Source organism: Spinacia oleracea, chromosome 3 (genome assembly GCF_020520425.1).
Source record: "Spinacia oleracea cultivar Varoflay chromosome 3, BTI_SOV_V1, whole genome shotgun sequence".
Taxonomy (NCBI): Eukaryota; Viridiplantae; Streptophyta; class Magnoliopsida; order Caryophyllales; family Amaranthaceae; genus Spinacia; species Spinacia oleracea.
In genome coordinates this window covers 52,065,181-52,137,269 of record NC_079489.1, presented here as the reverse complement: position 1 = coordinate 52,137,269, position 72,089 = coordinate 52,065,181, and the positions used below count along the sequence as shown (strand labels likewise).

At 37.3% G+C, this 72,089-nt stretch overlaps 5 protein-coding genes and 1 non-coding gene across 6 annotated transcripts; 2 read left to right on the top strand and 4 right to left on the bottom strand.

The window, feature by feature from the left end:
- Nucleotides 1–14,503: 14,503 nt before the first annotated feature.
- On the bottom strand, nt 14,504–26,580 carry LOC110800898 (leucine-rich repeat receptor protein kinase HPCA1). The gene is made up of 19 exons (XM_022006224.2): nt 26,192–26,580; nt 25,230–25,350; nt 25,074–25,145; nt 24,858–24,932; nt 24,403–24,474; nt 24,113–24,274; nt 23,943–24,017; nt 23,054–23,125; nt 22,912–22,983; nt 22,741–22,809; nt 22,380–22,454; nt 18,066–18,137; nt 17,796–17,930; nt 16,722–17,197; nt 16,466–16,612; nt 16,254–16,390; nt 15,685–15,904; nt 15,314–15,549; nt 14,504–15,168 (listed from the first exon to the last, which is right to left on the bottom strand). Exons 1-19 carry the CDS (start codon nt 26,280–26,282, stop codon nt 14,731–14,733), a joined length of 2,817 nt encoding a protein of 938 aa, XP_021861916.2. The 5' UTR covers nt 26,283–26,580; the 3' UTR covers nt 14,504–14,730.
- A 6,200-nt stretch (nt 26,581–32,780) lies between these two features.
- Nucleotides 32,781–33,527, top strand: LOC130469688 (uncharacterized). Its single transcript, XM_056839115.1, has one exon. The coding sequence runs from the start codon at nt 32,781–32,783 to the stop codon at nt 33,525–33,527; it is 747 nt and encodes a 248-aa protein (XP_056695093.1).
- A 2,964-nt stretch (nt 33,528–36,491) lies between these two features.
- LOC110800897 (leucine-rich repeat receptor protein kinase HPCA1) lies at nt 36,492–46,319 on the bottom strand. The gene is made up of 19 exons (XM_022006223.2): nt 45,704–46,319; nt 44,514–44,634; nt 44,352–44,423; nt 44,136–44,210; nt 43,959–44,030; nt 43,678–43,839; nt 43,491–43,565; nt 42,279–42,350; nt 42,127–42,198; nt 41,942–42,010; nt 41,128–41,202; nt 39,768–39,839; nt 39,520–39,654; nt 38,654–39,126; nt 38,402–38,551; nt 38,186–38,322; nt 37,587–37,806; nt 37,238–37,476; nt 36,492–37,152 (listed from the first exon to the last, which is right to left on the bottom strand). Exons 1-19 carry the CDS (start codon nt 45,795–45,797, stop codon nt 36,679–36,681), a joined length of 2,859 nt encoding a protein of 952 aa, XP_021861915.2. The 5' UTR covers nt 45,798–46,319; the 3' UTR covers nt 36,492–36,678.
- Nucleotides 46,320–47,672: 1,353 nt separating this feature from the next.
- Nucleotides 47,673–48,978, bottom strand: LOC110800899 (protein ALP1-like). Its single transcript, XM_022006225.2, has 2 exons — nt 48,478–48,978; nt 47,673–48,380 (listed from the first exon to the last, which is right to left on the bottom strand). The coding sequence occupies exons 1-2, from the start codon at nt 48,976–48,978 to the stop codon at nt 47,673–47,675; spliced, it is 1,209 nt and encodes a 402-aa protein (XP_021861917.2).
- Nucleotides 48,979–55,459: 6,481 nt separating this feature from the next.
- LOC110800900 (uncharacterized) lies at nt 55,460–57,775 on the top strand. Its single transcript, XM_022006226.2, has 3 exons — nt 55,460–57,155; nt 57,247–57,661; nt 57,748–57,775. The coding sequence occupies exons 1-3, from the start codon at nt 55,460–55,462 to the stop codon at nt 57,773–57,775; spliced, it is 2,139 nt and encodes a 712-aa protein (XP_021861918.2).
- An 8,397-nt stretch (nt 57,776–66,172) lies between these two features.
- On the bottom strand, nt 66,173–66,279 carry LOC130471104 (small nucleolar RNA R71). The gene has a single exon (XR_008931779.1). It is a non-coding gene; the product is annotated as a small nucleolar RNA R71 (small nucleolar RNA).
- Between the last annotated feature and the right edge of the window lie 5,810 nt (nt 66,280–72,089).

The following is a 72,089-nucleotide window of genomic DNA, read 5'->3' as shown; positions in this document are numbered from 1 at the left end:
CTCCTCCTGGAACACCACAATGGAACGGTGTGTCGGAACGGAGGAACAGAACCTTGCTAGACATGGTCAGGTCAATGATGGGTCAGGCCAAACTTCCATTAGAATTTTGGGGACATGCACTAAATACAGCTGCACTCACTATAAATAGAGCTCCGTCTAAAGCTGTCGAAAAGACTCCATACGAATTATGGTTTGGAAAGCCTCCAAATGTGTCTTTTCTGAAGATTTGGGTATGTGAAGTATACGTCAAACGATTAATTTCAGACAAACTTAATCCAAAATCTGACAAATGTATCCTTGTGGGCTATCCAAAGGAAACAAAGGGGTATTACTTCTACAATACATCTGAGAACAAGGTGTTTGTTGCTCGAGATGGTGTCTTTTTGGAGAAAGATCACATTTCCAAAATGACAAGTGGGAGAAAAGTAGACCTCGAAGAAATTCGAGTCGAACAACAAACTCTAGAGAATGCTCAAGATGACATTCAGGATGAAACTCATAGATCTTTAGAAGAATCTGGTGAGAATCATGGTCAAACTAGAAATGTTACCCCGCGTAGATCGCAAAGATATTACTTGAAAGTGATGAACCTGCGACTTACAAACAAGCTATGACGAGCCCTAGCTCCAAGCAATGGCAAGAAGCCATGCAATCTGAATTAGGCTCCATGTCTGAAAACCAAGTATGGGATTTGGTCGATTTGCCAGATGGCTACCAAGCCATTGGAAGCAAATGGGTTTTCAAACTGAAAAAGGACAAAGATGGGAAACTTGAAGTTTTCAAAGCTAGATTGGTTGCAAAAGGTTACAGGCAAGTCCACGTGTGGATTACGATAAAACCTTTTCACCAGTTGCAATGCTAAAGTCTATTCGGATAATGTTAGCAATCGCTGCATATTACGATTACGAAATATGGCAGATGGATGTCAAAACTGCTTTCTTAAACGGCGTTTTAACAGAAACTGTGTTTATGACACAGCCTGAAGGTTTTGAGGATCCAAAGAATGCTAAAAAGGTATGCAAGCTAAAAAAGTCAATCTACGGATTGAAGTAGGCATCCAGGAGCTGGAATATACGTTTTGATGAAGCAGTCAGTGACTTTGGTTTCATCAAGAACGCAGACGAATCTTGTGTATACAAGAAGGTCAGTGGGAGCAAAATTGCTTTCCTAGTATTATATGTCGACGACATATTACTTATCGGAAATGACATTCCTATGTTGAACTCTGTCAAGATTTGGCTTGGGAAATGTTTTTCGATGAAAGATCTAGGAGAAGCACAGTACATATTGGGCATCAAGATTTACACAGATAGATCTAAAAGGATGATTGGACTTAGTCAAAGCACTTATATCAATAAGGTGCTTGATAGGTTCAAGATGGCGGACTCCAAGCGAGGCTACCTACCCATGTCTCATGGAATGACTCTAAGCAAGAATCAGTGCCCAAAAACACTTGATGAGCGTAGACGAATAAATGGGATTCCATATGCATCATTGATTGGTTCAATAATGTATGCTATGATATGTACACGCCCGGATGTTGCGTACGCACTCAGTGCTACGAGCAGATACCAGTCAGACCCAGGAGAGGCGCATTGGACTGCTGCCAAGAATATTCTGAAGTACCTGAAAAGGCACAAAGATGACTTCCTGGTCTATGGTGGAGATGATGAATTAATTGTTAAAGGCTATACGGACGCAAGTTTCCAAACCGACAAAGATGATTTCAGATCACAGTCTGGGTTTGTCTTCTGCCTCAACGGAGGAGCAGTAAGCTGGAAAAGTGCTAAGCAAAGCACCATTGCGGATTCTACAACTGAAGCGGAGTACATTGCTGCACATGAAGCAGCAAAGGAAGCTATATGGCTAAGGAAGTTCATAGGTGAACTTGGTGTAGTCCCCTCCATTAAAGGACCAATAGCCCTGTATTGTGATAATAATGGAGCTATTGCACAGGCAAAGGAGCCTAGACACCACCAGAGAGTCAAGCATGTACTTCGTAGATTTCACCTTCTACGAGAGTTCGTTGAAAGAAAAGAAGTCGAGATAAACAAGATTGGAACTGATGACAACATATCAGATCCATTGACTAAACCTCTGCCGCAGGCGAAGCACAACTCGCACACTGCAGCTATGGGAATCAAGCATATTGGAGAATGGCTTTGATGACCCTGTTTAATGTTTTAAAGTTTTAGAGTTTAAATCTTTGTAAAACATTATTGGTTAATCATTCACAATAAATGAAAAGAATTCATTTTTCCATTTAATTTGTGGTTTATTAAATGATGAGTCCCTTCAATTTGACGATATATTCAAGATAGACTGTCAGGACCAGTCCTGTGACTAAGAAATGTCTATCAAGTGAACTTGAATGTCAAAGGATGAAAATGGTCCCTAGTCGGAGTTTTCTATAAAATTGGACGCATAGAAAACGTTAGACGATTAGAATGCAAGATGACTAGTAGTTCTGTTTCTTGAACTATGTGGACATGGCAATGTCATAATCATTTGCATAGATACTTACTTTGGGAAGACTAGTATCGGACAAGACCTATGAAACTTTACTGTAAGAGATGAAAATCTGTCATAAGTAAATTTCATTAAAATTATTAGACACTAAATCCTCAATACCTGAGTGATTTGAGATTACTTGTTTGAGAACTGGTTGCTTTGACGTTGACCAACCATCGCACCGTAAAAGGAGGCTATAAAGGCAACGCTCAGGTAATCACCTATCAAACGAAGTCTAATCTCAAGATGCAAGATTGGGATTGTCCTCCCATAAATCGGGATGAGATGCTTAAAAGTTGTACAAGGCCACTCGGAGAGCTAGAAACTGTGAAATGCATGGCCGTGCTCGGATGAATCATAGGCTATGATTATCTGTTTATTTGATCAGTTGAACTCTGAAACCGAGAAACACCTCTGGACATAATAAGGATGACAACTCTTACCTTATGTTCAAGAGCAAGCATCGAGCGACAAAGGAATTAGGAAATTCACACTTGTCCCTAAGGACAAGTGGGAACCTGAAGGAAATAATGCCCTTGGTCCAAGTATGCATTCAATGTTAAGTCTAATAAATGCGGTTCAGTATTAATTAACAAGTTCATAATTCAGTGAGATCAAGTGAGCTGAATGCCTAGCTAGAGGCCGCTTCAGTTCAAGTGGAATTAATGATATTAATCCACAGCTTACTCTTGACTGAACCAGTAGGGTCACACAAATATTACGTAAACGGATCAAGTATTTAATGGCATTAAATACTCCATCTATGGATATTCGGAATCGATGGATCTTGGTTTCAGTGGGAGCTGAGATCGTCACAGGCAAGAAATGAATACTCCGGAAACGATGATATTGCCGGAAACGGAAATATGGATCGTATCGGAAATATAAATATTATCCAAGTCGTAGATGTTGCCGGAAACGGAAACATGGTACGTATCGGAAAATATTATCGGAAATGGAAATATTGCCGGAATCGGAAATATTGCCGGAAATGGAAATATTGTCAGAATCGGAAATATTATCGGAATCGAAAAATAATTCCGGAAACGGAAATATTAAATATTTGTTCGAAACGGAAATTGATTCCGGAATCGGAAATATTGAATATTGTTCGTATCGGAAATGAGTTCCGGAATCGGGAAATTAATCGGAAGCGTATGGTACGAATTAGTATCGGACGAGGCCTGCCAGACGAAGGCCCAGCACGAAGCCGGGGCCATCGCCCAGCAAGCCAGCGCGCCACAAACGCACCAGCCAAGGCTGCGCCAGGCCCACCGCAAGGCAGGCCCAGCGCGCGCCAAGGCTACGGCAGCGTGTGGGCTTGCGGCAGTGGGCTGCGCGCGCGCATGGCGCCCCTCGTGGGCTGCTGTGCGTGCGTGTGTGTTTGTGTGCTACTCGAATCCTAAAGCTACCGGGATTTGTCATATGATTAAATCTAATCCTAAAAGATTTAGTTTATTTAATTAGAGTCCTAGTAGGATTATAATTAAATAAATTAGTATCCTAATAGGATTCCAAATCCTTTTCCATAACTCTATAAATAGGTGCCTAGGGTCACATATTTACATCGAGCATTCAAGTATTCAAAGTGAGTTTTTGAGAGCAAAATTCAGTCATACAATTGCCTATAAAGTGCCGAAAATTCTAAGTACCTTAAGGGCGATTCTAGTTGGTCAATCTTAAGGCGGATCCGGACGTGCTGTGGACTATCTACGGAGGGACGACACTTGGAGTCCTAAAGACTTGTTCTTGTTCGGTTCGGGCGCAGCTAGGGAGGGCACGCAACAAAGAGTATGCATCTAAACTATGCTAAATGATTGTGTGTAAATAATATGTTTTCCTGGCTTTATGGTTTTTCCGCATGATTTATGAATTGTCATATGTATCATAACCTATCATATCCTCCTTTTATGAGGAAGCAGAAAGCACAGGAGTTTATCAACCTTAGGATGGGGAATATGACCATTGCTGAATACTACAGTAAGTTTATAGCTTTGTCGAGGTTTGCACCTGAGGTAGTAGCTACTGAGGAACTAAAGGCTCAGAGGTTTGAGCAAGGGTTAACCGATGAGATCCAACTGGGATTAGGCGGGGAAACCTTTACGTCCTTAGACATTGTGTATGGGAGAGCTGCTCATATTTATGGCCTGCAGACCAGGAGAGACAAGAAGAATGTTATTGTTGGGGATAAAAGGAAAGAGTTTAATGCTGGGGGAAGTCAGGGGAACTTCAAAAGGAATAGAAATGGGAATGGTAATGGTAATGGTAATGGTAATGGTAATGGTAATGGTAATTTCCAGGGAAGAAACAACCAGGGGAATAACTATAACAACAGAAACCAAACTGACAGAGTGTACCACTGCAGGAGGTGCAACAACAACCACCCTGGGAAGGATTGTAAGGGGGAATTGGTAATTTGCAACTATTGTCATAAGAAGGGACATAGGGAGTTTGAGTGCTTCACAAAGCAGAAGAAAGAGCAGAATGGTAGTGGGAGTAGTAACCAAGGGAAAGCAGGGTTTAACCATTCGGGGAACCAAAGTTCGAAGCCTGCTGGGGCACCAAATAACCAGGGAAACCAAAACAAACCTGCCAATGGAAACAATAACAACAAGGCTCCTGGAAAGCTGTTCGTAATGAGTAGAAATGAAGCTGAACGTTCTGCAGATGTAGTTTCGGGTACTTTCTCTGTTCACTCCTTACCTGTTAAAACGTTGTTTGATTAAGGGGCAACTTATTCTTTTATTTCGTCCTCTATTAAAAGTTTGAAGCTAGTAGATTTTGAGGCAATTGATTTACCTGTTAGTATGCCTACTGGTGCAACCATAAGGTGTACGAAATTATTTAAGAACTTGCCTTTGAAGATAAAAGATTGCACTTTTCCATCTAATTTGATAGAATTTAGTTTGGGGGACCTAGATGTGATTCTGGGGATGGATTGGCTAAGCTTATACAAGGCCAGGATAGATTGCGAGATTCAGAAAGTAAGCCTAAAGAACCCTACTGGGAAATCAATATCATATAGACGTTTTGGGAAGTCTAGGAACGTTGGGGTGATCTCCGCATTGCAAGTGAGGAAATTGGTCAATAAAGGGTGTGAACTATTTTTCTGTAGTGTCCAAGATGTGAGTAAGGAAGTTGGGGTAAAGATAAAGGATGTCCCAATAGTAAGAGAATTCGTAGATGTATTTCCGGATGAGATCCCGGGTATGCCACCGGCTAGAGCCCTCGAGTTTACCATAGAGTTAAATCCCGGAACCGCACCTATATCCAAAGCACCTTATAGGATGGCACCCCCAGAAATGAGTGAGTTAAAGACACAATTGCAGGACTTGTTCGACAAGGGGTACATTAGGCCTAGTGCATCACCATGGGGAGCTCCAGTATTGTTTGTCAAAAAGAAAGATGGGAGTATGCGGCTATGTATTGATTATAGGGAGTTGAACAACGTAACAATAAAAAACAAATATCCTTTGCCTAGGATAGATGACCTGTTTGACCAGTTGAACGGGGCAAGTGTATTCTCAAAGATTGATTTGCGTTCGGGATATCACCAATTGAGGGTAGCTGAAAAAGACATTCCTAAGACTGCATTTAGGACTCGTTATGGCCATTATGAGTTTACAGTAATGCCTTTTGGGTTAACCAATGCACCCGCCATATTTATGGATCTGATGAATAGGATTTTCCATGAGTTCCTAGATAAGTTTGTAGTGGTATTCATTGATGATATTCTGATCTATTCGAGGAATGAAAAGGAACATGATGAACATTTGAGGGTTATCTTGGAGACGCTTAGGAAGAACCAGTTGTATGCAAAGTTCTCTAAGTGTGAGTTCCGTCTGGAAAAGGTAGCATTTTTGGGGCATTATGTGTCAAAGGAAGGAGTCTCTGTGGATCCTGCCAAGATTCAAGCTGTGAGTGAGTGGCCTACTCCGAAGAATGTGTCTGATATTCGGAGTTTCTTAGGTCTAGCTGGGTATTATAGGAGATTTGTGAGAGATTTCTCAAAGATAGCAAGACCCATGACCAACTTGATGAAGAAAGAATCAAAATTTGAGTGGAGCGAAAAATGTGAGGAAGCCTTCCAAATTCTCAAAGAGCGTTTAACCTCAGCACCTGTTTTAACCGTGCCTGATGGGAATGAAGGGTTTGAGGTATATAGTGATGCGTCGAAGAATGGGTTGGGGTGTGTATTACAGCAAAATGGGAAGGTGATTGCGTATGCGTCGCGTCAATTGAAACCATATGAGGCTAATTACCCTACCCACGATCTAGAGCTAGCTGCGATTGTTTTCGCTTTGAAAATTTGGAGACATTACCTCTATGGGGCAACATGTAAGATCTTCACAGACCACAAAAGCCTAAAATACATTTTCACCCAGAAAGATCTCAACATGAGACAAAGAAGATGGTTAGAGTTGATCAAGGACTATGATTTGAACATCCAGTATCATGAGGGGAAAGCAAACGTAGTTGCCGATGCATTGAGTAGGAAATCTAGCCATAGTATGAATGTCTTGGTAGTGCCTGAAGAGTTGTGTCGAGACATGCAGAGACTTAGCCTGGAAATAGTAAATCCTGGGGAAACCAAAGCAAAACTGAGTGCATTATCGTTGGGGTTGTCTATATTCGAGGAGATTAGAGAAAGTCAAGCTAGGGATGAGTACTTAGAGAAAATCAAAGAAAAGATGGGTCAAGGGAAAGAAGTGGATTTCAAGATTCATGAAGATGGTAGTTTGAGGTTCAAAGGGAGATGGTGTGTACCACAGAAGTGTGAAGAACTCAAGAGACGTCTTATGGATGAGGGGCATAATACTCCATATTCTGTGCACCCTGGGGGTGACAAGTTGTACAAATACCTGAAGCAAATCTATTGGTGGCCTAATATGAAACGGGAAGTTGCCGAGTTTGTGTCTAGATGCCTCACCTGTCAGAAAGTCAAAATAGACCACAAAAGACCCATGGGGAAAGTTCAACCTTTAGAAGTGCCTGGATGGAAGTGGGATTCCATTTCTATGGATTTTGTTACTGCCTTGCCTAGATCAAAGAACGGAAATGATACCATTTGGGTTATTGTGGACCGTCTAACAAAATCAGCCGTGTTTATTCCGATTAAAGAGACATGGAAAAAGAAACAGCTCGCAAGGACTTACATTAAGCATGTAGTGCGGTTGCATGGGGTCCCAACCGATATTATCTCAGACCGTGATTCAAGATTCCTCTCGAAATTTTGGCAGAAGGTCCAGTTGAACCTTGGGACAACTTTGAAAATGAGCACTGCTTTCCACCCTGCAACCGATGGTCAGACTGAGAGAACTAACCAGACTATGGAAGATATGTTGAGAGCTTGTGCAATTGACTTTAAGGGTAGTTGGGAAGACCATCTAGACTTGATCGAATTCTCATACAATAATAGTTACCATGCAAGCATTAAGATGGCACCTTTTGAGGCACTATATGGGAGAAAGTGTAGAAGTCCCACCTGCTGGAATGATTTCAGTGAAAATATAGTTTTGGGAACATAATTCATTGAGGAGACTGTCAGGAATGTAAAAATGATTCAGGCTAGAATTCAAGCTGCCCAGGATAGGCAAAAGAGTTATGCTGATTTGAAAAGAAGAGATGACGAATTTGCAGTAGGTGATAAAGTGTTCTTGAAAGTATCACCAACCAAGGGTGTGATGAGATTTGGGAAGAAGGGCAAGCTAAGTGCCAAGTATGTAGGACCATATGAGATTCTGCAACGAATAGGGAAAGTAGCATACAAGTTAGCCTTGCCAATGGAGTTCGAAAAGATGCACGACGTGTTTCACATTTCCCAACTAAAGCGCTATATCCCTGATGAGCGTCATATCTTAGAGCCTGAGAGAATCCAGATTGATAGTAGCCTCACTTACGAAGAAAGGCCTGTGAAAATCCTTGATAGGAAAGTGCGTAGTACACGCAATAAGGACGTCAGCATAGTGAAAGTGCTTTGGTCGAACCACGAGTACGAAGAGGCAACGTGGGAAGCCGAAGCTGAAATGAAGATCAAGTATCCAGAGTTATTTTCTGAGGTGAGTTACGAGGGCGTAACTCGTTTTCTTTAAGGGGGTAGAATGCGATAGAAATTAGCGCTTTTACCTATTTTTATGGTATTTTTATGCATTTTATGCTTATTTTAAACAAAATTTACATGTTGATGCAAGTAAATAGATTCTCCGCATAAGAAAATATGTTCTTGAGTATTACAAGTAACTTTTAGTGGGCAAAAGAGTGCAGTTGAATGGCACAAAGTACTTCTACAATAAGAATAAGTTGAAAAGTTTGGAAAGATATGTGAATTTTCGTGCCAAGTTTCGGGACGAAACTTCTTTTAAGAGGGGTAGATTGTAATCCCCCGTAATTTTATTTATATATTTCAACGAATATTTAACATATTTAATATATATTTAAACATAATTTACGAATTTTAGAAACGAATATGTAATTGAAATATAATTATTTTATTTCATTTCGAATATTTTAATGATTATGAAATCAAAATGTATTTTCGAGTTTCACTTTAAAACGAACTCGAATTTCGAAACCACGTTCTATTGAAATTAGAAAGCAAGTCCTAACCATTTCGGATTCAGCAACCTAAATTCTACTCCTAGCCCAATTGGGCAAAGCCCAAACCAATAAAACCCCAAAAACCATACTCCCTTCCCTTTTCCTAATTCACGTAAAAAAAAAAAAGAAAGAAAAAGATCAGACTCCCCTTTCTTCAACCTCACGTACTCCCAGCCGTCCCTCTCTCTCAGCCGTGTGCTCTCCACGCCGTAGTCCCAGCCGCCGACCACCACGCACGGTAATCTCAGCCCTCTCTCTCCTCTCGCAACCCTCTTTCTTTCTTCCTCTGTTTTCGGTCCTTCCCTCCCCCTCGTTTTTTTCGTGCTTCCCTTAACCCCTCACGTTCTGCGCAGCAACACCGCGACCCAGCACCACCGTCCGCCGGTGAACCTTGCTGCGAGCCACCACCTGTCCGCCGGCCAGCCTTCTCTCTCCCCTTTAGTTCTTGGTTATTTCTTAAACCCTAAGCAACTAATTATTTTAATTAATTATAGTTGTTAATTTAAATTATGTTCTTGATATTAAAGTTATAATTTTTATGGTTTGAACATGATTTTCAGATGTTGGTTGAGATTAAAAACGAATTAATTTTCAGTTTTGATTAATTAAAATTAAGTTAGGGCTTAATCATGATTTATAAATTTGAATTATGTTTTCTTGAATTAAAGTTATGGGTTTTGTGATTTAAATTATAAATTTAAGATTTTATGAATTTTATAATAAAGTTATTAATTTTCAGATTATCTAATTACATTGAAATATTGGTTTTTGGTTGTTTAAAGTATGAAATTCAAGGTTTTTATGATTATTAATCATGATAGGTTGAGTAGGGATCATTGAATTGGTTGTGTTGAGATACTAGGAACGTAGATTGACCATGGTGAAGTTTTTAAATGAATTTATATTGCTGAAAATTTAAAGTACGATGTTTGCAAAAGTTTTCAACGAATTTCAATCACTAATTCAATAATTATGATTCTAGGAAATCAAATGTTTAAGTTTTGATATTTGGGGAAAGTTCTAAATATGCTTAGGATGCATTTAGAATGCTTTATTATGGTTGTCAATGATTAGAAATTGATTGAGATTATTTATTGGTTGTTTTAGGCGGAGAATTCTCTTTAGGCGACTTTTGAAAGTGTTAAAGTGGCCTATCAGTTTGTTTACACAAGGTACGTACATACCTGCGTGCTTGGAATGTGTGCTAATTGTTGAAATCATGTTGAATTTGTTGTTGACCTTGGTGATGTTGATATTATGGACGAACTTGGTTATATGGAATGTGCATGTTTAATACTGTTGGATAAACTTATTGAACTTATTTTGCACTATGAGAACTGTAACATGTTAGTATGGATGATTGATACAAACATGTTGGTTGGGAACACTAGATTATTCTATATGATTGGTTTGGATCGATTTGTTGTTGTTCCCTTTCTATCTTTTCACTACTTTATGAGGGCGGTGGACCTTGTTTAGTAAGTTGAAACTTTATGCCCATATACAGGGTTGCTCATGGTTAAAGGAAAGGTTGGATAAATTGGATTGAGTCTTGATTGATTCTTTTATGATCACTTACTTAATTCCAAGATAAAAACAGTTGTGAACAAATGTGAATTGTATGTCTTATGTGATTGTTGAGTCATAACGAAATCACAATTGTAAATCATGTAAAGTGAAACTGAGTAGCAATAGCTTTAGACTGTGCACGTCTAAAGTGACGGGCAAACAGGAGTTGGGGTTCATGGTGGTAGCCCATGGCCTTTTCTGGGACCGGATTGATCACCGTGTTCTATTTTTATTTAAACGTTCCTCGATATCGCAGGTCACTGAGGTTGCGGAGTCGCGCCCGTACCTCGTCTTCCTTAGTGAAGACTTCTGGATGGACAACTCGGTCCATTGTCTATTTCAACCAAAATAATATTATTGTCATAAGTCTAGCCTAGTCTAGTCAAGTATGGTCGTCAAATTATCATGTTTTGTCTGCCCTTACTTATGTTTAATAGTATCATGTTAGGGTTCATTTAATAGTATCATGTTAGGATAATTATTGTTTTAGTATGTAGTACTCAGCTTTGCTGATTACGTGCTTTGTTTGTGTGTGTTGATCATGGCTATGCCTTATTGATCCTGTGATGACTCATCTTTGGTGAGCAGTCTCTAAGGATCAATAAGCGTTGCCCATCTACAGGTTTGAAGATGATGCATCATTGGGGATCGGGATTAGAGAGCTTGTAGTTATATTTGCTTTATTAAGTGATTTGGTTTGTTAACTTAAATTTGAAATTTGTCGTACTATTCGTATTTCCTTATTTCAGTTAATTGGTTTTGGGCCTAATATGTAATAAGATTAATTATGAACCTACAAGTTAGTTTTATGTTTTCCGCTGCAAAATTCTGAATAAGCCGTTACGTTTTCACACGGGCGATAATACTTTGATAATTCCCTACAGTTATGTTTAAAAAGGGGTATTTTAGAAAATGGGAATTGTCGGGGTGTTACAATATTTCCGCTGCGTAACTCTGGTATTAGCCTTAACCGTTATCACGGTGGCGGTAATACTTAAGTGATGCGAATTTGCATGCAACTACCTCGCTACAATCAAAGATTTGCCACACCTAAGGAATAGGGATGTTATGGATGCAACGTTCATTTATTGCTTACCTCATAGGACACCATACATTGCACTTAAGAATAAGTTTCATGACATGCATTATGAGGATGGTATTCCTAATTTCTATAAGTATGGTACTGGAGATGGTAGATGGAGGCATGACACTGAGGTAATGACCACTATCCTAGAGCTTACTGAAAAGAGTTATGAGGAAGGTAGACTGTTAGAAAGCTTAAACCTAGATCATATAGAAGGAGATGATGATGAGGATAGTGATGATGATGTAGTTGAGATTGAGAATCCTAATCCTTAATCCCCGAACCTACTATTGAGATATCTAGTGGATCAGAGGCAGAGCCTGAAGCTAATGATGAGGTTAATAGAATGCCACACCAAGATGATGAGGGTATGGAGTATGATTCTGATCCTGAAGAAGACATGGATTATCCTGAAGATCAAGACTTCACTTCAGAGCACTACAATGAAAGAAATGATTGATGTGACGCCTTTAGCATATGAGCATTGTAACAACTTAGTTATTTATTTTCGTTGAATAATAAAGTAACAAAGCTACTACGTATGGTTTAGTAATGTTTTATTTATGGTTTTATTGGAACAAAGTTATTATCTAAAGGATGTAGAACTTATGGTTTAGTAATGTTTCATTGAAGTAATAAAAGTACTTGGATTCTTTTCGTTATCCTTACATTCTAAGTTTCAAATTTAAGTTGAGTGATTATAGCAAAGGGATTTATTGCTATTTCTTCAACGAAATTTTACTTGTATAGTGGTTGAATTTTCCACCACTTAAATTTTGTGATGCGAACGAAGTAGGGTGTTGGCACATAGTGGCGCCACTTCCCCGTACATGTCCGAAAATTTCCCACCTTTTGTGCTATTGATTTGGTTTGTTTAATTGGAGTAATACCTTAGTGATATCACATCCACCCAGTCATTAAAGTTAGTCTTTTATTTTATCCAGGAGAAGAAATATGGCTAACCAAGGAATTGCTGATGTGGTTAGACAGATAGATGAGGTAGTGCAGAACTTAGCACAAGCTAGAAATAACCCAGTGCATGCTCCGGCTGGGGAAATGTTAAAAAAGGTGGCCCAAAGTAAGCCTCCATTGTACCAAGGGGAGTCTGACCCGAGTGTACTGGAAAACTGGCTAAGAGAATTCGATAAACTAATTTTGGTTGTGAACATGCCCAAAGAACCTTAGGGTTAATAGTTCTGTATATTACCTTAGGGGAGAAAATGACTTATGGTGGAAGAGATGTGAGAATGCCTTGAGAGCTAAGCCTAACTTTGGTTGGGAATCATTTAAGGTTGCCTTAAGGAATAAGTTTTACCCACCATACCTGAAAAAGAAGAAAGACCAAGAGTTCATCGAGCTGAAGATGAAAGGAATGTCTGTGACTGAGTATTACTCTAAGTTCATAGAGCTGTCTAGGTTTTCACCTGAAGTGGTGGCAACGAAAGGGCTTAGGGGTCAAATAGTTACCATGTACGGGAAAGCTGGTCATCTGTATGGACTACAATTGAGAAGGAATGGAAGTGGGGAGAAAAGAAAAGATGTTGGGAACCAAAGACTGGGAGGTAACCAACAGAATCAGGGAAACTTTAAGAAGAACAAAGGAAACAACAACTTCCATTTTAGGGGAAACAATGGTGGAAACCGAAACAACAATTTCCACAACAATGGTAATAGGAACCAGAATGGGGGAAATGGAACAAGGACCTATGATTGCAGACGCTGCCATACTAATCACCCTGGAAAGAATTGTGATGGTAATCTAGTGGTTTTTAGGTTCTGTGAAAAGTTAGGCTATAGGGAGTTTGAATGCTTTGCAAAGAATGAGAAGCCTAACCAGAACAATCACCAGAATAACTGTCAGAACAAAAATCGGAATAATCAGAACCGGAATCTGGAGTTCTTGTTCGTGTTCGTGATACGTTGAATCTAGGGAAAACACGCTACAAACGTAACTCTGCTTGATCTGTACTTTATACGTGGTTCCTGGCTTTGAGGATAATTCTGCTATGTTAATATGCATTTAACTGTAGTCCCCTACACAATGTCCCCCAACGGTGTATCACGCCTCGTCGCAACGATATATACTCCCAGATCAAACTAATTTATACAAGGTCAACAAACGAATTGCAAGTCCAAATAAAATAATACTTTAAAATCATGATTCAAAATCAAAATACTTTAAATAGGATACATACTCACCTCAAATCGAGTGAAGATAGATTTTTTTTTCCTCAGTCAGCTAGAGTTTGGTGTGCTACTAACGTGTTGTGAATAGACGAGAGAGATAACATTGAGAATATTGTTGCGTATATTATTCCATATAGTACGAGTATATATAGGATACAACAGTTAAGGTTTTGCTTTGAGAACAAGAATCCTAGAATATTCCAGAAATATTGACGGGGTACGAGGGGCATCCATATTATATTCCAGAACATAAACATGTTTTTGCAAGTTACAAAAAAAAGTACAAAATGATCACCTCTAGGCTCTGTGTATTTATATGATTTTCAAGGAAAAATAATTTTCTTTTGTATGTTTACTCAAAAAATATATATAAAGATAAAGAACATAGAAGTGGGAATGAGTTAAGAGGAAAAGAAATGTAAGGGATTAGAGTGGAAAATGGAGCATTCCTTCATTTTAAAGGGAAAATTGATTTTCCCCTTAGAGAGAGTTGTTTTACACCTTTTGAAAATTATTTTCCACCTTGAACAAAACAAACAAAGTTCCAGGAAAGTATTTTCCGTCAAAAGAAACGGGGACTTAATATTCCGTCTCAGGCTTCCATAAAGAAATAATTATACTAACATAAGCAATTACACTAACATCATACTACCTATATAGTTGTCAAACATCTTCTTGCTCTTATATGGGACAAATAATCTCATCCAACTTCAGCATTGGAGACTATATTCGACACGAAAAACTACACATTTGGATATTTTACATGTTTAAATATAAATATATCAAACAAGTGAATCATCGGAGTAGGGATGGCTAAAACTCTTTGTATTTGATCCTTGATAACTTTGTGAAGTTGTGGTAGATTCAGTGTCCGGGTTAAAGCCTGCCAACTGCATAATGATTTCGAGTTCTTTCACCACTTCACCTGTGGAAGGTCTATCAACTCCGAATTCTTCAACACATTTCAGTGTCAAATCCACAAATTTTTCGAACCCAAGTAGCGTATTTGAAGATGAAAGAAGCATTGGGTCTATTAGTTCACCCAGGTTATATAAATCTTTTGACTTGTCTACTGTTTCTTTCATCACTTTCACAATGAATTTGCCTTGTTGTATTGGTTTTCTTGCGGTTAGCATTTCCAATAAAACCACACCAAAACCAAATATATCACTTTTATCAGTCAACTGATTGGTCATGAAATATTCAGGATCAAGGTATCCCTACAACAACAACAACAACAACAACAACAACAACAACAACAACAACAACAACAGAAGATGTTATGTCAGCAACAGAAGGGTGAGGGTGCGGTTGCCAACTAGCTAGCTTAGTGAGTAAAGTATTAGAGGATAGTAAGTTACTGACCATTGTTCCTTTGACTTGAGTAGTAACATAACCCTTGTCAGTGTCGCCAAATAGCCTGGAAAGGCCAAAGTCAGCAACTTTTGCAGTTAGACGCTCATCAAGCAAGATGTTATTTGACTTAATATCCCTGTGTATGATCGGTGGATCAGCAAGCTCATGAAGATACTGCAAACCTCGAGCTGACCCAAGGGCTACTTTCAGTCGTCTGATCCAGTCTAACTCAATTCCAGACTTCCCTGCATGGACAGTTAATATTTCTTTTTGACACTGATTCCAAACTTTCTGAAAGCTTGCGAAAAATGAATAATCCCAGCGGATAAAGATTATGTTTACAGTAATAATCTTAGTTGCAGAAAGGTTAACAAGTATACCTGAAAGACTATCAAGTAGTGTACCATTAGGAATAAATTCATAGACCAACATCTGTTCTCCATGGTCAAAGCAAAATCCTATGAGTTTCACTAGATTCTTATGATGAACCCTTGATAAAAGCTCTATCTCATTTTTAAACTCTCGACTACCCTGCATCGATCCTTGCTGAGATCTTTTTATTGCAACAATCTCTCCATCTGTAAGAACTCCTCTGTAAACCTGAAAATATCAAAATAATCAGCAAGTTACAAACTAGCATTTTTCTGTAACATAGAATAAACAGAGACACGGTTTTTGCAGATTAATCAGTATAAAGTGTATTTTCGCACTATTTGTAATACCATTTTGAACTTAAAAGCTGAAAAATAAAAATAAAAATAAAATGTAAAAGAACAAAAAAGTTGGAAGATAACCTCAATGGCATTATTTTAATCTTCATTCTTAAAACTCATTTTTAACCTTCAACTAATTCAAAGTTGAAAATTCGAGTATATAAAGAAGGATGGAAAATAAATCACAACATTTTAAACTTGATAATAACACATAAACCAGCATTGTTAAAATCAACCTTTCCATAACCCCCAGAACCAACGTTGTTGATTTCAGAAAAATTGTTGGTACTTTTCTGAACTTCGTCAAATGTGAAAAACCTGGCACCTTTTAACTTGGGAACGTCACCACTAGTTCCTTGTGAATCCCAGGAAACTGCAATGTAGAACATGGATCAGAAGCTTTGAAGGCTTTGAACTTTCAGTCAAAAGAATAAAATTTACAACTTACCAAATGGATTGGCCTGCTGGTTCGCCTTCTCTGCTCTCTTCTTTTGAGAAAATGCGTATCCTGCAGCACAGATTGACAGCAACAGTAGAATGGAAACTCCCATAACAGCACCAATAATTGCACCTATATGAGATGGTTTTTTGCTTCCTGTCGATGCAGGGAGCTGGTTAAGAAAGAGTTTATGTACGATGATAGAGATATTAACAAAAACAACAACAAACCAATACTGTAGAAAGGAAATACTTGTTAGTATCACCTGCAAATGGAGTGTAATTATCTGCAAAAAAAACATAAGGTTTAAACTGCTTTTTTGGCGTGTAAGTCTGATTGCTAAGCACAAACGCAAGTGTTGAAACTGCTGTTCTGTTGAAATGTACTTCCTTAGCTGGAAAGAATGCTAGATGCATGTTAAGGTAACCGAATGAGTCCATAGCTGCATTACTTAGTGACACCGAATCCACGGGCAGTGAAATATCCACAAAAAATTGTAAAAGAGAAAGCTGAAGTTCTGTGAAGTAAGCATCATTTCCCAAGGTTGAGAAGGAAGGAGCTCTGAGGACAAAGGTACCAGTGTACGGATATGCACATTTGCAAGTGGGGCTCGACATTTGGCCTGAGGCACATTTTGGAGTAACACAAAAAACTGGTGTTTTGTATGAGGATGAACCCAGATTTTTGTTGCAGTAAGGTGATGCAACTAAACTTTTCTGACAAAATGGATTATCGGAAAGCCTGGCAGAAAAAAAGTTGCACATATAAAATATTTAGGGAAGGAAAACAGATGATCCAAAAGTAAGTGTCAATTTCTCTAATGAGTAACATGCACATATAAAATATTTAGGGAAGGAAAACAGATGATCCAAAAGTAACTTTGGTTCTTCCTAAGAGTGAGTATAATCTCTCTCCAGCAATGCCGATTTGCTAACGTACTTAAAACATTAAGCAGAGAAGAAGAATTCCAAAAAAACTGATTTAGGGAAAGCTTAACCATTGGAGACAATAATGAAACTAATATCTATTTCTGAAGGTAAAACACGAGATATTCACTAAAGATACATTCATCTGGGATATCATGTCCTTTCATCTGGGATAGTGGGGTATCATGTCCTTCCTTGTCAGTTTTATATCTTAAAATTGCAGCTAAAAAGAAGATAGAAGAGACATTGTCAACAGCACAAAGCTCTCATCAAATCCTTAAACTTCTACCGTTACTGAACCCTACTATGAGGAAAACTGTTCAATTTGTAGTCTTCTTACACTGTATGTTTACATTGCTGGCTTCAGTTATATCCATACATATGCAAAAAGGGAATTCATTCAGAAAGCTTACATTAATGTGTAATTTTTTCCAGGATCCAATTTGACGTTACTGATGGAATTATTTTGTAGATCAATGAATTTCAGTAGCTGGCTAGAGCTGCCACCAATATCTAATGTCCCATTAAGCTGATTGCTCTTCAAGATTCTGGGAAAATCAATCAAAAAGTAAATTTGTCATCTTAAACTTAAGTAGACGACATACATACATCATGGTCCTCGTTAATAATGCCCATGCTCATGCTCTTAGCTACTTATTTCAAAAGATGGAATCGACACTCACACAGTTTCTAACTGAGGGATACTGAAGAATCCTGATGGAAGCAGTCCTTCCAGTCCTGTTCGTTCCATAATTCTGCACGTAAGATATTAAATAGATCGTCCTTATTAACAAAAGCAAGCAAAGGAACTTAATAAGACAGGTACGATTAAGAGTCACTAGTGTATATATGCATACTTTTGGTACCATGATTGACATAAATTCAAATCTTTTTTTTTTCCGAAATGATGGCAGATGTCATACAAAAATTTAGAGAATTCAGTGGAATTTTGGCTTCTAGTAGATAATATGAAATCGATACCTCACAATTAAATAATATTTAGGGGATAAACAAACAATCCTTATGAAGGAAATAATAAATGTAACGTAAGAAAATTAAGTTTTTCTTAAACTAAGCTTTTATGATGTGAATTATATTTAAATTCTACGTTACAACCTAGAGAATTTATAAGAGTTTAGATGCTAAGAAATGGATAGAGGATAATGAGCTTCTCCTTTACCTTTTAATTGTGATTTCTATTATTATCTCTTCTAAACTAGGAGTAACAACCACAACATTATTTCCATAGTAGTCTACGATTCTCCACCTCGTTGACAATTTGAAGACATTCAAATTTTGGACGAACAAATTGTGTTATCCATATCCGGTTGCACCATTTTTGACAATGACTGCATATGTACCCTTTAATCGGGATCAAACCAATCGTTGTTCCATTTATCTTTCCATGTAATGCCTAACATGGGACAATGTTTAGTAATTCCATGCAATGTTGGAACTTGCTTCCTAACACAACTTTGTAATCAACACCTTGTTTCTGTGCAAATCCCTTGGCCACTAATATCTCATTGTAATCAACACCTTGTTTCTGTGCAAATCTCTTGGCCACTAATCTAGCCTTATATCTTATACCATCGGTCTTGGAAGGATCTTCTTTTCTTTTATGCACCCACTTACAACCAATAATAGTCTTTCCCACAGGTAATGGGACTACCTCTCATGTCTTGTTTTTATGAAGAGATTGCATCTCTTCCTCAATAGCAACCAACCAACTCTCTTTATTCTTGTCCTTGATAGCTTGTTTGAAGGTGAACGACTCAACATCCTCCACCGAGAGTGCATATTCTACCAAGTTAACCTGCCCGTAATGCCTCAGAGGTTTGTCTGACCCAAACTTCTGAACTGATTTATAATTCCTCTTTGGCCTAGTGGTTGCCAAATATCCTTGATGATGTTGTAATAACATATGTTCGTTTTCCGCTGAATCTCCTCATGTTCAAGATCATCCTCCTCATCATTTTGACTAACACCAGGATGATCCACTTGAACATGACTAGAATCTGGTTAGGCTCTAGATTCTATCTCCACACTTGAGTATTTGAAATAGTCCCGACATCACCATTATTTGGCACCATAGCTTTGGATAAAGCTATCATCTTTCATCAAAGGTCACATCCCTGCTGATTACAAATTTAGAATCCTCTATACTCCAAAGACGATAGTCATTAAAGCCTTTGTGATATCCTAAGAATATTTCTTTCTTGGCTCTTTCATCAAGCTTGTTATCCTTAACATGATAATAAGTTGTGGACCCAAACACTCTAAGTCTATTGTAATCTGCATGTTCCCCTGACCACACCCTATAAGGTATGTCACCATCTAAATAAGAATGTGGGGAACGATTCACTATATAGCAAGTTGTAGCAACTGATTCTGCCCACCATTATTTGCCTAACCCAGAATTAGAGCGCATACACCTAACCTTCTCAAGTAGTGTTTGATTCTGTCTTTCTGCGACTCCATTCTGTCGTGGTGTGTCTCTGACTGTCCAGTGTCTCACAATACCTTCCTGATCATAAAACTCCTTAAAAGCTCCCTCTGTGTACTCCGTATCATTATCAGACCATACAGTTTTTAGCTTTCGACCCGTTCTGTTCTCAACCATTGCTCTCCACCGCTTGAAAATGTCGAATACCTCATTCTTATGTTTCACAAAATAAATCCAAGCATATCTAGAATAATCATCAACAAATGTAACAAAGTACCTGAACCACCCTTGGAAGAAACTTTAGCCGGACCCCAAACATCCGTATGTGCTTGCTTGTAGAGAACTTCACCCTGTGTGCTTTTCCATACACACAATGTTCACAAAATTCCATTTGTGATTTCTTTATGTTCTTCAACAAACCTTGTCCACTAAGAAATGATAGACATTTTTCCGTTATATGCCGAAGGCGCATGTGCCATATCCTCGTGCATTCTGTTTGGTCTGTACTTCCACTAATTCTAACTGCTAAATCACATATAACAGTTGTCCCCAAAAAAGGATAAAGATTACCATGACGAATCCCTTTCATCATTACCAAGGAACCACGAACAACTTTTAATACTCCATTTTCTATGGCTATTTTGCAACCATTTTTCTCTAATAACCTAAGAGAAATAAGGTTTTTCCGCAAATCTGGGATGTGTCTCACACCCTTCAGGGTTATTATTGTCCCATCATGCATCTTGACTCGGATAGTACCTAACCCGACAATCTTGCAAGCATGATCATTTCCCATCAAAACTGTGCCACCGTCCAAACTTTGATAAGTTGTAAACCACTTTCTGTTTGGGCACATATGGTGTGATGCTCCTGAATCAAGCATCCACTTACCAGATATTTCATTGCATTGTTCTGAAACGGAGTAACAATAATCTTCCTCGTCATTTTGAGACAAAAGTTGTTGTCCGACCTCTTGAATGCAACCCTCTTATTTGGGCAATTTGCTTTAAAATGTCCAAACTCACCACATCTTAAACATGGTCTTTCCGCAAGAGGTCTAGATTTTGATCTAGACCTTCCTCCTTGCCTCTTCTCTTTCATTGGTCCTTCCTCTAATTGTAAACAATCTTCTGAGCTTGTTCCCTGTATTCTCCTCCACTCTCCTCCACTGCTCGACATCATCCCACTTTTTGAAGATTATCCGCTAAAAGCGATGTTCTAGTCTCATACATGGTTAAAAGTATCACCCACAAGCATCAATGTGTGAACTAGATTTTCATAAGGCTTTGGTAATGAAATTAATAGCATGAGCGTTTGGTCTTCCTCATCAATCTTCACATCTATATCCTTTAAGTCTGATATAATCCTATCAAACTTATTGATATACTCCTGAATTGAGGCGCCTTCTTCCATCTTGCATGTATACAATTTTGATTTTAGAGTTTTCAAATTGTTTGTTAGAGTTTTCAAATTTTTTACTCCTGAATTGAGGCGCCTTCTTCCTTCTAGCATGTATATAATCCTATCACATCTATGTTTGTTAGAGTTTTCATCATGAAATTTGTCTCTAACTTTTCCCACGTGCCAGCAGTCGTTGCTTCTTCATTTACCAAGAATGCAACATCCTCTCAAGGCACAATATTATGGTTGCTCGTGCTTCAAGATCTAACTCTTCCCAATCCTCATCCTTCATATCTTCAGGTTTTTGTTCCTTTCCCGCTAGCGCTTTGTGCAGCTTTTGCGAAATTAGCAATTTTTCATTTGCATCCTCCAATAGGAAAAAAATCATTTTTCCCATTGAACTTTTCAATTTTATATTTCCCAACTCTTACCGTTCCACTAGTAAGACATTACAAATATTTTTCAAAGTAAAAATTTAATCACTTAATATATTGACGCCGGCTCAGATACCAATTGTTAGAGCTTGCAAGGGAAATTTGGCTTCTACTAGATATTATGAAATCGATACCTCATAAATAAATAATATTTCGGGGATAAACAAACAATCCTTATGAAGGAAATAACAAATGTAACGTAAGAAAAATAAGTTTTTCTTAAACTAAGCTTTTATGATGTGAATTGTATTTAATTCTACGTTACAACCTAGAGAATTTGTAAGAGTTTAGATGCTAAGAAATGGATAAAGGATAATGAATTTATCATATACCTCCTATTTCACGGGTGGTTAAATTGTTATTCTATGTTAACCACCTTAAATTTCTCTTTACCTTTTAATTGTGATTTCTATTATTATCTCCTCTAAACTACCATGAACAACCACAACATTATTTCCTTACTTGTCTACAAAAATAGAACAAGATACCAAAGAATACTAACGGAGCAGATGAGTTGGATTACAAAGATCCAGCAACGAAAAAAAATTTAGGTTAAGAAGCGTATGACAGATGGTTTACTCTTGAAATAATCTTGTTACCAAAAAACTTACAGAAATACAAGTTAACAAAGAAAACACAGGCTTCAAATGAACATTTCTTGACCGCAATGCAACATTGAAGAAGCTAATTAGAAATCCTTAAGAAGAAGGACGTACACTGTTTTCAGAGACTTCAGGGCTGAAAACCAATGTGGAACTGTTGTAGCCTCAAAGCTATTGTTGCTCAAGTCGCTGCATATATAAAGACATTGCACCATTAACAAAGAAGAAAATGGCACAAATATATTTTGTATGATGAGATGGTTGCAGAGAACATAAGCCCTTGAAATCACAGAGAATTCAAACGATAAATTGGTGACTCATTTTATACAGTCACTGAGAACAAATTAGATAGGACTCTATCATCACCAATTCTCAGAAGACAATAAGAAACTAATAGTGTTGTGCCACTTGAATACTTTAACATCTGAGAAATTGTCTTATGGTGCTCTCTATCAATAGTTCTTTCAATACTTACACAGAGATAAGGCTGACCATGCCTGTAAGATTAGGCACAGGACCAGTAAGTGCATTGTTGGACAACATCCTGAAATAACAGAAGCCGAAGAGCTCTTAAAAGCAATTTCCTTAAGAGAATAGAAAAGGTTAAAAGAATTACTGAAGAGCCAGCTGATTTTCATTTTCTTACAGCTCACTGACTCCAATAAGATCGTTTAGATTCGGTGGAACGGCCCCACTCAATAAGTTCCTGTCGAAGCGACTGATACAGAAAATATATTAACAAATGATACATCAGAGTTAAATAGAAAACAGCCTAAACTAACACTCACACTGCCTGTAATGTATGAACAAGTCCTAACGATTCAGGAATGCTTCCTGTGAGGCGATTATTATCAAAAAGCCTGTTATTAGACATCCAGGATTAGTAGAATATATTAAAACATACATAAAAAGTTAACTTAGAAAAGTAGGCAAAAGGCTGTGCTAGTTCTGTTAGAAACAAATGCAACATTTATTAAGAGCTAGAAAGCTAAAACTAAAATAAGATAAGCAGAGGTGAACAAATACTAAGTAGAACTCAGAGACAGGAATTGAAGCAGGGGTCTGATTATGAAGTATAAGAAAGTTTGAAGAAACATCTTTATCCAGGAGTCTGTAATAATTATTCGAAGAGGAACAGTTGCACTTTAGAATATACAATCATTATCAAGAATTATAAAAAAAGAAAATTTCAGAATGTATTATTTCTTATGCTAATCAAGAACTATAAAGATGAAAACTTTAAAATGTGTGAAAAATTTAAAAGAAAGAACAGTTCAAAAATCTAAAAGACGCAATGAAAAAGCCTTCTTATGTATTTCTTGCACTACTTAATTTTAACTGGGAGACAACTTCTTTGGCAATGATTGATGTAAAGTCCCTTTAGCAAATAAATATTGGTAATGGTGATGCGATTCTAAGAATTTTCACAAGGAAATTCCATGTCTAAGTTTTTCAATACATTTTCATTACCACTCATGCCTACGAAAGTGGTAGTGAGTGGTAACAGAAATACATGTAGGAAACAGATACTTGACGGTGAAGCATTACCATATCACTTCCAGGCAAAGGTGCTTAAAAACATTTTAGCATTATCGTCATATACATTATTGCCTACAAAACGAGCTACAAATGCACTCATAAAAAAAATACAGAGAAGGGGCTTATAACAGCACTTACACGTGTATGAGAGTCATGTTAGAATTAAAAAGATTACGCGGGATTTCTCCAGAGAGTCTATTCTTTCCGAAGTGACTGCACGCAAAGGTTTAACACTAGTCAAAAGTTAATAAAAATAAATGTAGATATTAAGAGTTAGACAAATATAACCATTCAGGAATAGTACATACAAGTGCTTTGTATTAACTAGCAAATCGAGTCCAGGTTTGCTTCCATCAGAAACAGGAATGCTACCAGTGAGCTGATTGTCAGACAAATCCAGCCAATATAGCTGTCTCAAGCTACCAATAGAAGCTGGCACTTCTCCAGTGAAGCGGTTTGAATTTAGAGATCTGCAAGTTTCAAAGATAGGATAAGAAAGCATATGGAAAAGAAAGAGAGTAGAGAAAAGTACAGTAGTACTGTTGTAGACACGCTTTATAGAAACTAAAATAAGCATAACCATCGGTAGGATTCTTACAAATATACAAGCTTCTTGAGCGATCCCACTGAATTAGGAATGCTCCCGGAAAAGCCACAACCAAGAAGAATTCTTGCAGATAAAAAGGAGAAAAGATAAGGGGAGATTATGAAGTGTGTATATTATAATTCAGATGTATCATTTCATTCCTACTTTGTGCACCATCAAACCCATAGCTGTTATAATAATTGAACATGTACACATTTATTCCAATTTCCATGAGCTATATATTGATGTAACCAACATGTTCAAATGTCGCAGTTGACAATCATTGTAAGGTTAATGGTTACATGGTGCTTAAGGTAGATACCAAAAGGTACACTGTGAATTATGTCAAACCAGAGCCCCCGTAAGATATCCCTAAAGAAAATTGGGTGTAGTTAGTAAAGAGCAGCAGTGGTAATTGTGCGTGAATGCATGATAATTTACTCAGAGAATTACTGAAGGTTTCTTACAAGGTTGTAAGCTTTGACAGTTTTCCTATAGACGGTGGAAGTGAACCTGTAATCCCTTTATTGTAGGATAGATCGCTGCATTAATTAAAGGAATGGATCAGAATCTCACCAGAACAAGTAAAAATACCCTCAATCCTATCAACTTGTTCGATTGAACATGGGCATATTTCAGATGCATTACATATAAAATGTGGTTTAGAAGCTATGAAAACCTACAGAATCTGCAGTTCAGACAATGATTCCAGGTCTCCAGTTAGCTGACCTGTCAAATCCATACTTGCTAGTGTTCTGAACAACAACAACAAAACAGCATGCAAAAGTTAGTTTTTCACCCTAGAAAAAGTTGTGTAGGAAGCACATATCATGACTTACATGGTAACTATACGAGACTTGGAGCAAGTAATTCCTTCCCATCTCTTTCCACAAGGGTCTTCTCCAGTCCAGCTATGCGGTAAATTCTTCCAGCCATCTGTGAGGGACTTCAAAACAGCAGCTACACCAACAATTTTGCTTAGTGTTGTAAGGCCAAATTAGTACAAAAATACCAATCTACTTTAGGTATGAAAGTGTGAGTATCACCAGTGACAGCACATAATCTCTCAGATCACATTCCTGAATGAACCATTAATAGCTCAGTTGGTAGGCAATAATGGTAATGTGTTTCTGTGATTTTCTAAGAAAAACCTTCATGACAATGTCCTTGGTAATGCAATTCTACTGTGAAACAAGTGGGAATGCAAATTTGTAAAGAAAAACAAGTACTTTGGTATCAAATTGTGTTCCTATATAATAACATAATTACATACAAGCTCATTACCAATACAGTCATTTGAGGAATGCTAAACCTCAAGTGGCTTGTGTCCATATGGACACAAGTGACCCAAATACAACCACCTTTAGTACCAATACAGAATACGTCAGTACTAAAACGCAAAATTGCGAAGAATTACCAATACAAGTTATTTGCGTTATTGGTACTGACATATTCTGTGTTGGTACTAAAAATGGTTGTATTCGAGTCAAAGCCACTATAGACTTAGACTTGCTCACAGTCATCTAGTTGTAACCTATCGACGAGGCCATCAGAGCTCATTGTTTAGTATACCTATATGCAATGTTATTTTTGACAAAATGCATTTGCTTTGTTAATCAAATACAAGGAACCACACATGAATTATTTTGGTATTAACAATGACATGAATTCTTAATTTCCTTTCTTTGATTTAGCATTTCATACTTAACTAGAAATACATTCAAACATTTAACAAAGGATGTAAATACTAAAATAATTATGCTCAAAATAATAAAGATTGAACAAAATCATGCACGCTTACCATCTTGGAAATTGGTCTGCCCTGCAGTACAACAGAAATGGATGCATAGAAAGGCAATGAAAACCTGTTTACAACAACCAATAATTCTCATTTCCAACAGTTTACAAAAACTGACTGCAAATGAAAACCTGTTTTTAACAACTCCTCAAAATAAAAAAGAAAGAAGCTCTAATCTGTTTTGAACAACTGTATCCTCATTCATAATAAATGAGCATCTGAAGTTGCCAAGCTAAAGTTAACTGACAGAAGTTTTGGTTGCTGAAATTATATGATTATCCAATAAATTAAGGTGAAGAGAAGAGTGGCAGAGTCAGAGGACAGTTGAATATTCAATGATCTGGACCCCAAGAGAAGAGTCGCCCCATCATTTAAGTTTCTGTATGTGACTGACTGTAAAAGAATTATACTAGGAATTTTTAGCAAATTATCTTTTTAGGAAGTAACAAAATATAATCAAAAGAAATACTCCCTCCGAACCGAAATATAAATTTATGCATCTGGATGTACAGTTTGGCCCTCGATTATTTACAAATATGTAATTCAAATACAAAATACATCTGGTTCAGACCCAAAAAACAGAGTACACAAAAGAACATATATGCGTACATTGAATTTTTCTTCTCCATGTTCATCTGGTGCACAAAGAGCGATTTGCACTCGAGTGTGTAATTCAAATTGCGAAATATAGTAGACTCATTGTTTCCATAATTCAATTTTTTGGCAAGTTTTACAATTACTCTCCAACCATTTATAATTTTTTACTTTTCTATTTTTTTGTTTTTGGTGTTAGCACCCCATTCATCCTTAAGGCAAATTCGGATTCGGGGCGAGTTCTGGGTAGATAGGTTCCAGTCCCCTCCCAACTGTTGTTGCGGGGATCAAACACGGGTCCTCCCTAACAAGTTCAGCCCCAATCACCACTGAACCAACAAATAATTTTCTATGACCCTACTCAAATCATAATTAATTTCATTTTTGGTAACTTTTATATCCCACTTGTTTTTTACATTTCTTTATTGTCAACTATGCAGCATTATTTATCAAATTCAATTATGCTTCTTTAATACTTGTGTTAGTCAACATGCGATTCCTAAAAGAATACGGAGTAAGTACTTACCGCATATTCGCATGACCCCTCCTCGGTAATGCCACGCTACTAGGGATGTCAATGGGGAGGGGCGGGGCGGATGTGTATGTAGGTCCCTCCATCCCCATCCCCACCTAAAATTTTCATCCCCATCCCCGCCCCATCACCCATGGCGGGTACAAAATCTATTCCCATCCCCGCCCCAACGGGTATAAACTAAAATCCATCCCCGCCCCACCACCCAACTGGGTATCCATCCCCTTCTTATCCCCACCCCATACCCGTGTCAATATACCCGCCTAATTTTTCTTATTTAGCAAATATTTGTCATATATACGGAGTAATGAAAGTTAAATTTAGAAGAAAAAAAAAAACCTTATGACTAAAGTAACATATATAGTACCCGTCATAACAAAAATCCAAACAAAAAACTTAAAAATCTCACATAAATTCATATTATCTCCTAGACATACAAATAAATTCACACTTACCCCATCACCCATGGAAGGTATGAAGCGGGGAGAGTAGGGATGGGGCGGGGCGGGCGGGGATGGGGCGGGTTCAACAAAAAATCCACACCCGCCCCATCACCCATGGCGGGTACGATTTTTATACCCATCCCCGCCCTATCACCCGCCAAACCTACCTCCATCCCCACCTACTTGGGGCGGATGCGGGGCGGATCTCTCACGAAACCCGCCCCACTGACATTCCTACACGCTACGAAGATCTTTCGATAAAACAACACAAAGGTCCTTCCGGACCATCTCAAACAAAGTAAACTAGTCAATCATAATTCTATTGGCTTACAGTATTTTTTTTTTTGTCAAATTTAACTACTACAATTATTTTTGGCGGAGGGAGTAATTACGGTTGAAAATTCCACATATTAGGGTTTGAAGATGATTCAACAAAGGACCACTGCTTTCTTAATCTAAAGTGTGGTCTACGGTTTTGATATTTTATTTGGCAAGTAGTTCATTCATTCAACAATTGACCCAAAAAGACTAATAGCGCTCACACAATGAAATTTTTTATTATGACTATAATAGTGGAATTAACATGGACCACATAAATTAATTTTTTTTATTTTATTTTTTTTATTTTATTTTATCTTTATTTTTTTATTCGAAAATCAATTAAATGATTTTTAGGAAATATGAAAAATCAATTTATTTATTTTTGTGAAAATCCATAAATAATTTCCAAAAATAATATTCGTTTATTTTTGTAATTTTTGGGGTTGATTTGTTACATTTAAACAATCTCACTTGCATGAACCAGGTCCACGCTATTATTAGTGTGGACCAGGATATTTTAGATATTTTACAGCTTTTAAAGATGACATGTACAAGCAATGTTCACGTGATCCAAAAAATCTGCGGCCTATATAGTAACTCGTACGTTGATATAGTTTACTTATATGCAATATAGTTACTCCCTCCGTATTTTTTTAAGAGATACACTTGGGTGGGCACGGGTCTTAAGAAGAATAAAAGAAGTGGGTTGGGGTAGATATTTTAATAAGTAATTACTGTGGGGACCATGTCCTTTTGAACAAGTGGGGGTGGGGGTGGGGTGGGGGGGCACTACAAGAAATTGACTAATTTAGTGACCGCCTTGGCATCGCTAATTGGCGGTCACTAAATTAGTGACTGCCAAGGCGGTCACTAGGCAGTCACTAATTTAGTGACCGCCTTGGCGGTCACTAATTTAGTGACCACCTTGGCAGTCACTAAATTAGCGACTGCCAAGGCGGTCACTAAATTAGTGACTACACTTGTGACCTGTATTTAAGCGTTTAATTAGGCTATAATTTGTCTGTATTTATACGAATTTATATAAATCCTGTAATATCGTATGAAACATGTCAATGTTATAATATTAAACCTGTTCAAAGTCATACAACAAGATTCATAATACACCTGATTTTGTTTAAACATGTTACTACATTCATAATATATAGGACTCAAAAGAAAAGTTGCAACTAGGTATACAAGAATACTAACTACCTAACACAAAGGTGTTCCGCTGCCGGTTGGATCTCGAGGGTCCTGCGACTGCGAGAAAGGAAAACCAGTACACTACCTGAACATCCTCTCGTAAGACTCCATTGCCTTTTTCATCTGGGCGGCATGTTCTTCTCTCTCTCGCCTCTCCCTTTCTCTCTCTTGTCTCTCCCTTTCTATCTCCCTTTGATGCTCTAGTCGCTCTGCTTCTCTTTCTTCTCTCTCCCTTTGCCTCAAAAGTAGATCGCCTTTAACATCTGATTTTTTGTTGTTTCAAGCTCAATGGATTTTTGAGTCAACTGTTGTTGAGTCTCTTCCAAGCGAGTTGACATTTGAGAATAAATAGATGGGGTGTATGAGCTAGAAGAACTACCACCCCTTCTAGATGGTGCAAAGTATAGAGAGTCTCCACTCCCCAGCCCAGGGACCTTTCCCTTCTTTCTCCCACCTACTGTCTCAAAGTAGATTTGGTTGGGATCTTTAGCAATGCCTTTTTCAACGCATTCGGCAACATTTTTTTCATAGTTTTCCTACAAGAATTAAAATGATTATCACCCATGAATAACAAATATATTAAATTGAGCACATTTAAACTTAAAACATATATAGGCTAAATAAGCCTTTTTCGCTCCCATTTTTCAACTAAAAGAACTAAGGGCTGATTTTAAACTTAAAATATGTTTCATAAGCTTAGTTTGAACTTGCTAAGACACATTCAAATATATTTACTCACATCTAAGTCTTATTTGGTCGTTATAGGTCATATTTTGCCTAAAATGTCATTTTCTCGCCCAACTTTGAGCTAAGGAACCAGACTTGTCATTTCAAACCATTTACGTGTTTTATGTGGCATATTCAAGGTTTCTAAAACTGATTCTAATCAATTTAAGCACATTTAAGTCATATTTGGTCGATGTAGGTCATATATAGGCTAAATAAGGCATTTTCACTCCCATTTTTCAACTAAATCGCCTAGGGGCAGATTTTAAACTTAAAACGTGTTTCATAAGCTTTGTTTAAACTTGCTAAGTCACATTCAAATGTAGTTACTCACATCTAAGGCCTATTTGGTCGTTATAGGTCATATTTTGCCTAAAATGTCATTTTCTCGCCCAACTTTGAGCTAAGGAACCAAACTTGTCAATTCAAACCATTTACATGTTTTGTGTGGCATATTCAAGGTTTCTAAAACTGATTCTAATCAATTTAAGCACATTTAAGTCATATTTGGTCGATATAGGTCATATATCGACCAAATAAGGCATTTTCGCTCCCATTTTTCAACTAAAAGAACTAAGGGCTGATTTTAAACTTAAAATATGTTTCATAAGCTTAGTTTGAACTTGCTAAGACACATTCAAATGTAGTTACTCACATCTAAGGCCTATTTGGTCGTTATAGGTCATATTTTGCCTAAAATGTCATTTTCTTGCCCAACTTTGAGCTAAGGAACCAAACTTGTCATTTCAAACCATTTACATGTTTTGTGTGGCATATTCAAGGTTTCTAAAACTGATTCTAATCAATTTAAGCACATTTAAGTCATATTTGGTCGATATAGGTCATATATCGACGAAATAAGGCATTTTCGCTCCCATTTTTCAACTAAATCACCTAGGGGCAGATTTAAACTTTGAATATGTTTCATAAGCTTTGTTTTAACTTGCTAAGTCACATTCAAATTTATTTACTCACATCTAAGGCTTATTTGGTCGTTATAGGTCAAATTTGTCATTTGATTTCGATTCTTTTAAAAACCACAACAACCCAAACATAAAGCATCCTTAGTTCCTTACCTACCTCATTTGTTAACCAGTCACTATCTATCTTCATAGAAGTCAATACCTAATTTGCATATAAAAGTATATATTTTTTCAGTCAAGCTCATTTTTTTGGAAGGAGTCTCTAGTGATTTTTATTTTTTTAATGTAACAGAAGTAGTTATGAACTTAGAACAAATATCATTAATAATTAGTTTTAGGTAAAAGTCGACTTGGGTAGAATTAAAAGTTTCAATGAAACCCATCAGTGAGATGAAGTTTATTCAATAAAATATTATAGGCCAATTAAACATAGTCGTAACTCGTAACAGATACCTTAAAGCTACAAAAACACAAACAAGATGATCTTTCAATGATATTATGCAAGAACTCAACACATTACAAATTTCCAGAAACCTCAATTTTTTCAGTTTGTTCAATCATAAGCAAATATGCACTACGTTTTGATATAAACAACAAAATTAGAAGAGAAAAAAGAATACTTACCCTTAAAAGATCGAAGAGTTTACAGAGGCGGAGATTTACGATGAATAAACTACATTTGATATAAACAACAAAATTAGTGTTTGAAAAATTGAAGCATTATACCAAAAAAGGTCAGCATTATATCAAAATTACAGAGGCGGAGCTACACACGCAATATACAGAACAAAAAAGGTCAGCATGCCAGTATCATATTTTGACAACAGAGGGGAAGAAAAAAATTCATAGTAACTCGTAATCCTTAATTTTTGGGAATGTTAACGACTGGTAGGAATTGATTTGTTGTACTGGTTGGTATGGCATTAATTTGTTTGACCGCTCATTTTTTTTTTTTAAAAAAAAAAACAAATACCGACCGCAAATTTGGTGGGAGATAATAAATAAGCGGTTACTAAAATTTTAAATGTCTTTTGAAAGTAGTCGGATATTTAGCGACTGCTGCGTAGTCGGAACACAGGGAAAAGCGATCACTAAATTAACGACTGTTGTACAAGCGGACGGTAAAATTATAAAATAGCGACCGCTAAAAATTCAGTTGGTAAATTAACGACTGTTTTTTCAGCGGTTGGTAAATTTTGTTTTACTGAGCATTTTTTTGGCCGTTGGTAAATTCAGTTGGTAATCAACCGCTTCCTTGTAGTGGGGGGGGGGGGGATTGTTTCCTGCCAAAATGAAACTCATAATGTGGCGCCCCGTTTCATTTTTGTTTCCCTCCAAATTATCACATCAGTCCAAAATATAAGTACAACTGCTATTATTTCTAATTAAAAGTACAGCTGGTCCACTACAAACCACAAAATTCAGCAAAACATTTTGTTTCCCTCCATAAATTACAGCAAATCCAAAAAACTCCATCCAAAATTTTCACCAAAATTCAAAACTTGCTAAAATTCTGAAAATATACAATCTTAAAATTCTGATATAAAAGCCTTCAAGTGAATGCATCCCTCAATTGAATGCTTCCCTCATTAGCTTACTCTCACCTGGAAAAAAGAAAACCAAAACATAAACACAAGAGAGAGAAAAGGAAGAACACATAAACGGGATGGGGGGGGGGGGACGGGGGGACGGGTAGAATTAGTGTAAATTAAACCTCTCGGAACAGTTTCATCACAGAGGTTTTGGACCGATTAGCTCACCAACAACTTAGCCTCTATCAAAACAGAAAAGAGAAGCATAAGTTGCCTCTTCAATCTTCTGTTTTGGTTGCTTTTAGTTGGGCATGCATAATGTGTCCATTTACGAAACAAAATCTGAGTGAAGAAGAGAAAAGACAGATTTCAGAGTACTTACTTACCCAACAGAAGCCAAATGGTAACACGCGTACAGGAGCCGTCAAAGAGTTAGCCATCAAGTATTGCTGCACCAGAAATACCATTCAAAGGGTCTGGAAAGTGGCCAAGGAGAGTAAGAAACAGGGAAAGAGCTTGAATGTGAAGTCCAACAGAGATAAGTGTGGAAGGCAAAAGTTGATCCCTGATCTTGAAAAGCTAAAAAGAACCCCATGCCACAAAAAGCAAAACATCAGAGCCGTAGCATTTGTCTTGCAATGCTCTATTTGCGCTGTTCAACGGTTGATAAAGGAAAAAATTATCAAACCACACAACAATTCAATCAAACCATCACTGACAGATCACAACAAAATAACGAGATTGCATTGGTGCTTGCAAGCAATTGACGCTAATAGCATTGATGAAAGCCCATGCTTTGAAGACATGTACAACACTATTCATATAGATGAAAAGTGGTTTTACATGACAAAAGGAAAGCAGAGATACTACTTACTTGCAGGTGAAAAGAGACCATGTCGACACTGCAAAAGTAAAAGATTCTTTGCAAAGGTCATGTTCCTTGCTGCAGTTGCAAGGCCTCGCTTTAATGATGCTGGGGAATGCACTTTTGATGGGAAATTAGGAATTTTCCCATTTGTTAAATGGGTACCAGCAAAGAGAAGAAGCAAGAACAGACCGGCATGAACCCCGGAGTTAAAAGAAATTAATTCAGTCACCAAGAATGCATATAGAAGGATGTTAATCAGACAACTTATACCAGCCATTCAAGAGAAGTGGCCAACTGATCATGAAGGGCCTATTTTCATTCAACAAGATAACGCGACACCACACATTCAAACAGATGATGCAGACTGGTTAGAAGCAATCAAAGAATCAAACAAAGACTTAAGGTTAGTTTTCCAACCACCAAACAGCCCTGATCCTAATGCATTAGACTTGGGCTTTTTTAGAGCAATTCAATCTTTAAAAGACCAGACAGCCCCTACAACGCATCAACAGTTGCTAGGAAGTGTAAAAGATGCATTTAATTTGTTTTGTCCAATTAAGGGGAATAGGATATTTTTGAGCCTTCAATTAGTCCTGATTCAAATCATGAAGGCTAAGGGTAGCAATGATTATCAGCTTGCACATATTGCCAAGGAGAGTTTAGCTCGGCAAGGCATACTACCCACCGTATTATTCCCATCCCCTGAGTTAGTTCAAGAAACATTGGATTATTTGCAAGCAATGGAAGTGCAGAGTTGGTGATCAACGAAAAACTTTTGAAGCACATAACACATTTTGGAGCTACACTTTTGAAGCAACAAAACAGGAACATATCTGCATGTTATAGATGCTCATTTTGTAAGTATTAATGTTGTAATTCAGTAGAAATAGCCTAGCACATGTATAACTTTTTGATTATGTGTTAGCAGGATTAATGATGTAATCAGAACGTACATGAATTAAGAGTTTGTAGTGAAAGTTATTAAGAGTTTAAAGTGCTCATGTCAATTGCCTCTCAGGGAGTTATTAATCATCATTGATGAATACGATGCTAACAATCACAACATATCAATACAACTCGTCTATTAGAATTTCTACAAGCTGGTTGCATAAGGTTACAATAAATTGAATAAAAGATGAAGTCAACTAATCAAAGACGGCTCATACATCATAGAGGACTCACCTCTCAGTATCAAATTCATTTTTATCATGTTGACTTTTCTTTCAAATCAATTTATTTTACTCAAATACCACATCAGCAATGTTAAAAATCTAATTAATTGGCAAGGATCAATATGTTAGGTCGTCGAGCATACAATCTCTATTGAACTCCATTTTCATCATTGAGGACTTATTCAACTTAGGGCCAGGGACTTATTCAACATGATAACCAGTTCAACAGATAACCAGTTCAACAGATAACCATAACCAGTTTCAACAGATAACCAGTTCATAAGATATCCAGTTCAACACAAAGACATAAACAGATAAAAAGTCCAACAAGAACACAAACAGATAACCCATTCAACAATTTCCAAAACAATTACACAAACAGATACGAAGTAACCAGTTCAACAATTTCCAAACAATTACATTAACAGTACACAAGTCAACTAATCATCAATACCATTAAAAAAAACATCAAGATATTAGTTAGAGGTACTCATTGGTGCTCGAACTTAGAATTCTTGTGTTTCATCGGAATCATACTTAACTGGTGCCTGGGTTTCATCAGAATCAGAAATGAATTCAAGAGCCTTTCTTGAGCTCGGCTCAAGTGTGGAGGACTCAGGTGCAACCTCTTCAGAAGCTTTATCGGCAGGCGTTTTAGGCACACAATCCCCATCATCGTCCTCATCATCTTCGGAATCATTTTGGCTCTTCCAATTCAGGTTGGAGGCCTCGCGTTTTTTCTGTTTAGAGGATTTTTTCATCATAAATTCCTTCCAATCTCTATGATCATCCTCAAGCTTTTTCTTTCAATTCATCATAAAAGCATGACAATCAGAGAATGGCTCCATGGCAGGCAAATGCAGCCTCAGCCTAGCCCAATACTCCTCGTCAGTATCTGAAGGAGTTCGATGATACCATGGATCCATGAAGAACTTGGGTAATCCCCCAAATTGGAAACCCCAGTAATCGAATTGCACAAACCGTAAATTGACAAAAACACAAACCCTTAATCGAATAATCCCCAAAGGTTATACCGTGAATTAACAAAATCCCCAAATTAAAAACCCTAATTGATGAAAATCCCCAAATTTGAAATCCTAAATTGACGAATTGCACAAACCCTAAATTGACAAAAACACAAACCCTAAATCGAATAATCCCCAAATTCTAAACCCCAAATTGACAAAATCCCCAAATTGACGAAAATCCCCAAATTTTAAATCCTAAATTGACGAACAGAGAAAAGGGAGGGAAAGTGGAGGTTCTAATTTAGGGGTTTTATTTGCTCCAAATGGTTTTAAGTAAGAAGTGAGTGCAATTAGTAAAAACGTGAGAGTCGAGCCGGAAAAAAAATCAATGCCTGAAAATGCCAAAAGGTTGTGTTTTGCAAAAAAAAATTACTTTTAAGTCTGTTTTTGCAAAAAAAATTATAAAAGGTTATTTTTTGCAAAATTATGGTTATAAAAGGTTGTTTTTGGCAAATTCGCCATTTATTTATAATAGTTAAAAAGTAATTTAAAAAAGGAAAATACTAAGAATTCACCAGGAGATAACACGTGTCATTCCTGGTGTCTCTTTTAGTATATAGTAATAGATAGATAGTAGAATGATCCCTCACACAACCAATTGAGTCTGATCCCACAAAAATACAAATACAATACTTCTTATAATGTCGTGTGCAAGAAACTTCAGCAAGAAACGAGTAAAAGCTGAATAGTGGGTTAATATTTGGGTATGGTATCCTTCTTGTTTGGGAAAGTGGAAGGGAGGTCTCGGTGGACACGCCCACCGGCTAGTCAGGCCGAGCTCGAGACCTAGGGAGTGCAATTGTGCTCAGGCATTGGTGGGTTGTGAGTCTTACCTATCTTGGTGCCCAGCCGTTTTTGACATAGAGAGCAATAAAATCTGAAATAAGCCAAAGTAAAAAGTAGGGTAGATGAGGGTTTGAATCATTCAACAAAGGACTACTTTGTTGCAGACACGCAGTCATTTTCACCTTATAAAAGAATTCACCAGCAAAATATAAAATTAGTCGAAAAAACCAATTGCTTACACAACCAATTGAACCTAGAAAAACTACGTATAAAAACGTTACAAAAAATTGGGTATTGATTAATTTTGAACAGTGAACACATTTACATTGTATACAAGTCTTTCAAAAGAATTTGCAGTCTTGTCATTCAGGCCTTGTAAGTGGAATGGTTCCACTATAACTGAAAAGTGAATTATCAGAATAAGGGTGACTAAAGTTCCCTCCACTTACTCCATCGTAAGTTTGTGAAGGCGCTGCAGAATCAGCATTGGGGTTCATACCTGCTAGCTTCACAATGTGCTCTATTTCTTTTACCACCTCTCCCATGGTTGGCCTATACATTCCTTCGTCTTGCACACACTTCAATGCCAAATCCACAAACTTTTCAAAACCAACTAGCATACTTGTATTTGTAACAAGCATTGTATCCATTACTCTTTCAAGGTTGTATAAATCTTTTGTTCTATCCATTGCTTCTTTTATCTCTTTCACTATGTACTTGCCATCTTGTATTGGTTGTCTTGCTGTCACCATTTCCAACATAACTACCCCAAAGCTAAACACATCACTTTTCTCTGTCAGCTGATTAGTCATGAAATATTCAGGATCCAAATATCCCTGCAACAACAAACAAGATAAATCAATCTCAATTATTGAAAAAATCGAAGGAATCTTCAGATAATAAAACAAGTCCAAAACGGACCATTGTTCCTTTGACTTGGGTTGTAACATAACCCTTCTGATCAGTATCACCAAATAACTTGGAGAGACCAAAGTCCGCAACTTTTGCAGTCAGACGTTCATCAAGGAGTATATTGTTTGACTTGATATCCCTGTGTATAATTGGTGGATCAGCAAGCTCGTGTAGATATTGCAAACCCCGAGCAGACCCAAGGGTTACCATCAGCCTTCTTATCCAGTCCATTCGAATCCCAGACTTTCCTGGACATACAATTGCAAAGGGAGTATGTTAATGTATGTTCTACATGAAAATTGAAACAGTGGCATAACAGTAATTTTCATGGTACCATGCGTGAAGCTAAAAAGACTACCTGAAAGACTTTCCATTAGTGTACCATTTGGAATGAATTCATAGACCAGTGTCTGTTCTCCTTTGTCAAAACAGAATCCTACAAGTTTCACAAGATTCTTATGATGAACCCTTGATAAAAGCTCAACCTCGTTTTTAAACTCTCGACTGCCCTGCATCGATCCATGCTGAGATCTTTTAATAGCAATCATTTGGCCATCAGGAAGAATTCCTTTGTAAACCTGCAAAATTTTACAATTATTGGTCAATTACAAGATGTGATTTGTTAAGAGAGTGGGAGAAACTGATTTGGTCTCAACTTTCTTGTCTTTTTAAGCATCAAGCAATGCATTTATTTTCCTTTCCAAATACGAAATGCTAAGCCAAAATACAATAGAGTTGTCAGACAGCTATTGAGGTTCTTACGATGATTAAAAAAAATTAAAAATCTAGACAAAATGGGGCATTGAAATTCTATCAACCTTCAACTAGTATAAAACGAAATACCGGGTGAAGATTAAGAATGATAACAATAATTCATGACATTATCAACTAGACAGATGAAATTTTGAGGAAACCAAATTATTGGTTTACTTAATGCGAATATAAATAAAGGTTCACCTTTCCGTAACCACCAGAACCAATGTTGTTAGCTTCGGAGAAGTTGTGTGTACATTTCTGCAGCTCTTCCAGTGTGAAAAACCTGGCTCCTTTTAACTGAGGAACATCACCACCAGTTCCTTGTGGGTCCCAGGATACTGCAATGTAGAACATTAATCAGCAAGGTTCATATTTTTTTATTTGTTAATTATATAGATAAACAAAGCTGCTAACTACCAAATGGATTGGCTTGCTGCTTCGCTTTCTTTGCTCTCTTCTTTTGAAAATACGCATAGCCTCCCGCACATATTAACAGCAACAATAAAATCGAAGCTCCTATGGCGGCACCAACAATTATACCTGTACGACTGTTGTCTCGTGACCTACCTGTAGATATAGGAAGCCGCTAAGTGAGAAAGGTTATGAATGGGTAAAACCAAGATGGAGAGAGAAGAATTGTATTTTAATAGTAGCCTCTTGTATCTTAACCTTCAAAATGTGTGTAGATGTCAGCTCTAAATACATAGGGACCGTACTCTTCAGGTGGCTTGTAGGTCTGGTTGCTGAACACAAACGCTAATGAAATAACTCCCGTTCTATTGAAATAATCAATCCCAGCTGGAAATACTGCCAGATGCATATTTAGGTACCCGAATTCATCGACATCTACATCCCTAATTGCAACAGACTCTACAGGCAGCCTGAAAATTTGAAGTCTTCGCAATATATCCACCTGAAGAGCCCTGAAATAATTTGAGTTCCCGAAGGAAGATGGAGCTCTGAATATAAAGGTTCCAGTGAACGGATATGCACAATTGCAGATAGGGCTGGAAATTTGCTCAGAAGGACAACGGCGATCAGGACAAGATTGCAATGTAGTATACGAGGAACCAGGATTCTGCTGAATGTTGCAGTAAGAGAGTGACACCCGATTATCTTGACAAAATGGATTATCAGCTAGCCTGCAAAAGATTGGACATACCATTAATACACTAAGAACTGAATTCACATACGGAGTAATAATAATAAAGTGAAAATCTTAAATCTAGCCATGTGCAGAGAAGGATCAGTGTCATATGGTGTGCTTGCTAACAGGAATCATTTCCAGGAAAACTGGCTAAACATAATTTTTCTTATGTAAAATATAGTTTTCTCAAAGGTAAGAAAAAAACATTTCTTTTTTTGAAGAAGAAATTTCATATTTTCTTCCATATCCCTTTCTTTCTTTTTTTAAATTAATCTCCAACTTCGGTAGGATTCAAACAAAGAAAATGATGTTTGAAGCTTGTGTTCATTGATAATAATTTTTAGTTCAAACTATTTCCCTTGTAACCAAACGGTCTGAGAAAACTTACATCAATGTGAAATTGTATCCAGGTGCTACTGTGACTGCACCAATGGAATTGTTTTGTAGATCGATCAGCTGCAATTGACTGCTGTAGCTGCTGCCGATTCCAAAAGTGCCATTAATTTGGTTGTTCCTCAATCTCCTGTAAAACAATTAAAAGTATGTCATTAACGAAATAAGTGAACAGTTATGCAAAAATCATTTTTACCAGACAATAACACTGAGTTATTTCACAAGATAAAGATCGACACTCACACAATCTGCAACTGAGGGATATTGAAAAATTCGTCTGGAATCGATCCTTCGAGACTTGTTTCTTCCATCATTCTGCAAAGAAAATGTGTCAGTAGATCGTCTTCACAAACAGAATGCACCAGAACACGCGTCCCCATGCAAGAGATAAGGAGAGTGAGGTAGACCACAAATAAGACTAAATTTCTATGCTTATAGCGCCAAGATTTCCATATATAATGATCATAATGTAATATTTCGGGTCTAGGCTGAGCAAGCCACAACTCAATTTGGCCCACCATTCAACCTCAATGGACTAAATCGAGTAGTTTGAGCTAGGATGTGAGTTTTAACTCTTATTCTTCCTTTGCAACTGCCTTCCCTTTGCTTTTCTCCCCCATTGAAAATTTTGACGTACACTTGCAAAAGAGGAGGAAAAGGAAAACATAAAGGGATCCACGACAAAAAACATATCCAACTCCCAAACCAATGTACTAAAGGATGCAGCCAGTTTAAACAAGGAGTTTTGCTAATGACTTATGCCTAGACCAACCCCGATTCAGTAGAACATTGAAAAAAGGAATGAAAATTCCAGGACTATACGGATTTGCAAGAAAAATTAGGTCTCTGTCAAGTCAATCAACAAACACATGGTTCTCGAGACTCTCAACCCTGGCCAGCTTGACAACTTCAATAGGCCAAGTCAAATTAAGTCAAGCAAGCCAATAGGTTATCCTGGTAGATAAGTAAATTTAACCCAGAACTCTAAAATCAGGGGCTGCACTTAATAGCCACCTCTAAAATAACAATATGGTACTTCAGAGGAGCCAAAAACAACATTTCCCCTCTCAAAAAATTGCCTTGAGGCCTTTCTGAAAAATGCCTCACGGAGTTAACTAATGTAAAAGCTGCTTAACACTTTTGAGATGTTGAGCCCAGTAAGTGTTCTCTTAAACTACCTCAAACCAGATTTAGATGTCACATTACTATTTCAAAATCCACCTATTAATTGACTATCAATTTTGAACATAGGGAGTATTGTTTTGTTCTATCAAAGTTAAGACTATGTTCTCAACAATTACATGACATGATGACCAAAATGGTCAATTTATATGTAATAGTCAAATCCTAACAGATCCAATAATACAAACCATAATACCTTTTCACCCACCAGATGATCATAATTATACGAGATTTTTATGTGACAAGACTGACAACCTAATCAAATAGCATGATCCTTGATTCAGGTCATTGGTGCTTAATTGACAGGAACCTCAATGAAGACTCGAAATGACTAAATCTTAATGTCTCTATTCTCAACCATAAACCCCTAGAGTCAGCCTAACATGTCAAGTTAAAGCAGAGAGGAAGGCAAAGGGCATACAGTGTTGTCAGCGACTGTAAGGTAGCAATCCATCGTGGAACTTCTGTTGCTTCAAAAGAGTTATTACTCAAGTCCCTGCAAACCAGAATACGGTAAGATAATATTAGTGCTAAAATATAACTGATTTGGGTGATTTAACAGATGTTAAAGAAATATACATCATCTCATTTGTTCATCTAGTATTGTACACTGGCCATTTCCAGTTTCCTTGCAAGGAACTTAAGTAGGTTTGAGGATCTCCGGAAAATAGCCATTAGCAAATTAATTTACAAAATACAGCTACAGTAACTACTAATCTACTAGTAATCTTGAATAACGAAAAGAGGAACCATAAGAAAATAAATAGAACCACACTACAGAAATTAGGAAATCTGTAAAACTCAATGCCAATGTGGTCATTCCCCGTTCAAAGGAACACCACCCAATCAAACATGGTGACGGGCGACTGATTATGAAAATATTTTAGACACCAGACTAAAACAAATTAACCTACTCTCAATTTTGACAAAACTATGGAGACTATACATTATGCTAGCTGATGAACCAGCATCAAGGCACAAGCCTTGTGATATTTGATATAACTGACTACAATATCTTTAATGGAATGAAGTCCATAATGTAAAGCAGGCTCTGTATGAAAGTTGCACCTTAAGTGAAAATTTTAAGAGCAAAACCAACCCTAAACTGTGGCAAGAAAAGAGAAAGCAATATATATATCTTTAAGCAATAGCATGTACAGAAATGTAAACACTATCAGTTCTCGACCAGTACAAGTGTAAAGATCGACCAAATAAGTTATTACGTTAGTACTCACAATAAACTTAGGCTTTCCATGCCAGACAAATCAGGGATAGGACCAGTCAGTGCATTGTTGGACAGGACCCTGGAGTAAACAAAACAAAAATATCTGTAAGAGGAAAAATCTTTGAGAGGAATCTAGGATGACGTTGGGTAAAAGAAATTACTGAAGATCAAGAAAGTTATCATAATTTTGCTTACAGCTCATTGACATTGCTCAGGTTGCCGATATTGGTTGGAAGATCCCCGCTCAATGAATTTCTATCAAAACGACTGATACAGAAAATGTATAAGCAAAATAAAGAATCAGAAAGAAAGAAGAAGAAAAGAAACCTGCCTAATCTGATACTTACACAGCTTCCAAAGTCCTCACAAGACCTAACGTTGAAGGAATGCTTCCAGTAAGTTCATTGTTGTCAAAAAGCCTGACAATGTTAGATAGCTAGTGTTAGTGGAATGATACGCATTGAAAATAAGAACAAATAATAAAAGCAAAAACAAAAAAATTACCAAAACATCTAAGCAACTTCACAGAAAAATCATTATATAGGCATCACATTTTAGCTTGTCTTTTATCAGTTTTCTTGGGAGATTTTAACGATGTATTCAACCATAGAAGCTACTAGAGCTCCAGTTGTGTCTACCAGGATTCACCAGAACTGAATCCAGCATCATGATAGTTCTAGTGGACTAAGCTACCCCCCCCCCCCCCCCAGGAAGGTGATAGTTCTAGAACATCAATCTTCATTAATTTGGAAGGGGCAATTATGATTAAACAGGGACATTATCCCATGATTAGCTTGAGCGCAACCTACTGTAAGCCCTAACCTAACAGTATCATGCATTCATACCATTAAAAATTTCCACGCTTTTATGGTTCTGGTCAAATAGCTTCATGCATAAATTATTATGTACACTGCAGCATGGTAGAAATTGAAAAAATTACAAATATCCTAAGTCCTATCCTCAAGCACTCAAGCTATTATCTGTTAGCTCCTTCTAATTTACAGTCAAGAGTCTCCGGACTTTAGAGTTGCTGGACTCTAATCAACCAATATTGCAGAAAACACCAATACTGAAAAAAAATGCACGGAGAATATTTCAATTGGGGCACATGAATACATTATTTTTTAAAAAGATCATTAATGAACATCACTAAGGATAAAACATCACAGTTGATTTAGTAAGTATCCGGAGTAAAATCAGTTGAATATTCTATAAATACTTTTTTTTCTTTCTAAAAACATTTTGTAGAGATGCAGTTGAAGCCTACTGACATTACTGACAATATCTGTATTCTGTAATTCCAATTTACTGCTGTCATAGCAGTCTTAAGTCTAACCTAATTGATTTAGACAAATTGCCCATCAATGTTTTGGTTTACATTTGAATAGCCTAAAATACCTTCAGCATAATCCTTCGCTTGATAATTATCTCAAACTTTTGATTTGAAAGCAAAGAAGAAATTGTGAACGTCCAGTAGATAAACAATTCAATCACTCAAGCTGGAGTTATAACAGCACTTTTGATATCAAAGCAATGCAGGCACTTATAACAGCACTTACACATGTATTAGAGTCATGCTGGAGTTAAAAAGACTACGTGGGATTGGCCCAGAGAGTCTATTCTTTCCGAAGTGACTGGAAAGGTAAAAAGTAAACTAGTCAGAAATTATATTCAACAACAAATGAATGATAAAAAGATTAACACAATAATCAAAGTCTTCTTATTCAGAAAAATATTGAGGCATACAAGTGCTTTGTATTAACTAGAAGATCAAGTCCAGGTGTGTCCCCACTGGAAACAGGTATGCTTCCGGTGAGCTGGTTATCAGCAAGATCCAGCCAATAAAGATTTCTCAAGTTACCAATACTAGCTGGCACTTCACCGGTAAATCTGTTTTCATTCAGAGATCTGCAAAGCATGAGGATTCAATGTTAGCTTGTTCAAGGTTTCGCAAAAAATTACACTTAAAAAGGACTAAATGAAGCTTAATCTAAAGAGCTAAACATCTTTAAAAATCAGATTCTTACAGGTAAACAAGCTGCTCTAGAGATCCCACTGAGTTAGGAATTCTCCCAGAAAAACGACAACCAACAAGGATTCTTGCACATTAAAAAAAATGGACACTAAAAGTTAGTAGTTAAGAAAAAGAAGACGTGCAAAGGTTTGAATGTTAACATTCTAAGAGAAATGTCGAAGATTCTCACAAGTTTGTAAGCCTTGTCAGTTGCCCGATACTTGGAGGAAGAGGACCTGTAAGCCTTTGGTTATAGGAAAGATCCCTGAAGAAATTGGACAGGTGAATGAGAATGTCAGCACAACAAATAATTTATCTAAAACATTGCTATTAAAACTTTCACTGCCATTTAAGCATACGACTTGCATAATTATGTATATCAGGTAAGTGGAATATGAAAACCTACAGAATCCGGAGTTCTGACAAAGTTGCAAGATCTCCAGACAACTGACCCATCAAATCCATATTTGCCAATGTTCTGAAACATAAAAATCGCCAAATTTTAGTTATCCACAGTTGAAAAATGTGGTCTGGAGACTCTATCTGGAAAGTACAGGGTGCAACTTACATGCCAACAATACGAGAATTTCTACAGGTAATTCCTTCCCAACTGTTGCCACAAGGATCTCCAGTATTCCAGCTCGGCGGTAAATTCCCCCAGCTTTCTGTTAAGGCCTGTAAAGCAGCAGCTACACAAACATTCGAAACAATCACATACCAAAACCAATTCACTTAAATTTATCAATCTATTAAGGCATAGCAGATGTTCATGTAACCATCTTCTGATTAAAAACATAATCTGAGAAATAGGGCATCCGCATCTGACAAATGATCTGAAATCGCATTCCTGTCTACTAAATGATAGGATAAGAAACCGGAAATATCTGCAAATAAGAGATACTAGCTCCAAGATCTTCAAAATATAAAAAGAAGAATTATATTTTGGTTTACTTTTGCAGGATGCCATATAAATTTCAGTTCTCATTTGTGTTCCCTTATTTTAAACAGTAGGTCAACTGAAGTATGCAGCTACGAAACTAACAGAAATGAGATTATTAACTCCTTACTCACAAGAAATTTACTTGGAACAACCTCCAAAACTTAGGCTTAGCCTAAAGAACTAACACAAGCCCCCCACATTTATCCGACACTCACGCAGCATGTTTGACTGTGGAGCACAAAAAACAAAGGTGGTCTTTATTGGTAAACTTGTAGATAGTATCATCAAATCCTTTCAAGTATTCTTCCAATTATTACTTGTGTATTACGCTATAACCTTCAAAAACATTGCATAAGGTGAGATCAATACTAACATATAGTCAACATTAACGGGAATCCTTCATATCCTCTCCCTCTCCCTCTCCCTCACCCCCCCCCCCCCACCCCCCACCTTGTTGTTCTCCTTTCGTAATTGTCTCGTATATTTTGGGGTTTATATCTATCCAAATTTGGCATCTCATGTCCAAGCAGAAACCGGTCTATTAACAGCATCGAACATGACCATACTTAGAAGCTCGAACCTAGCCAAAAGAGTTGACTGATTTCCTATTTTGCAATACATAGTCCACAGCATTCAGTTCAGCCTTTAATAGAATTATGCCAAAGATTATATGAAATAAAATTGCAAAAGACCATGGAACCTAACTTGGGTGAAGGATAATTTACTCAAACAAGCATTAAGAAGCAACAATATACAAAGATCATGATCAATAACAAACAAACTACAACATTATGAAGATAGAAATCACAAAAACTTACCATCCTGTGCTGCTATATCGCTTATTCGGATGCAAATCAATGCAAGAAACAATCCAACTCTTAAACCCATCATTCCATAACCCAAAACTCTCATCTCTAACAGTTCACCAGAATTACTTACAATAAATAAGTTCAACACTTGAAAAAAAATAAAAGAATTTGTATGAATAATTAAACAATCCCTAAATTCTCTAACAAAAAGCCTAAGAATATTCACCCTCTAAATTTACAAGAATTGCTCTCCCTCAAAAGCAATGCAATCAAGATGTTAATGACTTCTTCTAAGGTGACATATTCTCCCTCTTACACCCAAGTTGCATATTAAAATACTAAATTAAAATGTTGGTCAAATTGTTGAGGTTAAACACCTCCAATCAATGTCTAGAAACTTAATCTAATTTGGACCTATTAATCAAAATAAAATAAGACACCCTTGGATTTTAAATTCCCACTATTATTTTGGAAAATGTCAAACTACCCCCGTAAAGTTATATTAAGCATTCAGAGAAAGAGTTAACAATGTATTATAGATAATGGCGCAATATTTTGTCATAAATCACCTATTTAGTAGTATCATTTTCTAAAATATTATTAAAGTATGTAATGCATACGTAGTACATCTCTAACGACTAACTATACACATTAGATTGTCCAAAAAAAAAATTATAAACATTAAAACATACTTAAAATGGTACTTCGTATTCGTTTAAACGCGCATTCATGATAAAATCACGCGTCATTATTATTATCAATGCCTAGCTTCTTTTCTTTTATACAAGATTCAATCTGGAGTCATGAGTATCAGCCACTATCAATTTAATCACCTTATGATTAGCCTAAACTAAGGTCGTGCCTTTGCGCGATGGTCAAGTGTATAGTAGTACGGAGTACTTGTTATCTGCTAGTTCATGGGTACACCGTATAAATTTATCATTTTCCGACACAAATTACATAGAGTTTTAATATTGGGTTAAAAACCTAGGTTTTAACAATACCCAGCTATATATACGAAACCATGATCAATCCATGACAAGAAATCAACCCTAAACGTGGAATATGAAATTGACAAAGATAATAAAATTAAATCATTATCATGAAATTGACTAATTATGGTCTCAATATTTCGTTTCCCCACATGGATAATTAAAATACTCCGTACCATTTACATCAATCAATAATACAATAAATGGAGAGAAGATTCCTGTGAGATGGAGTAATACTTATATGAAATTAAAGGGTATGCAAAATCATAAATAAAAAAAGAAAGAAGCATTTAATTAAGAGATAAAACAATTATACCAATTTGTCATGGCGGTAGGTATCCCAACTACTTCAGCGAGAGGAGTTTGAATGTTCAACGAAAGGCTGCTTATTGATTCACATCGTTGTCGTAGACTCATGGAGCGTGGGTTACTGTTACTTACCCCTGTCATGCCTTTCGCATCAATACTCGTCTGTCTTTCTTCCAAAAAATTAAGGGCCTGTTCGGTGTCATTTTATGTTTTCAGTTTTCAGTTTTTAAATAATTGAAAACTGATTTTAGTTTTGGTTTTCTGTTTTATTAAAACTGTTTAGTTTTTGTTTCAACTTTTTTCAAAAGTGGTACCCTTATCATCTACTTATGCATTTTTTAGACTCTAGTTTCAACTCTTGAATATATACCAACGAGACATTATATTTTTTTTTTTATTTTTTTTGTTACATTTTATTATTTTATTATTATTAATTAATACACATATATAAGACAACAATATTTTTTATTAACAATATAAATACTAACAGTGATAATAATAGCAATAAATTATTATCAAAATAATAATAATAATAATAATAATAATAGCATCAATTAAATGGTCTTCATCCCATACTGTTTGAACAAAATATACGCTTAAAAGTAAAAATAAAAATCTAAAGTCCAATATCAAACAAATGATAATACGAAATACATTAATGTTCTCAAAGACGACGTTCATTGAGAAGTTTGTCTCTCCCACAATTTTTTTGCCAAACGATCTCTAAACTTGGCCATTCGACGAAGTTCTCTCTGACTAACACTAGGAGTTACTTGGTCCTCAGATCCAGTGGTGGGAATACCATCATCATCAAGCTCGACATTTTCATCTACATAATGGATGAATAAAGGATCTCCATCCTTGCACATTTTGATGAAATTGTGGACAACACAACAAGACAAAATTATATATTTTTGTCTTTTTAAATCATAAGGAGGCATATCTTTGAGGATGGGAAATCTAGCTTTCAACACACCAAAACATCTTTCAATAGCATTACGTAATGAAGAATGTGTATAATTGAATATCTCCTCGGGACCTTGTTGGTTCCTTGCTCCTCTATAGTCACGCAAATGATATCTTTCTCCACGATATGGTGTGAGAAATTCAGGCATGTTTGTATACCCTGAGTCAACAAGATAATATTTTCTTTTGGGAGGCATGGGAAACTTACTTTCTTCTCTATTGGTAATGGTTTCCCAAAAAATTCTTGAATCATTTGCTGTTCCCTCCCATCCAACCATAACAAATGTGAATCTCATGTCAAATGAACACGCACACATTACGTTCATGGTAGGGTTAGTTTTTTTTCCACGATAAGGAATTTGTTGATCCAATGGCACACGTGCTGATACATGAGTTCCATCAATAGCCCCTACACAATTCTGTATAAAAATTTACAATAAATTGTCTATTATGTAAGTGAGATCTTAAGGTTACAATAATTAAAAAAAAACAAAGTAATGAAAGAAAATAATTTACCTTGAATATTGGATAATATCTTGGATTATTTTTAATCTCCGGGGGGATTTCTTCAAATGAAGGTGGAACAATCAAATGCTTCGATAGCGAACAGATAGCATATAAGACTTTTCGAAAATGGCGATGAACAGTGTCCAAAGAATGTTGAAATCTATCTGCAACAAATCTTTGCTTCGAATTATGAGAAATAATGAGAAGAAACATTGCAACTTGTTCTTGTATTGATATAAACCTTGAGTTTTTCAACTTTTCCCCCTTTTTTAACTCTTCACACAAGTTGATAAAGATTTTTGGAGTCATTCGAAGCAAATCAAAACAAGTCATTGGATGACCATTCAGAAGCTCAAGAACATAATGGTGTCCTTTTAACTTTGAGATCCTTTGCACACGTGGTTTCTTTAGAAGCAATCTATTCTTTTGAAAGTTAATGTAGATTGCCATTAGTTGTTGAAAGTCCTCCTCATCCGAATCGGATAAATAATCTTCTACAACCAAATCCATGAAATATCTGCAACTTCACAAGTACAAATTATAACTATTACATACATACCAAACAATAAAAAAATATTTTAAGTTGTGGGCACTCAAAAATTATTCATATCCAAATTCCAAGTGTAAAATAGAATCCATACACACATCACGAGTTCAATAATTTAATAGACCTCTTACTTGAGAAACAATAACAAAATCGGTTTTTTCATGAAATGCCCCTGAGGTTTCACGAAATTCACCAAATACCCCTGCGCGTTTCAAAATACATAGTATACCCCTATTTTCTCATATTGTTCATAATATACCCCTAGACTTAACGGACGTTAGTCCTCCGTTAGTTGCAATTTACCATTTTACCCTTATGTGTTGTTTGGTACAATTCTTTACTTAAATCCCCACTCAACAGCTTTACCCACCCAAACTTTCTCTCTCATCCCACCCAACCCACCAAAACACTCTCTCTCTCTCCTCCCACTGAACCAAAACCACTCCTCACCGTCGTCACCACCTTCCCCTGCTACCGTCGCTTCTTCCTAACTTTCCAAAGATGAGCCTTTGTTCTCTCATTTCACCCTACCCCTGCAACACCACCATTATCATCACCAACAAGGCAACAACAAAAAATGACGGAGTATCCAACAACTACACCAACAATTACAACCCTAATTTCAATTCCAGTCATCAAGAATCGCCTCAAAAATCTTCAATTGGTGTTACCATAGCTGCTGCTACACTCTCATTCAGCCTCTTATTATCTCCGCCTGTTTCGGCTGCTGCTAATTTGACGGCTTCTGATCAATCGTCCGATGAGTATTTCCGCGAAGATGAGGGATTATTGGGGGATGATATGGCATTATCGGTGCCCAAATTGTGGACGAATGAGGGTATTGTGAGGCGGCTCGTTCACCAGTTCTTCTTCAGTTTCATCTCTTCCTTTTAAATTGTGGATGAATTCTGGCACAATTGTCTCATATGTTGTACAGAATTCGAGGGAAGAGAAGGAGATGAACTCTGGTCCAACGAGTCCCACTGAAGATGGCAGTGAGGTGATTTCTTTGGTGGTATTTGTAACTTGGCTGAGATCTTTTCAGCTTTTGAATGATTTAGTTATAGGGTTTTTGAAATCAGGGGATGTTGATAGGGCATTGTGGGTTTTTGGTGTGGTTCAGGGAATGGGTTGAGTCCTAAAACTGCCATGCTGATTTCGGTTATTTCAGCTTTGGGAAATTCTGGGAGGGCCGAGGTTAAGTCGATGGCCAGGTTTGCGAGGTGGTGGTGGTTTGCCAAAGAGGCGTGGGTTAATTCTTTTCCCTTGTTTAAGCTATCGGCTGCTTTTGAATCACCAGAACTACTGTAGTTGGACACCGAGACCTCAGCCACACTGTCCGTGTACTCCGAATCTCACCCATGAGAAGTTAAAGAGAGAGAATTTGTTTGGGAGGATAAATTGAGTGACTCTGGCGACCAAAGCGATTGATCCAAGAGGCCTTCATTTGGGGTAGTTGATAAGTAGTCCTCCTTCTATGCAATGTTTTTTCCTCACCCTTGTCATCGTTAGGAAACACTAGTTTAGCTTTTAGCTATTATCTGATTCTTGAAAAAAGCTTGGCTTCTCAGCTTTTGATCCTTAAGATTATTCACCTCCACTTTCGAAGTCCTTAGAGACAATTTGGCAGTCGAGGAAGCTGCAGTCTTCATGACAGCAGGCCTAGAAGTTCTTGGATTATCACCAACATTAGTCTTACTTATCTTGTTAACGAACCTAAAGAAGATTTTTGTAAAGCTTTTTAAGCAATGTCATGTATCTAAAGTGATCTTGGAAGAATACAATACTCAATTTCTTAATTTACAGGAGGCTTAACTTTGTAATATCCCTGTTTATTGATGGAATATAATCTATGTTTATTGCTGGAATTTTTTTACAAACTGCTCTACTTCATTGCGAAGAAAATTAGATATGTAAACTAGCCGTTAGATTCAAATTTTGCAGTTTAAAAGCAGATTGGGTATTTGGTTCAAGCAAGTTTACAAATAAGTGTATATTATGCAAAAAGTTTATAAATATGTGCATTTGGTGAATTATAAACATGACTTAACGGAGGACTAACGGAAAGTCATAATAGGGGTATTTGGTGAACAGTATGAAAAAAATAGGGGTATACTATGTATTTTGAAACGCGCAGGGGTATTTGGTGAATTTCGTGAAACCTCAGGGGCATTTCATGAAAAAACCGTAACAAAATTAAGTTCGACAATCAAACACACAATCCCAACAAACACTGAAAAAAATGAAAGAAAAACTAAAGACAACATTATTAAATGTTAAGCACTAGATCTTTTTTCCTATCATTGGATAAACGAAGAAATATTTTCCTCCACGTTGGATCATCATGTATTAGTTTTGTTGCCTTTGCAAAAGAAGCTCCATCAATTCCCTCAAGTGTACTCAATGTATCTACACATTCCATAAGCAAATCATGATCCTCTTTTGAATGAGCACCATCACCACTATCATTTATAAATGCACTAGAAGGCGTAGAACTCATCTTTCTCTCAAGAAGTTCAAGTTTTTTCTTAGAGTTTTCACTCATAGCAACCAATGCATCTGCCATTGCCGTATTAACTCTCTCCCTTAGTTTCTTAGGGTTAACACTAGACTTGACTTTCTTGGCTTTAGGACCCTCTTCACATTGTTTTTCTGAGTCACCCACATCTTCATCTGTATCATCTTCATCCTCACTATCAGAAGGGCTTCATCCTCACTAACACCAGTTGCCGTTGTATCACCAAAAATTATGCATAATTTGTCATAATGCTTACAACCTTTTCTTCTAATAGTTTTAGCAGACTTGTGTTTCTGCAATAACAGGACATATAAAAGGGGAAATGAGGCTCATTAGAATAATTTGTCCCTTTCCTAAAATAAAAAAACTTTTATAAACTTTATAAGCAAATACCTCATATAATTTTTTCCATATAGCATCCTCAGCAGTAACTTGAAAAGTTACAGAGTTATATCCAATTCCTGTCTCCTCTATCAGTTTGCTAAAGTCTTTCCATCTTTGTCTTAATTGGTTGTACTTGTTCTTTAGTTGATCTTGACTATATTCTTTTTTTGTCTTCTCTTTAAGTTTCTCCTTTATAAGCTTCCAAGCGGGTTAATTTGGTAAGAGTAGTAGTTGGTCTATTTCCCTTTTTCACTTCATCTTCTATTAAGCCTATCAAGTAAGATTCAATGGTTTCGTTCCATACCCCAAACGCTCCGATAGAGTCAACCTCAACAAGATCATCTTCAATCTTAATGTCATTGTTCAAATTCGACATCTACCAAACAATGGTAAACAAATGATCAATGTCATTTAATTTGGACTAAAAACTAAATAGAAATTAAGTCATAATCATTACTAGAACCAATTCCTTGACACATTATATACAACATCGTTAGTATACAAGCAGAAGCATACAAGCAGTATGTTACCAACATGAACTATGAAAGATCATAATCTCCAAAACAATTATGATTTAGGCTATGTACGTATGTGGCCATTTTTATCATACAAATGTTCTTTTTTGTTGGTTGCTAATGCTATTGCAGAGTATATATTATACTATCATAAGCTAGGTTTTAATACTCCATATTGTATTAAGTTGCGATAATAAGCTAGAAGAGTGAAGGACAACATTGGAACTTGGAGAATTCGATAATATGTATTGTACTAAGTCATTCTCCTGAATTCAACATAGATGTTCCAATCACAAAGGCATTAAGAGGCCATCTTGAGATACAGTCCAAATTACAAGAAACAAAATTGAAATTGTTCAAACATCAGTAAAGAAACTCAAAGATTATCAAATCGTGTACTAAGAGAACACTCTGTATCTACTTTACAATACAATCAGTAATCCCACAATCAGATAGAAAATCATAATCTCAAAAAACAACATAAAAAATCAAAACTCATAAAAACACTAATTCACCAAAATCAATAATATGAGTAATAAATAGAAAATTTCTATACTCAAAGAAATTTAAATATTTATTCTTTAATAATTTGATTCACTAATTGCAGAAGGCAGAGAGAGAAATAGAGAGGTAGGGGGCGAAATTGAAACAAAAACAATAATACAAAAGAGATAGAAAAAGAAGACGAAGGGAGGGGGCGAAATTGAAGCAAGAACAATGACACAAAAGAGATAGCAGAAGAAGAAGAAGCCATACCTGGAACTCTGGAAGGAGAAGGATTTAGAGCAAGGAAGATGAAGTAGCGGCGCGGAATACAGAAAACCCAAAACTGAAATAATAAAACCACTTTTTTTGGTTTCTCTTTATTCTGTTTTATTTTCGCGAAAAGCGGAGATACTTGTTTTATGCAACTGATTAGGCGAACACGTTTTTGTTTTGTTTTTATTGAAAAAAACGGAAAAACCATAAACCACAACGTCCCCGAACGGGACCTAAGTTACCCAGAATCGAAAACTAAAACAAAAGTTCTTGACAAGGTGTACAATAAATTTAACTAGATTAGGGCTCTGTTCGGCAAAACTAGCGGTAGCGGGGAGCTTTTAGCGGTTGAGTAGCGGGTAGCGGCTAAAGTAGCGAGTAGTGGTCGCCAGTAGCGGGTAGAGGTTAGCTGTCAAACTAGCGGTTGATAGTATAAGTGTTTGGCAAAACTAGCGGTTGGAATTATAAAACATAATCAACCTCATACATTTACCTAGAAAATTAATAACAATTTGATTAATTAAGTTTTTTTCCTTATTCAACTTTGTCTTATAATAACGAATATCATGCATAAATGAAAAATATATGTTAGCATGTTTGTCAAAATTAATTGTGTCTTCTACTTTGTATAATTCAGTAAAGCATTTGATCGATACAAGATCACAAATATAGTTAATAATAAGTGTATCGCTATTCGACGCCCGCCCACGCTAAAAACGCCCTACTATTCATAGTGAAAGTACAGAAATACCCTTATAAAAACTTACCCCTCCCTTTCATTTTTTTTTACCCTTCTCACCTCACCTTTCCCTCACCTCTCTCTCAACCCCCCTTCCCCACCAACTGGCTGCCGGAATGTCGCCGGAAAAATGAAATTCCGGCGAGTATTTTTTTTACCCCTTTTATAATTCGCCGGAAAACTGAAATTCATACATGTTTCTTCATTATTCGCCGGAAAACTGAAACTCCGGAAAACGTTTGTTTCTTCATAATTCATGTGGGAGTTGCGGCGGTGTATATAGTCGTGAAATTTGTCTCGGAAAATCGGCTCCCGGAAAGCTCGTAAGCATCAATGGAGGAGGTAAAAATGGTGTTTTTTTTTATTATTATTATTAAATTCTGGCGCACACCATTTGCATTGGTTCCATGAACCTGGCGCACGTTATTTGCACCAGTTCCATGAACCTGGCGCAAATTCTGTGCGTGGCTTACCATGGAACTGGCGCACAGAATTTGCGCCAGGTTCATGGAATTGGTGCAAATTCCGTGCGCCAGGTTCATGGAATTGGTGCAAATTCCGTGCGCCAGGTTCATGGAACCAATGCAATGTTTGTGCGCCAGTTACATGTCCTTCATGCAATGTTTGTGCGCCAAAACTAAATCTGAAATTCAAATTTGTTTAAATAAAATTTTATTTTTTAATGTAAAGTTATTCGAATTAGTATTATAATTAGTTAATTTAATAATTATTTATTTAAGAAAATTATGTTAGTGATTTTAGAAATTTGTAGAAATTGAAATTATATAGTTATTTTAAAATTTATTTATTTTAGAATTTATGTTAGTTATTATGCGCAAAATTAATATTATAATTTATTAATTTAATTTTTATTTAGTTTAGAAAATTATGTTAGGAATTTTAGAATTTATTTATTTTAGAATTTATATATTTTAGAAATTATGTTAGTTATTATGCGCAAAGTTAGAATATAATATGATAATTAAATTTTTATTTAATTTAGAAAATTATGTTAGTGATTTTAGAAAGTATGTTAGTTATTACGCGCAAAGTAACATTATTTTAAAAATTATATGTTAATTTAATTGTTATTTAATTTAGAATTACATGTTCATTTAGGAAAATTTAGAAATTACATGTGTAATTTTAATTGTTATTTTATTTGGAAATTATATTTTAATTTAATTTTTATGAATTTTAGAAATTATGTTAGTGATTTTAATTATTAAATTATGTTTTATTATAGGCCCCACTTCCGGATTATGGTGGCGACGGTGTTGATTATAGTTATCTATTTGCAACAAATGAAATATTCGATGGATTTGAAAACGCAGCGAATTGGGCAAAGCAAGTGGCTATCGGATCGGGGTTCATATTGATAAGTACGTAGCTCGTACAAAACGACGCAAAAAGATGGTCGTAAGTACCGCTACTTGAAATGCGATCGGGGAAGGAGGGAAAACAATTGTAGGGATCCAGAGACCGCAAAACGACCAAACACAAAGAGTAAGGCATGTGGTTGTCGGTTTATGATTAAGTGTGAAGAACAACGAGTAGAAGAAAATAATTGGGTTATTGAGTTGCTTCATGATCGTGGCACACATAATCACACATTGATTGTATATCCCGAGGGTCACCGTGGTGTTAGTGGTCTTAGTCAGGGTGCAAAGGAAGTTGTTCGCGAGATGAACGATGCACAAGCAAAGCCAAAAAATATTATGGTGGCCATTAAAAACAAGTTTCCAGATGAACATCCCAACATGAGGCACATTTATAACATCAAAGAAAAGATGAGACGAGAAGGTTCAGAAGGAAGAAACGTTGCTGAGCAGATGTTGCATCTAGCCAGAGAGCACGACTACATAAATTGGGTCTCTTGCAGTGACCGTACGAGTAAAGTCATAAACCGCGCATTCTTAGCTCACCCTGCAATGGTGGAGGTGTTACGCACATATCCACTGGTTATTGGTATGGATTCGACGTACAAGACTAACAGATATGAATTTCCTGTCTTGGAGATTGTTGGTGTGACACCGACAAATCAGAATTTCCTAATCGCCTATGAATTTATGAAAGACGAGACTGCAGCGAGCTACCGTTGGGTGTTACAGAAGTTGAAGCTGCTCCTCGGGGAGGGTGTCATTCCCTCGGCAATATTGACGGACAAAGAGGGTGGTCTAATGAGACCTGTCGCCGAGGTTTTTCCAAATTCCAGACATTTGCTATGTACTTGGCATATCAACAACGACGTGGAGGCTCGCGTATCATTTTTGTGCAACAAGAACAAAGACGTTGATCGAGCGTTCAAGAACGGAGTTTGGAAAAGAATCATGGAGGCGACGACTGTGGAAGAATATGATCGTGCAGTTGCAAGCATGGAAGATCGCTATGTAAGATGGCAGAGAGTTATCGATTATATGAACAACACATGGCTTACTGATCATAGGCATAAGTTTGTTCTAGCTTGGACGAATGAGGTCCTTCACTTTGGCAACATAACGACTTGTAGGGTCGAGAGTCAGCACTCTGTCGTAAAGAGTTGGCTTGGAAGTTCGCAAGGGTCATTGGACACTGTTTTTAGAAAAGTGCATGCTTCTATCATTAACCAAGTTACAGAGATTAAAAATGGATTAGAGAGTTCAAGGCGGCGACATGGTGCGTTATTCAAGAGTTATCTATACCAACACCTTGTTGGTCATGTGTCCCATCATGCTTTGGAGCTTATTTTGGAAGAACATACGAGGATGCGACAGTTAAGTACCGAAGTTTTTGAGAGGTGTGGTTGTGCTAAATTGTCCACTCATGGACTCCCATGTGCTTGCAACATATATATGGCGGTCCAAGGTGGAGTTGGTTTGTATCTTGACCTTGTCCATCGATTTTGGAGGACCTTGGAGATCGGAGATGGGGCGGACATTCCTGAGTTTGTGGAGGAGTCCGCACAAGTCGTTGAGCTATTCCGATCCCTTGTCGATGACGTGTTAGCTCGAGATATTGCAGTTGTTCGAGATATTTCGAGAATCGTTCACGATGAGTTGCATCCCAAGAATGCGGGTTTTGAGGAACCGGAACCCAACTTAACTAGGAGAGGGAGACCAAGGAAACAAAGAAACTCCACTACAAGGAATCTCAGTTTTGTCGAACATGTGCGTAATATGGGTCCTCGTCGGAGTTGTGATCAAGGGTCGTCGTCAATGAGCACCCAACAAACGAGGTCTTCATTAGGTAATTATCAAATTATATATATATACATATATATGTTAGAGTTTGTTTTATATTAAATCGTTAATGTTGGTTATATTTTATTTTTCATTAGGAAGCTATATGAGCATTGATCTAATCCCACCTGGTTTCAAAGAGTGGTTACCTCAATTCATGTTGCAGTATATTAGAGGATACTGTGATGTAATCCCTGACGGGAACTGCGGATTCCGATGTGCCGCAGAGTTTTTCTTGGGTGATCAAGAACGATATGGTGAGATTCGATCAACGCTTGTTGGAGAGATCGGAAAGCTTGAACAATACCGCCATATATACCGTCCTGATTCTATTGCTAATGTCTCGTGGCGTATAAATTGGAGAGGTGGACGGTGTGGAGAGGAACATTGGATGATTACCGAATGTGACTTATGGCCTCTTGCCACACACTTCAATGCGGTCGTTGTCATCTTGAGTATCGGCAATCGTGGTGGTTTATTTCCTAACTTCACTATTCTTCCATTGGAAAACAGGTACGAATCTAATTAATTATACATACATTATTATGCATATATATATGTTTAATCAATTTTCCATGCTTGATTGAAATTCAAAACAGGTATGAATCCACAAGGCCAACCAAATAGATCGTGTTGGCATTTGTAAATACCAATCACTATATTCTTCTGGATTTGACTCCTGATTTTCCGTTACCACCCATACCACCGCGTTGGAGAGAATTGGCAGATTACAGCGTTCTTGAATGGGAATCAAGATATCAGACTAGGAGACAAGCTTGGGATCGATATTCAGATGAGTTTAATTTTAGGAGGGGTAGATCATAGTGTAATTTAACTATTTATGTTGTAATAAACTAACTGAATTATGTTGTGCTTCATTTTAGTTTGTATTAATTAAAAGACTTTGACGTAGTTACTTTGATTTAGTTATTTGGAAATGCGATGTTAACGAAATTACTTATAAAAGTCAAATATAAACTAAACAAACAAAATCATCCCAAATTAAATTACAAATTCCATTCTAAACGTCCAAACAAACACGAATTAGAAAGTCCAAATAAACACGAATTACAAAGTCCAAATAAACACGAATTACAAAGCCCAAATAAAAATTGAAATACAAAGTCCAATGCAACTGAAGTTCATGAAAAGCTATTACAGTCACTGAGAATGCAAAATAAAGTTCCAATCATCCAATAACTTCTGGGCGGCTATCACCATCGGGTGATGAGGATCATTATGAGCTTCAATAAGTCCATGAACGACTTGGTTATATCGCCCAATCCACTGCAATATGAATTTAGGAAAATGTTAACGACAACCAAATGTTTAAAAAATACAATTATAAAAGTAAATAGACTTACGTATTCAGTGTGAGAGCGGTCAGGTACAACTACAGTCGGTGGAAATGCAGCAAAAGCAGGACAAATGTACGGATGAGAGTGACCCATAAACCATGTATCATAATCATCTTCGCACAAGTAAGGCACACCATCTGGAACAGGAGTCAGAGACGCGAGAATCAAACTGGCAGCATAACCATCGGCTGCGAAACGTTTCCACAACTTGTCTATATGTGTCAAGTCATGAAACTCCACCTCATACTTCCTCGAGTTAGGTGGCCGATACGCTTTACCAAAGAAAATGACTTTCTGCGGAACACGCTGCACATAACCCAATTGCCGAGTAACCCGATCAGGGTTGTACATTTCGCCAATGTCACGATAACATATGGGCCCAATATAAGTAGTCCTCGGACAAGGTGCGGCGGGGTTGGCGCCAAATGGCGTCCACAAAACCTACGAATAATGACAACATCAACAAAATATTATAACTAATATAAAACATAAGCAATATGCACTTAAAACAATTAATTATGTTTGTTATATTACCTGCTCTGGTGTGAGCTTGTCTAATCGAGCACGAAACGATGCCAACCTAGTCTGATCCTTACTCTCTGGAGCATAAACCCATCTCAATGCACGAGGATCACTATGTCCTATATCCTTCCTGACTGATCGTGGTCGGAAGCATGGAAAATGCTCGTATATCCACGCCTGAAGAAGCGTGAGACAACCTCCAATACCTCGTGACTCTGATCGTGTAGCCATACCCAGCTGGCGATAAAGAAAGGATAAGCAAGCTGAGCCCCAAGAGTAGCTCGGTACACGAACCAAATGATCTAGATTACGTAAGATCTGCGAGCGAACCCGACTTCTACTCTTATCGGTAAACAAACAACATCCAATAGCAGTCAATAGCCAACCAGTCATCTCACAATCTGGGTCCCTAGCCAATCCCTCCAAATTGCCAATAATAGTAGAAGTCTTCACACAACCGCGCTGCCATATAGGCGCTTTCCCTGCTTTAAGGGTCGCCTCATCGCTCACCTGAAGAAACTCAAGAATAAGGCTCATAAGAGATCTACTCGCGTCGTCGTAGGTACAACTCACTACACTCCCCTCAACAGGAATCCCAAGTATCGCCTGAACGTCATGCAACATGATCGTCATCTCTCCAAATGGCAAGTGAAAAGTGTTCGTTTCTGGTTGCCACCTCTCCACGAAAGCTGAAATCAAAGGAGCGTCAATGTGGGATGCCATCAAAAATGGCAAATGACTTAACGAACTTTCACCTAGCTTATCTCGCAGATCTTCTTTCATTCCACGATACCACTTCATTAGCCGCTTACATACCACTACTCTACTCTGGCAATGCAATTTACCTCGATCGGACGTGGCTTCCCATAAGGACCTCGCAACGTGAGCCGGGTAGCTAGGAATAACGCTACCGTCTGAAGGACCTCCGCCCATCGAGCCAGTAACTAACCATGTATCTCTAGTCCCCTTATCTCTACGACAACGTCCGGTGGTACTCATACTCCCCTCAGGGTTACGAATAAACTTCCCTTTACGTCGATGAATAGTAATAGGAGCATTAGAGTCGCGCACGACGACGCGAGGTGGAATGACTGGCTCCTCATCGCCCTTAGAACCATCATCCTCATTGCCCCCAGAACCCTCATCCTCATTGCCCTCAGAACCCTCATCCTCATCGGCCTCAGAACCCTCATCCTCATCGCCCTCAGAATCCACGTCATAGTCATGGCAAACCTTCGACCCATGAGAAGACTGAGGTGGCGAGCTATTCAACTACGCCTGGGGTGAGGTGGATTGCAAGGCGTTATCCAAAGCAGTTGTGAAGTCCTCCAAGTCCTCCTCAATATACTCCTCACCCAATGGTAAACCATCTCTCTCTCTCTCTCTCTCTCTCTCTCTCTCTCTCTCTCTCTCTCCTAACCGAAGCATTTTACACACCGACTTCTCGTATGCCTCACTCCAGAACCAACAACGACATCATTCACATCATCCACATTATCCTCATCGAATTCGACGTTGGTCTTCGTAAGTCGCTATTATTCAAACGTGACATATATTAGGTTGATTTTCATTAAAAATTAATTCCTCCATTAATATTCAATTATATTTTCAAATCGATTCAAAATTACGTTACTCATTTATAAAGTGCTAAATATTGCTAATAAAATATTCAAAATTACGTTACTCATTTCTAGTGTTGCTAAATATTCTAACATGACATATGCTTGTTAACAACTATTGATTCTTAATACCAACGTGACCTGGATTACATTTTTAAATTTTTATTAGCGTGACACATACTTGTTACCAAACTAACATTTATATATCGTTTAAACGCTAATAATTTTATAATACATTTTGATATTATTTACTATATTTTTATTTATATAAACTATGATGTATATAATAATTTAATAATATTTACTAACATTTATCAATTAATAATATTCCCTAACATCAATTAAAAATATTCCCTAACTTTAATAATTAATTCCGTTAACATAATAAATTCCCTAACATTAATAATTAACTAAAATATTATATTGCATAATCTAAATTAAAACAGATAATTAAATAATAAAAAAATCGAAAATTATAAAAATTAAATTATAATTCAGTAATATAGTACAACAATAATAAATTAAAAAAAAAAAATTCAAATTTCAAAAACTCAGAATTCCCGCCCACGCACACAACTTGCGTCGCCTACCCTGTCAACCGCGCACAGCCTGTGCGCCGGTGACATAGGGGTGGTGCACCAGATCTGCACGAACCCCATGTCACCGGCGCACAGGCTGTGCGCGGCTGACACGGTTGGCCACGCAAATGGTGTGCGCCACCCAACTCCATGAAAATAAAAATATAAAAAATTCAATTACCTTTAACGCCGGCGGTTGTGGAGGAGACAAAGGCGTCTATGTGGGTCTCCTCTTTGAAGCCATTGACGTTGACAATCTCACCGGCGACAACCAGCGTCGTGGGCGGCGAAACAGGCTTCGTGGGCAGCGAAACAGGGGTTGGAATAACAGGGGTCGCGCAAGAGGGGGGTCGCGCAGCCCACGCACACTACTTGCGTCGCGGAATAACAGGGGTTGCTCCGGCGGCTATGGTGCGTGCAAGAGGGGCGTGCAAGAGGGGTTGCTCCAGCGGCTATGGTTCCGGTCGGGTTTGCTCGACAAATATAACAGAGAAACAGGGAGGAAGGGAAAGAGCAGGAGGAGAGGGGTGATGAGGGAGTTGAAAATATGGGTTAACAAACCCGACCGGAGTTGGGCTGAGACGCGGCAGCGCAAATCTAAGGCTGCCGGCAGGAGGAGGAGAGGGAGGAAGGGAAAGAGCAGAGAAGGAGAAGGGTGATGAGGGAGGGGGGGTGAATTTGATTTTAAAGGGCAGAATCGTACTTTCACGTAAAAAATTAGGGCGTTATTAACGGAACAGGGCGTCGAATAACAATCCCCAATAATAAACCCCATGTATCTACAAAGAAAATACATATACTTAGCTAAGTTAAAGAAAAACAATTTGTTAAAACATACTCCCTCCGTCCCGGAATACTCGCAACGGTTTGATGGGACACGCTTGCCAATACACAACTTTGACCATCAATATCTTCAATTATATATTATAAAAACTTATAAAATATGAATATTTTGAAAATATATATTAAGATGAAGCTAATCATATATTATATGTTAACACTTATTTTCATATACTATAAATAAAATAGGGTTAAAGTGAATTATGTGAATATTGCAAAAAGTCAAATCGTTGCGAGTATTATGGGACAAATGGAATACTTGTTCAATATGTTTATACGAGTATTATAATATACGGAGTAAGCAAAATGAAATGAGAAAATTTAAAAAAACAAATCCACGGACACAAGTGTAATCAAATCATATTTGTGTATTTGCCAAAGTGCCAAACTTCAACAAAATTAAAACAAAAAGATACGGAGTAGCAAGAAAAATTCTGACTAAACACAAAATCCAAGGAAAGAAGACATGCCTACCCCTGATAGCTGCAGAGCATAAAGGGAAGCAAGAAAATTTGGCGAGAGTTTACTTCAATTTCTACACCGCTACCGTTAGCGATAGAACGCTACAATTACTCACGTTTGCCAAAATCTAGTAAAACGCTACCTCCACCGCTAACCGCTACTTTAATCGCTACTTCACCAAACACTCTTATTTTATTTGAATAGAGTTTTGACTAGGTCCAACCGCTAACCGCTACTTAAAACTCTACCGCCGAACAGGGCCTAGACCCGTGCACGCAAGGATTTTGATTATTTTTTTCCCAAAATATTTAACTGAATATCCCCAAACTACGGCATAGTTATAACATTTTTAAAATACTCGTTTAAATTTATTCATCTAATATATATATATTTAAAATGCTAATATGATAGTGCGACTAAAATATTGAGTGATATATTTTCCATTATTAATAGAGATTTGACTAAAATATTACCAATTTAGAATAATATTACGTCGTATCTATTATTGTCATAATTTATAAACTAAATTTGTTTTCATGCATAAATAGTTTATAAAAAAGGTAGACAATAAAAATAAAATAAAACATATACACTTTTTTGGGAAAGTGGTTTTGATTTCTTGTTTGAAGATTAGTTCGTTTTGATGTTCGTTAAACGTCGCACTGTAAAAGGAGATTATAAAAAATGTATTCAGGCTTACTATGAATGTAAGTAAGTCTTTCATAGATTACAAGATTGGATTTCCCTCTTATCTTTGATAGGATATGGTGTTATTGTGTAACAAGGCCTCTCGGAGAGTTAGATACTGTGAAATGCATGGCCGTGCTCATAATGGTTAAGGGTTAACCTTATGTAAAAGTTTAATAGTTGAACTCAGTAATCCGAGAAACGCTTCTAGACCTAATAAGGATGGCTTGGATCTAACCTTATGTTCAGCAAGTAACACTAAGCGACAAAGGAATGCGAATGCACACTTGTCTAAAAGACATGTGGGAGACTGAAGGAAATGTGTCCTTCACCTAAGGACCATTAGTCTAATACCAAGGTTCAGATTAATTGAGAAATAATTGATTCAATAGGATCAAGTGACCGGAACAGCTAGTTGGAGCAATGTTTCAGACCAGTGAGTTATAATCCTTATTAGGCTCACATCTTAATCTTGACTGAACCTACAAGGTCACACCAATGACATAAAATATATTTCCATATTGAATGAATCGGAAATTCATTTGATGGCTTTTCAAGAAATTAGTTCGGAAAACATAAATATACGATGAGACGTTGGATCGTAATTGTATATCGTATTGTGTATATCGTCGGCCGGAGCCGGACGATTAATCGTATAGTTCGACGTTGGAACGCCAAGTACTATACGATAAAGCATTGGCCGAAAGGCCATCGGACGCATACAAGGAGATCCCGTCCCACGAGCCATAGGGCGTAAGCGCAATGCCCATGGGCGTAGCAGCAGCGCGAAAAGCAACACAACAGCACATGGCCCACGGCCTTGCTGCCTACTGCGTGTTAGCCACATAGCATAACACAACAGCGCTACATCGCTTGCTGGCTTGGGCGCGGCCCAAGTGATATGTGTATTTTATATATAGTTTTTACCCCCGTCCCTTAGTACTTTTCTGCGTTAAATGAGCTCTTAGGGGCCATTTTTAGCACTAATTTGTGTTATGAGTGTGCCTTGAGTTTTCAGCTTGGTTTATTGAGAAATTGGCCTTTTTAGGCTCGTTTCATGATGATATAGGCCACTACACGGTTACCGAGTAGGTTCGGGATGATCACGGTCGACCCTTGGGAGCCTAGGATACCTATGATTGAGCCCCGAGAGTTAGAGTTTGTGCTATGAGTGAAGAACGGTGCATTCTGCTAATCGCCCTACGACTGGAGGGCGAATGGAGAAAATCGGGCAAGAAAAGGGACCATTTACAAGTTTCAACATGCGGCCGATCGGGCGGCTTCGCTGGTGCCCATCGGGCACCCATCCTGCAGGCCATATGAGGATTTTCTCATCCGCCCGATCGGGCGGAACTTCGCCCGATCGACCTGTTTTTTTAGCAGCTCGATTTTCTCATCCGCCCGATCGGACGACAACCTCCAGCGCATTTTCGCTTACTTTATTCCGGTTTTTTTATGTTTTGGGCAAGACTATAAATATAGCCCTTAGTAATTTTGTTGAAACATCTTATTTCTAGTTTCAAACACTTAGTTTATTCTTATTACTTAGATTATTCTCTCAATTGTTGCAAAACACTTAGTTTTATTTTCAATCAAAAATTCAAGCTTTCATTATTCATTGTTCAATTCCTTAGGTATTTTTTCTTACCTTGCTTTATTATTTTGTTCTAATTATGTTTTCATTGATTAATATTGTCTTAGTTATTTCAATCATGTGTGAGTAGTTCCATTCTAGGGTTTTGGGAATCCATGAACCAATATGCAGGGATGATTAATTGTTGTTGATTGTTGGTATTAGCTGTTAATTCCTATTGATTGTTTCCATTTACTTTGCGATTAGATTTGCGCGTGTCTAATTGTATTCATCTAGCAATATCAAGTTAATATTCAAGAGATGCAATTTGATGTTTAGGCTGGTTTCAATAGGTAGAATTGGAATTAATACGCAGCGAGTTAATTCTAAGTCTATGATTAGTATCGATTCGGGAGAGCATGCTAGTCTAATTAACTACTTTATTGATTATTATTGATTGTTTATCATCTTGGATTGTTGTTTATTGGTGAACCTACGCCCTAGACCTTTTAATATCTGAATTCTTTCGCTTTATTATCGTCGTAGTTTAATATCCAAACCAACTATAATCTTGTTCCCAGTAGTCTAGACCTTAGATTTAATAATAGGAAGAACGCATGTTTCCCTGTGGATTCGATCCCTACTTCACTTACTATCTTGTTATTGGACTTAGGTTTATTTTTGATTAGGCGATACGACTTTAGCCTGTCAAATTTTGGCGCCGTTGCCGGGGAAACGGTTTTATTTTCTGTTATTAATTGTTTGTTCTAGATTATTGTTTGTTACTTCTCAAAGAACTCCCGTTCCTTGAGACTGGATCTCACACTCGTTTGTAGTTTCTTTGTCTATGCCCAGGACCGTAGGTACTAGTAATCTTACTTCGTTCGATCCTAAGCTTGAAAGAACCTTTTGTAGAAGAAGAAATTTTATCGCAAAGTGTTGGAATTACTCTAACTCTGATTCTAATCATATTGTTGGCGGTCTTTTTCCTTCAGATACAGATACAGTTTCATAGATAGAGATGGCTGACGAAACAACTGAACCGAGGCTTACAGACTATTCTAAGCCCATACTGTCTGTGCTACCTAAGGCAATCATGCCTTCTATTACATGCATTGATAAATATGATTGAGAGGCACCAGTTCGGTGTGGAGAAAGGTGAAGACCCTAATCTTCACATTCAGTCCTTTAACCAATATTTCTCTACCATTAAGTAGAAGAATGTGACTCCGGAACAAACTATGGAGATATTTTTCCCATTTTCTCTGAGTGGAAAAGCAAAGTTGTGGATTAATGGGTTGAATCGAGCGGCGATGAAAATTACTAACTGGGAGTCTTTGGCCCTTGCATTCTATGTGAAATACTTCACACCTGAGAAGACAGCTCGTATGAGGAGCCAGATCATTGCTATTACTCAACAGGCAGATGAGAGTTTGTTCGAGGTCTGGGAAAGGTTCAAGGATTTGCAGAGAGAGTGCCCACACCATGGTCTACAACCGTAGTTCTTGATTCAACAATTCTACAATGGTCTGGGTAATGAATCTAGGCTAATTTTGGATTCTGCTGCTAGTGGGAGATTCATGCAACTTGCTGTGACTAGAGCTATGGAGGTGATTGAGGAGATGGTCATTCACAATGCCAGTATGAGAATCCTAGAGGCCTATCTAACAAGGGCAGTAATCATGACCTAAATTCCATAGAACAACTAACTGCCCAATTGACTGCTTTACATTACAAGTTTGATAATATGCAAGCAGCAACCTCTCAACCTACTCAACCCTGTTAGTGTAGCTGCAATGAATTCTCAATCTGTTAATGTCTGTGATAGTTGTGGGATATCTGGTCATTATGCACAAGAGTGTAGGAGCTCCACCGAACAATGTAATGCATTTCAGGCCTATAAGCAGAATAATCCGTACTCTAATTCCTACAATCAGGGGTATAAAAATAATCCCATATGGTCCTACAAGAGTACCAATATTCAGAACCCACACCAGGTTCAACATCCCCCACCACCAAAACAACCATACCCACCACGGAATAACTATAACCAACGGTCTGGTGGACCACCTGGGTTCTCTAGACAACAGACACAAGCTCCACCACCACAGCCTTAACCCACACTGTCTGATCCTATGCTAGTGGAGATGAGAAACATGATGATGCAGAAGTCTCTGAATGAAAAGGATGCTAAAATTGATGCTCTTGCCGCTCATAACAAGATCATTGATACTCAGTTGGCATAGATGGCCACTACTCTTGCAGGGAGACCCTAGGGTCAACTCCCTTCACAGCCTGAGAATAGAGAAACTGTGTAACACCCTAATAATTCCTTGCTTTTATAAAACCATTTTCCAACTTAAAATAAAGGAATTACTAAAGTATCACCGCCACCGTGATAACGGTTAAGGCTATTACCAGAATTACGCAGCGGAATTAAATGTCAACTAACTTTTAAAAACCATAATTAATGAAATATTGAGGCCTCCTACAATTTGGAACCATAATGGCCCAAAACCCAAAATATAAATAATTCAAACATTTCAAACATAATTAAAATATTAAATAAAATAGTTTCAAAGAACGAAAGCATGCAACTCTCTCAATCATCCCAAGCCACATGATTTCGATCGTACTTGATCTACCAACCTGCTATATTATTCTACTCCCCAACAATGCAAGTGCAAATGATGGATCATCATAGGGTCATTAAGGCAAATGCCATGACCAGAAACACACAAAGCACGTAGTCAGCAAAAGCTGAGTACTTACAAGCATAGAGTAAATGAAACTAAAACATGCATCACTCACTAAGTACTAATCAACATGCAAAAGCCATATAATACTTAACAAACAATCATGAGACACAAGACTCGACTCTTGACTCGACTCTTGACTCACAATTTAATTAGAATAAGCTTCGAACGGGCCAAAAGAATAATCCACAAAGGGAAAAGGTGATGGGAGCCAACCATACACCAAATATAATAATAAAATCGGGCCATACCGACGGAATTCCTGCGCATAATATAAATGAAACAACGTCTTATATCATTAGTAGGAGTACGAGCTTTCCGGCAAGACTCCCCCCATTGTTCATACTCAAGGTATATACGTTCCAAGAGTTTTGAAGCTTGTTCGGGTTGCACTTTACGTTTATTAATATTTTAATAAAGGTGAACTCAAGACTCGACAACATGCATACATACCATTAATAAACAACAACCAAAACAATCTTATTTTAATGCTTTAAGACTTGTGATCAACCAAGCAAGACACTTGTGATATTACTACCATGTTCCTCCTCACCAAAGTGAGACTCCACATCATGCATATTAACATGAGGGTTGTGCCCTTGCACGACATATCCTAATTCATTTCATACATAATATTCCCAACTGAACCCTACATGTGCGTGAAGGAAATATGTCCTTCACCCAAGGTGCATTAAGTCTAATACCAAGGTTCAGATTAATTGCGAACAATTAATTCAGTGAGATCAAGTGATCGGAACAGCTAGCTGGAGCAATGCTTCCGATCAGTGAGTTCTAATGCATATTTGAACTCACAACTTACTCTTGACTGAACCTACAAGGTCACTGTTAGGTTATGTTTCATATGACAAAACATAAATCACGCGGAAAAACCATAAAGCCAGGAAAACATATTATTTACACATAATCATTTAGCATAGTTTAGATGTATACACTTTGTTGCGTGCCCTCCCTAGCTGCGCCCGAACCGAACAAGAACAAGTCTTTAGGACTCCAAGTGTCGTCCCTCCGTAGATAGTCCACAGCACGTCCGGATCCGCCTTAAGCTTGACCAACTAGAATCGCCCTTAAGGTAGCTTAGGAATTTCGGCTATTAGGTGCAAGTGTATGGCTGATTTTTCTTCAAAATCTTACCTTTAGAATACTTCAATTGTATCTATAAATTATGACCCTAGGCATCTATTTATAGAGGTATGGAAAAGGAACTGGAATCCTACTAGGATACGAATTAATTAAACTAGAATCCTAGTAGAACTCTTATTTAATTAATTTATCCTTTTAGGATTAGGAATTTAATCATATATCGAATCCTGATAGCTTTAGGATTCGTATAGCACGTACACAACATCGCACGAGCACCGCACACTCGCGCAGGCCTTGCGGCCCACGCTGAGCGCACAGCGCTCGGCCCATGCTGCTGCATGTGTCCGCGCGCGCGCCCAAGGCCTTGGCTGGGCCTGGCCTTGCGCTGGGCCTGGTCGAGGCTTGGCGTGTGTTGGTGATGCGTGTGGCTTGCTGGGCGATGGCCTGGCTTCGTGTTGGGCCTTCGTCTAGCGAGCCTCGTCCGATGCTAATTCGTACGATACGCTTCCGATTAAATTTCCGATTCCGGAAATCATTTCCGATACGAACAATATTTAATATTTCCGATTCCGGAATTAATTTCCGTTTCGAACAAATATTTAATATTTCCGTTTCCGGAATTATTTTCCGATTCCGATAATATTTCCGATTCTGACAATATTTTCGTTTCCGGCAATATTTCCGATTCCGGCAATATTTCCATTTCCGATAATATTTTCCGATATGTACCATGTTTTCGTTTCCGGCAACATCTACGACTTGGTTAATATTTATATTTTCGATACGATCCTAATTTCCGTTTCCGGTAATATCATCGTTTCCGGAGTATTCATTTCTTGCTTGTGACGATCTCAGCTCCCACTGAAACCAAGATCCGTCGATTCCGAATATCCATAGATGGAGTATTTAATGCCATTAAATACTTGATCCGTTTACGTACTATTTGTGTGACCCTACGGGTTCAGTCAAGAGTAAGCTGTGGATTAATATCATTAATTCCACTTGAACTGAAGCGGCCTCTAGCTAGGCATTCAACTCACTTGATCTCACTGAATTATTAACTTGTTAATTAATACTGAACCGCATTTATTAGACTTAATATTATATGCATACTTGGACCAAGAGCATTATTTCCTTCAGTCTCCCACTTGTCCTTAGGGACAAGTGTGCATTACCTAATTCCTTTGTCGCTCGATGCTTGCTCTTGAACATAAGGTAAGAGTTGTCATCCTTATTATGTCCAGAGGTGTTTCTCGGTTTCAGAGTTCAACTGATCAAATAAACAGATAATCATAGCCTATGATTCATCCGAGCACAGCCATGCATTTTACAGTTTCTAGCTCTCCGAGTGGCCTTGTACAACTTTTAAGCATCTCATCCCGATTTATGGGAGGACAATCCCAATCTTGCGATCTTGAGATTAGACTTCGTTTGATAGGTGATTACCTGAGCGTTGCCTTTATAGCCTTTTTTTACGGTGCGACGGTTGGTCAACGTCAAAGTAACCAGTTCTCAAACAAGTAATCTCAAATCACTCAGGTATTGAGGATTTAGTGTCTAATAATTTTAATGAAATTTACTTATGAGAGATTTTCATCTCTTACAGTAAAGTTTCATAGGTCTGTCCGATACTAGTCTTCCCAAAGTAAGTATCTATGCAAATGATTACGACATTGCCATGTCCACATAGTTCAAGAAACAAAACTACTAGTCATCTTGCATTCTAGTCGTCTAACGTTTTCTATGCGTCCAATTTTATAGAAAACTCCGACCAGGGACCTTTTTTAACTTTTGACATTCAAGTTCACTTGATAGACATTTCTTAGTCACAGGACTGGTCCTGACAGTCTATCTTGAATATATCGTCAAATTGAAGGGACTCATCATTTAATACTAAGCCAAGATTAAATGGAATATGAAAATACATTTCATATATGATAAATGTTCAATCCCGATGTTTTACAACCATGGGCCTCAAACCCATCTTTAAAACATTTCATGGAATTCAAAGCTATGCTTGATTTCCAGTGCTACAACGTGAGTGTTGCTTCTCACTTGTTGCATAGGTTTAGTTATCACGCTTTGCCAATATTAACATCCTTTTCATCGAATGTTCTTCGAGATATGATGATAAGATCTTTTGAGTATGTTTATTTTGTGATCTAGTCTTTCTTGCTACATTAGTGGTTCTACGCATTTTGCAATGAAAAACCATTAAGTCAACAGACATGTGATCTTCCCAAGTTCAGTGAAGAACTCTTTAACTTAAACAACCCTGTTTCATTGCTTCTTAGGCAATAATTACTTTTACTTCAACTGTATAGGTTGCTAGTGATGCTTTGTTTGGATTTGCTTATCCAAGCAGTTCACAGATATGTGGAAGACTTTCCAGCTTTATCTTAGAACATAGAAATTAATATTTTAATTTCCCACGAACAACTCATGGTCTCCAATCCATGTTTCTATTTCAAAACACGATGCTCTATAGCTCGTCCTTGTCAATGGTTAACTCCAAAGGAATCTTGCTTGATCCTTTGCGAGTGTTTATGCGTGTAGCATCAATATTTAGCATACTTTATTTCCTTGAATCAAGAACTACTCTTATGTACCTTTTCAATTACCATAAGTTTTTCTTGATCTCAATCTAGTTGATCTTTACTTAGATCAATAGAGATTGGTTATATGTTCGTCATGCCTAAAGCCTTACGATACGTTTTTGGCGATCCTCATATTATATCATACATGATAAATTCTTTTGCAGAATAATTCCCAATTGAATTCTATTCATGTAACTTTAGCTCATTCTAGTTTCAGTAGATACTAAATCCAGCTAAATTCTTTGACATATAATATAGGTTAAGAATCTTACTTAGATCCTTTGATGTTTAACTTAGTAAATGCTTATACATAGTTCAAACATCTTTTACTTAGATTTATTCACATGGGTCGAATATCTCCAATGGAGTCTTTTGTGTTTGATTTAGTAAATGCCATTACTTAATCCAGAACAATATTATAAGATCTTTGTGAATGGATCTTAATACCCAGTATGCACTAAGTTTCGCCTTGGTCCGTTATTGATGAATAATTTTCAAATCTAAGTCATTAGCATTTGAATGTTATTTCACAATAGAGAGATATGTGTATGACACACATAGGACCAATTAAGTTTTATGTACTCCCACTAAACTTCTTATATATCTATAAGAATCATGTACCTTTTATGAAACTAAAATACTTATTAGCTTCACTAAAATACAGTTCCAATTCCCAATTGTTTGCTTAAATCTGTACTTAGATTTCATAAGCTAGCATTCATTTCAAGCATTATTTGGATCCATAAATCCTATGACATGCCATGTACATAGTTTTCTTCCAACATTTGATTGAGGAATACGTTTTGTCATCCAATTATCATTGCTTGAATTATAGACTTGAGCATTAC

Bases quoted from the DNA above. Each gene is read 5' to 3' on its own strand.
- LOC110800898 (XM_022006224.2), bottom strand. From the start codon at position 26,282: ATGAGAATTATTGGTTGTTGTAAACAGGTTTTCATTGCCTTTCTATGC. The intron at 24,018-24,112 runs GTATGTACTATT...CTTTGCGTGCAG, and splicing joins CTAGTTAATACAAAGCACTT to TCACTTCGGAAAGAATAGAC. The intron at 22,455-22,740 runs GTAAGTATTGAA...TTATATATGCAG, and splicing joins ATGGTCAGCCTTATCTCTGT to CGACTTGAGCAACAATAGCT.
- LOC130469688 (XM_056839115.1), top strand. From the start codon at position 32,781: ATGTGTCCATTTACGAAACAAAATCTGAGTGAAGAAGAGAAAAGACAG.
- LOC110800900 (XM_022006226.2), top strand. From the start codon at position 55,460: ATGATTAAGTGTGAAGAACAACGAGTAGAAGAAAATAATTGGGTTATT. The intron at 57,156-57,246 runs GTAATTATCAAA...ATTTTTCATTAG, and splicing joins ACAAACGAGGTCTTCATTAG to GAAGCTATATGAGCATTGAT. The intron at 57,662-57,747 runs GTACGAATCTAA...AATTCAAAACAG, and splicing joins ATTCTTCCATTGGAAAACAG to GTATGAATCCACAAGGCCAA.
- LOC110800897 (XM_022006223.2), bottom strand. From the start codon at position 45,797: ATGAGAGTTTTGGGTTATGGAATGATGGGTTTAAGAGTTGGATTGTTT. The intron at 44,031-44,135 runs GTGAGAATCTTC...TTAATGTGCAAG, and splicing joins CTGACAAGGCTTACAAACTT to AATCCTTGTTGGTTGTCGTT. The intron at 39,655-39,767 runs GTGAGTGTCGAT...ATTGTTTTACAG, and splicing joins ATCCCTCAGTTGCAGATTGT to GAGATTGAGGAACAACCAAA.
- LOC110800899 (XM_022006225.2), bottom strand. From the start codon at position 48,978: ATGGATTTGGTTGTAGAAGATTATTTATCCGATTCGGATGAGGAGGAC. The intron at 48,381-48,477 runs GTAAATTATTTT...ATTTTTATACAG, and splicing joins GATATTATCCAATATTCAAG to AATTGTGTAGGGGCTATTGA.